The sequence below is a fragment of the Camelus ferus genome, chromosome 4, assembly GCF_009834535.1.
Source record: "Camelus ferus isolate YT-003-E chromosome 4, BCGSAC_Cfer_1.0, whole genome shotgun sequence".
Taxonomy (NCBI): domain Eukaryota; kingdom Metazoa; phylum Chordata; class Mammalia; order Artiodactyla; family Camelidae; genus Camelus; species Camelus ferus.
In genome coordinates, this window is record NC_045699.1 from 65,361,969 (window position 1) to 65,433,282 (window position 71,314).

The following is a 71,314-nucleotide window of genomic DNA, read 5'->3' on the forward strand; positions in this document are numbered from 1 at the left end:
CTTATGTCTTTTTTTGAGGAATCACCTCTTTGCCGCTCTCTTTCTCAGGCAGAAGGGGTCTCTTCTCATCCTTTTCCCTAATTAATCATAATCTCTTCTTGCTCCATTTAGAAGGTTTTTCTTCCTCTTTTGCACTCCCTAGTTGAAGAGGAAATTCTCTCTCCTCACAATTTACCACCGTCTTCTCTTACTCTCCCATTTTGAAGGCTAGAACCCCTTTTGTGTCATCCTATTACTCCACTTCATTCTGAGGGTGCTGACTCAAATTGAGTTTTCAACTAGAGGGTGGACCTTCTGTTTTTCTGGTGCAGGGGCCAGTTATGGGGACTCCTGGCCCAAAGCAGGGTACCAGCCATCCCTGCTAGCCTCCAGGCAGAGGGCAGCTGCCCAGGTGAATGGGGCATTTGGGTCCAGGGGCAAGAAGGGAAGATTTCGCCCAGAAACAAAGAATTGAGACCGATTGAGACTGCCCCAGATTCTTCGAAGGCTGAAGAACCCCAGCTTCTGGGCTGAGGGCCCACATGGAGCCTCCCTCCCCCACCCCTTTAACTTTAAAATAGTTTAATGAACACAGAGAGAAATCATTTTTTTTTCTGCGTGGTGAGCAGTCTACAAAGAGAAAGGGGAAAGGAGGGAGAGAGCTTTAACTCTGATCCCCGCAATTAGTTCCCTGGGATTGGAAAGGGGGGGCAACCCGGCAGCCTCAGTTCTTCAGATACAAAAGCATTTAGATCGCTTTAGACCGGTTAATCCTGAGTCTGGCTCGGGTCTCTTTTGTTTCCCAACTCCATTGTGGGTTTTGTGCAGTTTCTCTCTGTTCCCGTGATTGACTAGCCAATGGATGGTAATTATCCAAATGTCCCCTCTGTCCTTTGACTGACTTCTCCGTGTTATGGGCAACTGTCATGCATTCTGTCATTCCATATCATATTACATGTATTATCATATGAAGTCTCCCACACCACCCCCCCATATAAAGGAGGGAGCCTCAGCCCAGATGCTGCTGCTTGTAGAAAGAAGGGCCCCGAGAAATTTATCCTGGGCACAATTTGGAATACAGAGCAGAGGACTCCCGAAATGGGAGGTTCTGCAGGTAATTTATTTTGCTGGCTGGGGGTGGGTAGGTGGGGGTGGTCTCTGGGGTAGGGGGTTAGAAAAACTGTGTGGCAGGCTTGGAACAGGCTTGCCAGCTGGTATTCCTCTGGCCGGATGCTTGAAACGGTTTGGACAGATACAGCGGCATACTTTATGGAGAAACTTAGAACCAGCCTTTTGACCTCAGAATATCAGGAAAGTCTGCAGGGCTGGGTCCTTTTCAGGATACTGGAGCTTAGTGGCATGTGCTCAGGACAGCAGCCTTTGAGATCCCCAAATATGTTTCTTCTACTTGTGGCCCTTCACAGGACAAGCCCTTTGGACTCTTGTCCCCGTTTGCTGCCAAGGAGACTAGGGACAGAGGAAACAGCTGTGTCTACTGCAACCTCCCACTAGCTGATGCTGAAACTCTGAGAATGGATAAGCTATTCCAATGATGCTTTTGCATAGATAAACTTTGTGCCCTTTGGTGCAATTGTGCGTGCCATCACTTAAGAGGGAGACAGGATTTATAACAAGGAGGCTTTGCAAACAGAGACTCTAGGGTCCTCTGAATCTGTAGGCAGGACTAGCCTTTCTTCTGCTAAAATGAAAAAAAATGTTATATTATTACAATGGATATGAAGTGCCACCCAGATGTACAACCTCTCAGTTAATTACCTTGTTCTTCATCAACTATATGAGCAATAAATTCTCCAGGAAGGGAGCTGTGTGTTTGTGTAAATAGATGGATAGATAGATAGATGAATGCAAGGGAGAGAGAAACCCATACTCTTTTTAAGACCACAGAAAAAGACCGACTATTTTATAGGAAGCTTGATACACTGCTGCAAGATGCTTTGAATTTTTCGATGATCAAATATACATGATCAAGCTGTGCATGTTAGGGTGTGAGGTGCACTGACGGTCAATGGCTATTGATCAGTCTGTTAAGTGTTTCTGCTCAGTTTTATAAATATAGATAGATCCCAGATGATTTAAAGAATTGGATAGTTAAGAAACTGGCATTCTACATTTCTTTGGAGAAGGGGAAATGACTGGTCAGTTACAAAAACCACAAACCTTTGTTTCCTCCCTACTCCCCACCTCCCACACATATCTTGGAAAAGGTGAACTTCCTTTGTAGGGGTGTTCCCAAATAGAATAAAAATATTCCAAGTGTTTTGTTTGGGATTTGCCAAAAACAGTCACTTTACTTGAGCATTATTCACAGGCAAGGAGTTTACTTCCCTATCTGTCTCTGTTTCTGCCTGCCTGCCTGCCTGTCTACCTGTCTGTCTGTCTCTCTCATACACATGCACACGCACACACACACACACACACACACACACACACACACACACACACACACACACACACACACGCAACTGCAATTTTGACCCAGACTGACATGCTGCTGAAAAGATGGGGACAGTGTCATTTCTAGGAGTGGGGTCCAAGGTCCTTAAAACCCTCTGGTTAGGAACAGGGTGAACTGGCCACATAGCCTTTCCTGAGTAACTAATTTCTCACTAATCTAAAGATTTTTTTAGGAAGGTGTGGGGGGCCTGTAGGGGTGAAGATTTAAACATAACCTCTGACTGGTCTGGAAAAATTCAGCCGACACTTAGAAAACCTCTCTATTTCTCTTTCATTCTCTCTCTCTCTTTCCTCCTCTCCTCCTCTTTTTCCTATCTCTTTCTTTCATTTTTGCCTTCTAGAAATTAAAAGTGGATTCTGAAAGGAAGGGGCAATGAGAAACAGTTGGGAAAAGGGAGGAGAGAAAGCAAACTTTCAAAAATTTTTTATTGTGTTGCATGGCAATCTTATTTGTAATCACCCAATTAGCTATTTTGTAGGATCATGTTCAAGAAAATCAGCCTTCACCCAGATCAGTGAAACTTAAGCATACAATTTATAGTTATATTTTGTTTTCACATCTGAAAAAGACAGAGTATAGATTTTTAGATTTTTATGTGTGCAGAAAAACCTTTTCCCAGCTAAGAGTTCCTTCCTGAGGGAGTTCAGGCATTCCTATTGATAAATCCTCCCTGGAAATGGAACTGAAATTGGCATCCCTCAAAAAAGTTGATCCACCTAGAAATGGATGAATCAGTCCTGATTGGGTGGACATGCCCTTTCACCTCATTGTGTCTGACCTATCACTTAATTAATCTCTCCCAGATGCAGAGCTGTTGACAATGCCAAAGATAAGCAGTAGTTTGAACAAAGCAGAAAGCTCTTAAAAGAACAAGGCACAGTGAGTTTCGACGCTCTTTAAAATGTGTAAATCATCAGCATTTAAATGGAGTTTATTATAACAGAGCTGGAGCTCAGAGATGGTTCCATCTTTGCCAGAAACTTTCAGTGCTTGTCTTTAAACAGAGATATCTATCCACATTCGTTCTCTGCCTCTCCTCTGTCTCTGGTTATCTTCCTTCTGCCACTCCCTCTCTCTGGATTCAGACTATCCATGGCTAGTTTCCTGAAAATTGTCCTCTGCTTCCCAGCCTTGTCCTTGGTTCTTCAGGTCCTTTTGATAGTATTAGGGCTATCGAGGTGGTCAGCTTCGAAGGCTTTGGGTGACAAAATATTGACTGCATTTGCTAGTATCTTATGAAGGAGGATATTTGTGCTGGAGGCACCTTGGTGACATACAGGGAATAGTTCATTAATTAAAAGGCTTGCTCACTGCTGCTTGAATTACTGTACAGAGAGAATGAAATGAGTTTGTAAAAAAATGACAATTTGAGGAATAATTTTTATTCTTGCTTAAAACATTTTTATAAGCAGGTCCTAGAAAATGTGTTGCTTTTACTCATGCCTCTATCGTCAACTATTCAATTGAGCTTCAATTAATGATAATATATGGTCCGGGATCCTTACTGGGCTGACTGATGGAAGAGCTTTGTTGAATTTGGTGCAGGTGGCACTGTTTAATAAGCACAGGAAAGAGTGAATAATGTAGTGCTTGCAAAGAGAAGTAAATGCAAAATAGATCGCTCTAATTATGGCAGCCCCCAGAAATGGAGATGCAAGCTGAAATGGCCAACTAGCCAGGAAATTCCAAATAGAGCTGATTGTCCCCTGCCTTTTTACTTTTGAGGACTGACGGTAGCTTCACAGTAAATTTGGATGAGCTCATCTGACTCAACACAAGCACAAATTCAAAACCTAGGTCTGATGACCTATCAATGTTTGCCTTCACTGTCTAGAAGTCTTTACCAGTTAGTACAATTCAGCTCTAAAATGGGGCCATCTGAACATTTCTTCCTGCAGGAGATCGGCACAAGCTCGTTACTATTGGTCTTCATGCTTTACTGCAAAGTGTCAGGAGATTTTGTTTTTGTTTTTGTTTTGTTTTGTTTGAATTTCTTTATGCCTGAGAAAATGAGTCTATTGGAAATCAAAGTGTGAATACTTAAGCAAACAGAATTTCCCATATACCTGCAAAGGCCCATAATGATTTTCATTCATGCAAAGATAATCGATGGAACATTAGTTGTTTTAATTAATGGAAGAATAAAAGTGGGGGAGGGAGCAAGGGGCTGGGCTTCAGCTGAAGCATTTGTGGGAAATGACTCGTTCCTCACCTAAGGAGACAATGCCAGCTTCCAAACAGCAGCAGAGACTTGCTAATCAAGCCAGTGAAAAGTTGGGTTGGGGTAGAGAAAGGGCTCTGCTGAAAGCACAGGGTGAGAGGTGGTGACCACGCCAAGCATTTCCCCTCCCCTGAAACCTCACTGTTCCCCTCGGAAATGTACCACATCCTACAGGACCTCAGAGGAGAGGAATCTTCTTACTTTCAAAGAAGGTGCGATTTGTGCTAGGAGTCTAGTACGTTTTGTGATGGTAAAATAGTGCCAGCGGCTGGGTAGCCAAAATCAACATTCTTTAGCCTGGGTTAAGGAAAGGCTAGGGCTGAATACTTGTGCTCTTCGTGAAATGGGATGAGAGACGTACGAGGTGTCCTAGAAATGGGGCGATCCACATCCAGTAATGTCTCCAGTGAGTGTGCTGAGAGCCCCTGATTGGGGCCTCAGGGGAGAGCCAAGTCCAGCCTCTAAAAGCCAAAAACTCCTCTTTTTGTTCTGAGGAAACATTTACCAAATCCACGTCCAGTTTAGTCAGCGCTGGCTGGGTACCCGCGTCGATTAGTGTATGTGAAGCTCATAAAATGTTTATGAGGAAACCTTTGCTTGGAAATAGAGTTTAGGGGTGTCCTGCTGTCAGAGAGGGGTGGCAGAGATGCCTTTGAATGAAGAAAGACTGAGGTAGGAATTTTTCTAGTCCCAAGTGCCTGGAGATACAAGATACAACTCTTGTCAGCCAAGAGTTCAGGTGCTTCCTCCCTCATGCCCGCACAACCTTCCTGATTCTTCTCTTAGCAAAATATGGTTCTCTGTGTTGAGGAAATTTATTTGTGCTTCTATCTAAAAAGCAGCCAGATTAACAAAACAAGCAAAATGACCTTTCTAGGACTGGGTAATACTCTGGGTTAGGTTAAAAAGAAATTACTCTCAAGGAACGGTGATAGTTATACCAATTGAAAAAAAATTAACATCTTGTTGCAATATTTACTCTTTTTTTTTTTTTTACTTCCAGGGCAATTTACATCTTTGCATGGAGATTATTAGGTGGGGAGATGCAATTAGCTATTGTGTATTTTGTTACAATCGTTCTTTAGAATAATCTGATCTGACAGATTTACACTGTTGACAATATGATTTAAGCAGGCTCCAGATACAAACTTTCCCCACCCTAATCAATAATGGTAAATCCTTTTGCTGAGATGAACAATCTTCGACCTAGTATATTCGTATTTCTTTTACCAATTCCCTGTAATAAAATTGAACATTTTGTCACCACTTTGAGAAACACTGCCAAACACCTTAAAACACATGTCACACGCCAGCAGCCCCTCATTTCCCTCCTCCGGGAGTTTGTACATCTGGAATCATAATCACAGATAAAAACCTTGACAAAATTGCATCTGAGCACATTCCTCTCTGCAGCCCTTACTTTCTCATAACATTTAATACAATATTAATACCTGCTACCGAAAGGCAGGAGGGAGGAAAGGGCTGCCAACCTCCACGTTTCCTGATGCATCATGTTCAAACCTGAAATTCGCACTTCGTGTTTCATTTTAAGTTCAGTGCATTTAACAGGGCCCTAGAGAGAGGGCCCTGGTTAGTTCCCCAACCTGCTCAGCTGACGCTCAGGGAGGCAGTTTCGGAACTGTTCAGATCGCTGCAGGGAGAAGAGGAGGAGGAACTGGGCTCCCCTCTGCCTGCGCTGGTCAGCCCACTTATCTATCCACAGACATGGGGTTCTTCTTCAAAACAACTAAGGCCCCACTAATTTTTATTGTCAATAGTGGTAACCAGCAGCTTCTCTGTAAGGTGTGACCAAGGCAATGAGTTGATCTCATAGAGAGGTAGCCATGCCTGAGCTGATTTGCTGCTGACTGACAGCCTCTCACATCAGTATAAAACACTCCCCCCTTTGCTGAACAAGGCTCCCAAGCCTAGAAAGGTGGTCATTATTGAGGATATGGGGCTTTTCTGCCATCCCTCGGACTCAGCTTCACCCTATCTTTTCTTGGAGATGTCCACAACCCCGCGTTCCTGTGCAGTGGTAAGGAATCACCGTTCCTCTGCTATAGGAACAAGAGACAGAGGTTAGAGAGGAGCAGAAAGTGCCGGGAGCTTACCCTACTGGAGAGTTCCTGGGGGCGTGTGTGTGATACGCTGGAAGTGGACTTTGAGATGTTGGTGGCTTTGTTCAGTTTCTGACATTCTCTAACCAGAATTCAGGTCAAGACAGACCACAACAATCCAAGGGAGCCCAATTTTTTTGAGGGGGGCTCTTTGACTTTTTAAAGTGTAAACCACCAGGTTTCTGAAATAAATAACCAGCACTTCCAGTAGCAGCCTCACTGTAGAGGGACACACCCCCATGGACACACACAACACACACTTCCCTAAGAAGACCCACTTCGATGAGGAAGGAGTCTAATTTGCTGAATGGTGCAACATGGTGAACAGGAGACATTATACTTTACTCAGGGAACGAAGGCAGGCAACTGGCCCTGTGACTGCAGCCAACAGCTTTAAGAACACAGTTCTTCCTGCTTCAAGGCAGAGAAGAAACAGTTGTTTTTGCCTCTTTCTTCTTTGCGATTATCATCCAAGAGGCTTTCCCCGACCCCAATCCCCAGCACCATCCTCAGTGTTTCAGATCATCCACTGGCGGTGCTCAAAGGGGGGCCCCAGACAGGCCGGTCTGGGGCCAAAGAAAGTGGCTCCCCCTGCGCGGAATCCTTCCCTGGTGGCTCCCAAATCAGGCGTTTTCTCTGCCTGCCTTTCCCTCGGGGGAGCCTCGAGAGGCTGCAAAAATCTGGGCGCCCGTTCGCTCGCTTGTCAAGAAGCAAACTGTCTTCACATTCTCCAAGAGCAACATCCCTGCCTAGGAAAAGGAAAGAAGAGGCAAAATAAATAAAACCAGTTAATGTTGTAGTTAACTTGCAAATCAAGTAAATCTGTTGGTGCCGTATTTGAGAAATAAACCATCAGAGCGTCACAGCAAACACACACTTCTGAACGTCTTCATTTTGATTTAATGGTATATCAGCGTCAACTATCGCTTCCTCTGCTGGTACACACGGCCTGATGCCGCGGGAGGAGGGTGCCCATGTTTATCACCGAGTGAGATGACTAATTACACCTTGTCAATCACCGGCTATGAAGACATAAAACCAGCGCGCACAATGAAGTAGTTGCCTGCAGCGTCAATTAGTTGGCGATTCGGAGGTTATTGCGTGGCCCTGCTTTGGCCGCCTCTAATAACAGGACAGAGCGCCGGGAACAGCGCGCTGATCAATCACCCTCCTTCCGCTGCTGCCCGGCTCCCGCCCCCTCTTCCCCCCGCCAGGCCCGGCCTCACTTTCTCTGGGCGGCATGTGCTTCCTCCCTCCGCGGCCCCGGCTCCGTGGCGCCGGCAGCCCTGGGAGCCCCGGGAAGTTTGCGCGCCGCAGCTCCGCAGCCGGCAGCCGGGAGTCCCGCAGCCTTCGGGGAGCGCTGGGGCTGGTGGCCCCTTTGTTGGAAGAGGCGTGGAGAGGGAGCGCTTTTGTTCTGAGTTCGTCACGGTGGCCGGCTGGAGGCTGCTACCTCATTATGCGCCGGGTCTGCCTGTCTGCGAGGAAGCAGATGGTGGGGAGGTAGGCAGCGGCGAGAGTAGCCAGACCTGAATTCCGTTCACCTGTCACCTCCCACAAAAGGCAGGTTCAGGGGACTTAGGGAGTCTCTTCCCCTATCTGGGGGGAGGGGAGTCGAAGGGCCGCCGTTTTCAGCGCCGCCGAAGGTTCCATTTACCTGCAGATGCCTGCTCCCCCCACCCCCTGCCATCCCCTCGGCTGAGGCTTCTCGCACCGTGTAAATGTCACTCACGTGTCAGGATGTGTGTTTACAGCCTGTTCCTCTCCTTGTTTAGTCTCCGCGGACAGAGCTCAGCGGTTATGCGAGGTGCCCCTGACGCTGGGGGAGAGTAGCAAAGTTACGGGCCTCTGAACCCTGGGCGGGAGCCCCCAGATCCCGCCCCGCGGCGGCAAATGGGTTGGAGTCTTGCAGACTCGAGCGAGTCCCAGTCTGACACAGAGGAATAAATAGGCGGGCGCACTCGGCGGGAATCCTGACTGCCAGGGAATTTGGGGTCGGTCAGGGATGGGTGTCGGCTACCGGTCAGAAAGGTGGTGAAGAAAGCTTGTGCTTACAGATATGGGGGAAGTGAGGAGCCGCAGGGCGTGTTTCCACGTTTCTTGGGAAGCCCGCGGCAAGAGTTACCGGGTGCTCCTCCCCCCGCCCGGCAGCTCCTAAGGCAGTCCCTCGAGTTCTCGAAAACGTATTGCGTCCATCCAGCCTGGGCGCAGAGCTGCACCAAGGACAACTCCAGGTTGTTACAATTTTTTCCTACCCGTTGGGCGACCTCCAGATGAACCCCGGTGACTCTCAGATTAGATTTTCATTCCCTACTTTCTTTGAAAGTGCCCCAGATGCGTCAGTGAAACATACTTGTGTAGGCGTCCGCGTGCCTGGGCGCCGGCCCGTGTACAGGCGCCAGAGCACACGTCTGTGTGAACACGCGCGCACGCGCGTCTTTGGGTTTCTGGTCCTTCCCTCGCTTTGGAGCATCTGTGCATGTGCCGCGTGTACACACATACTTGTAACTTAAAGAGTTTTTGAAAATACGCAACACATGGCCTGGTCGAATCACACGCAGAGATTTAAGGAGAATTGCCTGAGCATGCAGTTGTACATATAACTGTGCAATTTTCCAATTTATAGACCCATCCTCCTGCCTGGCGTTGTACACTTATACTTGAGGTGCACGTGCTAGTTCTACATTTCTGCTGGTTCTGTTTTTGCCAACAGAAACAAACGTGTGCATTTGCACACATGAACATGCATGTACTTGGGCATTACAAGCACACATATATTTATGTCTGAAATTTACATTATGTGGAAAGTATGAGTTTATGCTGCCCCAATCCTGTGCCCTGTAAGATAAACTGCACAGATCCTGGCTAACCTCTTACCTCTTGTTGGCAAGGGTGTCACTTCACACTGACCCACTTCCAAAGCAGAGCCAGGGGATGGGGTTCTGTAACTGACTAGCTGATTCAGTTTTTGTCTACAATCACTTTTTATTTCCTAAATCCAGCTTCACTACACACTTGGGTATCACCCTCAAGAGAGTGTTGGTTGAGCCTGAAGTCTGGGGACTGGGACGGCAGTTGGGATTTAAGGAGCAGGCCAGGTTGTTGGTCCTCGGAGAAGTGGCGGCAGGATGTCTGCCCTTCAGTAACGGTCTGTGGTGGGATGCACCCAGTGGACAGAGAATGGGACTGTGGTCTTTAAGAACTTCACTGATGCCTAATATATCTCATAGTGGGAAAGTTTTAAAAGGGAGGAGATGGAGAGGGAAAAGGGAGTGATGAAAGAATTTGTGTAGTGCCTACTATGTTCCAGGCATTTTACATCCGTGATCTATTTTCGCTCATCACATCCATGTGGAGAGGGCTTTCTTGTGCCACATTTAAAAGATCAGAAACAGGCTTAGGGAAGTTGTCACTTGCCTAAGGTTACATTGCAAGTAAAGGCAGAATTAGGATCTGTACCCATGCCTTTCCTAGTTCCTAAAGCCAGGAACAGCGAGAAGGAGCTACGCATTGGGTCATTAATTGGGCCCTAGCTCACTTGAAGTGAGGATAAGCCAACTGGCCCCACTCTCCGGGAGCCACAGCTCCCGCCGGTTCTAGCTTCTCTGGTTCAGCCGGGTCCGCGGGAGGCCTGCGCGGCAGTCCGCAGCCCGCGGCGCGGAGCCTAGGCCGAAGGCAGAACTCGGCAGGAAGCGGCCGAAGGCTCCCACAGCTCTGCCCCGGGCCTGCCTTCCCAGGCCTTCCCAACCGGTGCCCGAAGGGCGGCTCTGGGCCAAGAGGAGACCGGAGTGAGACCTTCTCAAGCATCCTCTGGCGGCTGCGCCTTCTTAGGGTGGAGACGGCGGGGAGAAAAGGTCTAATTTTCCTTCCCGAAAAAAATCACAGGAAACTGTTAGTAGCTTAAAATTCCAAACCCCGCGCTCTCCCTCCTCCCTCCCTTCCACCCGCCCCCGCCCTCCAGCCTCGCCCACCAGCTCCCACCATCTCGTCGCTCCTCTCCTCCTCTTGCTGCTCCCCTCCCTCTCGGGTCTCCCGCCTTCCCGGAGCACGCGCTGCCAGGGCCGGGGTGCCGGGCGGCCAATGGCGCGGCGGCAGGACGTGATGTCAGGCGCGGCTGTAGAAAAGGCGCGGACGCTTGGCTGGCGCGGACTGCAGAGCCGGGGCTGGGCTCGGCGCGCTCTTGGAGAGCATTGCGCGCGGCTGGGCCCGCGGCCCGCGGCTCCTCCTCCCACTCTGCTCCTCCTCCTTTTTCTCCTCCTCCTCCTCCACCTCCTCCTCCTCCTCCTCCTCCTCTTCCTCCTCCTCCTCTTCAATTCTCCCGGTGTCTCGGCTCGGCTCACTGGCTTCGGAGAAACCCCTACTCCAGTAGCCGACCCAGCGTCTAGGCGGGTCGCCTTGAGCTGGGGGCACACCCCGGGGAGGGGAGAGGTCCAGGCAGCTGGGCCGCCGCGGGCACCTAGTCTCTCCCCCGTGAGCCCTGACCACAGCCGTCGCCGCCTCGGGCAGAGTTTGCGCTCCTGCTTTGCGCCCGGGGCGCCGAAGCCGGGCGGGCGATGCCCCCGGCGTGAAAGCGCCCGCGGCGGGCGCCGACCTCTGCCCTGGTCTCCCGCCCCCTCCCGCACCAACGCCCCCCCCCGCCCCGTGCCCTTGTGACCCTGGCTTTGGCGCCGCCGCCCAGGCGCCCCGCGATGTAGCTGCCCCCGCGCCTCGGCGGGAGGCGTCCTGGCCCGCGGGCGCCCGGGGCCCGGAGCCCGGCCTGGGGGCGCAGCCGAGCTCGGGCGGGGCCGGGGCCGCGGTGGCGATGCACCGGGCCCGTTAGCCCGGGGAGCGCCAGGCAGCTGAGGCGGGGGGCAAGCCCTCCCGCAGAGGAGCCGCGCCCCCGGCCCCGCCGGTCCGCCGCGATGCTGTTCCACAGTCTGTCGGGCCCCGAGGTGCACGGGGTCATCGACGAGATGGACCGCAGGGCCAAGAGCGAGGCTCCCGCTATCAGCTCCGCCATCGACCGCGGCGACACGGAGACGGTAGGCGCACGGCTGTGGGGTTGGGGCCAAAAGCTGGGACGGGGCCGGCTCGGTCTGCGCCTCTGCTCTCCCGAGTTTGGGGGCACTTTGAGGAGCGTCCTTCGTGCCGTACGGGACTGGACGCTGGGTATCCATAGACAGGATGCAAGGCCCGTAGCTCCCCGCTCGGGGGAAACCCGGCTGCTGGGGAGGAGGAGGGAAACAAGGTTAAAACCGAAATTTTAGACCCGGAGGGTGGAAGAGAACATTTCTCCCGAAGTGGGAGCAAAGTCCTACCCGCGGCCCGGATCGCTCTCTTTTCACTTCTCCAGCTTTTTGGTCGCCAGCCCCGGGCTCTCCACCACTCGGCTCTAGCTGCTGGCGGCGCCGCCTGCGGCGCGGGGAAGGACAAACCAACCGGCAGCTCCAGCAGACTTGGGCCTTTCCCCGCCTCCTGGCAATCGGGGTTCCCTCCCCAGCGCAATTTCAGGGGTCGAAGTCGTCTGGGCCAGCGCTTTTCGTTGATCGCATCTTGGGCCTCCCTACTTCGCCGGGTTAGGGCTGGGAGTTCAGGCTCTGGCCTGGCTCTTGCGGAAGGAGAGTCCATTCAGACCTCCACACCTGGCTCCACCGGCCCAGCCCCAAATAGCCCCAGTTCCTTGCCTCAGACTTCCCTAGGGGCCAGAAGAGCAGACACTGTGCAAGCTGGACCCAGAAGTGACCTTTAGAAGCCGAGGAGGTGGGGAGCATGAATAAAGCTTCTCTGCTTGGAAAGCAAGAGAAGCTGCCCAGTGTCTCTGCTTCGAACTCTTCTTCCCAGGTTAAACCCTCTCAGCCTGTCAGTTTGGACAGGGGAGGGTTTGAATTGGGCCTGTCCTGCACTCAGAGACTTTGAGGGTGCCCATGAACCCCACTCACCATCTCCCAGGACCCAAGAGGGCCCCAGCCAATGTGGAAGAGGTGGTGGAGGGGCAGAGGTTGCTGTGCGATTTGCCCTGGCCTAAACCTTCGGCTTAAGGATCGAGAGATCGCCAGGATTAGAGGCCAGGAACTTCATGGTATCTCTGGAGAGGAGTCTGTGTGGAGGGTGACTTTTAATGGTCATCTTACCCCTTTTCCTGGGGCCTAGTGGAGTGGCTCCTTTTAAGAAACAGTTTTGGGGGAGCTTTTGGAGGGCTTGGCTGAAGTAGCCACCACGGCCTCAGTCTTCAAACACAGTATGAGCCTTTCTGGAAAAAGAGCAGAGGGGACAGGAAGCGGGAGACGTAAAGAGGAAGATCTATCCAGGCCAGCAGCCGGTCCTGGGCCTGTGGCTGGCTTGGGCTGCGTGGGCGGGCCTGGGTTCTGGGCACCCTGGATATGGGCCTTTTGGGGTGGAAGAAGCGCACCGCACACCCTGGCGGCGCCCTCCGCATTTAGGGCAAGCCGGAGCCACGGAGGGAGCTCCGGGTGCCCATTACCCCGCGGCGGCGGCGGCGGGGTCGCAGGCTGACGCAGGCGCTGCGGTCTCGCGCCTCCCTCCCTCCGCAGACCATGCCGTCCATCAGCAGTGATCGCGCTGCGCTGTGCGCCGGCTGCGGGGGCAAGATCTCGGACCGCTACTACCTGCTGGCGGTGGACAAGCAGTGGCACATGCGCTGCCTCAAGTGCTGCGAGTGCAAGCTCAACCTGGAGTCGGAGCTCACCTGTTTCAGCAAAGATGGAAGCATCTACTGCAAAGAAGACTACTACAGGTAGCCCCCATTTCGGGACCCACTGCCCTGGGCATCCAGGACCCCTCATCTCAGACGCCATAATATCCGGTTGCCTTTCCCTCCAATCCCAATGGAGGGTTCCCTACCTAGGTCTCCCCTTCTCCAAGCCAGTACAAATTAGATGATAACCTTTTAAAACAACACTTTGAGGGAACTCTTGGAAGTGTAGGGACCCAGAAAAAAACAGCCCTCTTCTGAGCTTGGACCAAAACTAAGCTTGGGTTGGGGGGTGGTCCTTGCCCCTTTCTCCCTTTGAAGTTTCTTGGGTCAATTAGAGGGAAAAGAAACAGGCACCCCAAACTGCCTGGGTTGGTGGAACAAAGTTGGAGGGAGAGCTGGGGGATCAGATTGGGTGTATTTCCGGGTCTTTCCTGGAGATGGGAGTGAAAGCTGGCCAGGATTAAAGAACCGGAATCACTAACAGGCTCCAGGTTCCTTGTTTCTCCTCTCTGGGTTTAGGGTTAGGTCTGCTTATTCTCTCTCTCTCTCTCTCTCTCTCTCTCTCTCTCTCTCTCTCTCTCTCTCTCTCTCTCTCTCTCTCTCTCTCTCTCTCTCTCTCTCTCTCCCCCTCTCTCTCCCTGTCTCTGTTTCTAGCAAATTACAAAGGTCTGCAGCATTTCCAGGCACTAGTGTGGAGGGCAAGGAAGGGATAAGTAGGAAGCTTCCCCCTCCTTCCCAAGCAGAGGCTTTCCTAAAGCTTGCTCAGACTCTGGGTAAAGTAAAGCCTTGGTAGGCATGAAAATGGTTAAGGGGAACTATATTTCAGGGTAGGGCCAGACCTGGGCCAAAGTCTAGTTCCCTCTCCTCCCATCCTCCAAGTTAAGACCTGGTTGTCCATCTTGAGGAGTGGATTTCCTCCAGTAGCAGCAGTGTCATTGGAGGAGGGATATGGGGGGTACCCAACCGTGTGTCCCCACAGTCCCTCCCTCGATGGTCCCTACAGGAGGTTCTCTGTGCAGCGCTGCGCCCGCTGCCACCTGGGCATCTCGGCCTCGGAGATGGTGATGCGAGCTCGGGACTTGGTTTATCACCTCAACTGCTTCACGTGCACCACGTGTAACAAGATGCTGACCACAGGTGACCACTTCGGCATGAAGGACAGCCTGGTCTACTGCCGCTTGCACTTCGAGGCGCTGCTGCAGGGCGAGTACCCCGCGCACTTCAACCACGCGGACGTGGCGGCCGCGGCGGCGGCAGCTGCCGCTGCCAAGAGCGCGGGGCTGGGCGCAGCCGGGGCCAACCCTCTGGGTCTTCCCTACTACAATGGTGTGGGCACAGTGCAGAAGGGGCGGCCGAGGAAGCGCAAGAGCCCCGGCCCCGGGGCGGATCTGGCGGCCTACAACGCTGGTGAGTGCGAGGCGCCCCGATGGGTTGAGGGAAAGTTCCTGGCATCAGTGGCCGAGAGCGGAGTGAATCTCAGTGTGCTATACAGAGCACTCTGGGTACTCCAGCCTTCAGCTTCCCCAGGCTCTAATCGCCGGACGACCTGGCAGCAGGGACATTAACTCCTAGGGCTCCAGCTCGTGCGCCTGCGGCTGGGGCGGGAGGAGAGGGTGTGTTAGTGGTCTTGATGTGCCGAGTGCAGAACCTCGTCGCTGAGAAATTTTTGAGAGGCAGCCTTTTGGTTTGGGCCTTTTACCCACTTTGCTGGGCAGAAAGTGCAAGGAAAAATAAAGCGAGGCAGAGCCGACACCAAACAGGCTCTTGGTTGGCGCGGCTGAGGAAGAGGATCTGGGGCGATGGATGAGCGAGGCAGGGCGGTGGGGGTCCCAAGAGAAAGGGCTGGCAGTGGCCAGGGCCACCAAGCTCCGCCTGGCCTGCGGCGGGTCATGCGAAGTGTCCTGAGGCGGCAGGCTTGGGAAACCAGCCCAGGAACCTTTTGTGCAAAGGCGGGTCGTAGTGACCATTTGATCCTCCTGCTCTGCCAGGTCTCAGTTTTCCCCGGGGTTCTTCCTTGGAGTTTCGGGCGACAGCGGGGCGCTGGGACGACAGCGCCCTCGGAAGCCGGCGCCCGGGGTGAGAAGGGAATACGCCTGGCCTTGCGCAGGGTTAGAGTGGATTTCGCATTTCCGGCGTCTTTGGACCCCGGGCCGCTTGGGGAGAGCTCTGACCCCTCTTGCGCCCCTCCCTGCTCAGGACAGCTGCGGAGGTTCTGAGGCCCGGTAAATTGAACCATCAACATCTGCCCGAAGTCTGCAGAGCCAGGAAAGGTTTATGACTACCCGGGCTTCTGAACTTGATAGAGTTTATTTGCAGTTACTTTTCTTTCGTTTGCGATAGAGTCGGATTGGAAGAATTTGTTTTCTTTCTCCTTTTCCCCTTAGTCTAAAGCACAAGTGTAAACAACAAAAAACAAAAAGCCAGGACTGTGCAAAGAGGGCTGTGGTGGGGATTATTTTTAAGTCAGGATTATTTTGACCTTTAGGAATCTGAGCTGCCTGGGGAGGTAAATGGGGATGGATGGGGGTTCCTGGTTTGCTCCAACGAAGTTGCTTGTTGGGTGATCATGGGGCATGTATGTTCTCTGTGTGCGCAGCTGGGAGGAAATTGCCGCCCATTCTGGTAAATGGTGAGGTGGCTACAGCCAGGTCTGCCTGAGATTTGTTGAAGGCTCTGTCAGAGGTGCCAATCTCCAAAACTTCCATTCCTCATCCCCCACCACCCTGAATAGATTAACCAAGTCCAGAATAGGTCTCCCAAAACAAAGCCGTGTCTATTTATCAAATGGGGTTGGCCTCCAGTAGGAAGCAGCATGCAGGCTGGGCCACAGAGTGCATAGTGAGTGAGGAGCAGGATTATGTTTTCCAGGGCACGCAGGTTCACAACCTGATTTACAATGGAAAGGTAGAAGATACAGAGATTTATTTGTGCTTTTTGCTGCTCTGTCACCTTCCCTGGCAAGGCTGTGCTACACCAAACAAGATGTGGCTGGAGGCTGAGTTTCAGAGGAGCTGGCACCTCTACAAGACTTCCCCACGCATGCCATCTCCTAGTTTTTAATTTGGCCCTTCTCTTCTCCCCCGCCCCATTCGGTTCTCTAGGCCCCCACCCCCTTTCTCTTTCTGCGTGTGTCTCCCGGTTTCTCTGTTACTGCCTTCTTTTCTCTCCCGGATCTCGTATCTCTGGCCTTGGTCCGCGCTTCCTATGCTGGTAGAAACCGCGCACGGCGCGTTACTGGTGACTGTGCGACTCGCTTACTCGGGGCTCCTGGGACTAGGTTGGGAAAAGGGGGCGCCTCCCTGGCCGCACCCGCCCCGCCAGGCCTCCCCAGGTCTGGCCACTATCCCCCTCCCTCCATTACCGGCGCCCGCAGGAGAGAAATGGCCGCAGTGTGGGCCTCTGGGCTGCTGGGACTGGAAGGAGGGCCACGGGAGCGTGTGATTGCTGTGGTGTGTCCCCGCAAGTGTGTGTGCTGGCGTGTATGTGCGTGTTTCTGATTGTGAGGACTCGAGCTTGTTTGTGTGCGTGTCCCACACCCAGGGGCCCAGCCACACCAACCAGCTGCAAAGCTTGTCGCTCTGGGGGACAGTCGGGTGGTGGAACGGCGGCACCTTACTACCCGGTGGCGAGCTCCGGCAGAGTGGGGAGGGGGCGCCGTCGGTGCGCCCGGCCCTCGGTTTAGGGAAGGACAAACCGAGTGGCGGGGCGCAGGGTCAGAAAGTCCTTCCGGGGCGGTGGCCGCGGTGGCCCTCCTCCGGCTGCCCCTCTGGTCTGAGAGCACAGCCGAGGTCTCGGAGGCGGAACTGAAACCTACCCCAGCCCGGAGCGTGGCTGCCCGCGGGCTGGGGGCGCCACCAAGGCAGCCGGAGCCTGTGAGGGGCCCGGGCCAAGCGCTCTGCACCGGGGTTTGCGCCGCACGGCCACGGGAGTCCCGCGCGGACCGGCCGGTCGCCCGGGCCTCCCGAGCCCCCGCTTTTTGTGTGTGTGTGCCTGGCGGCGTAATTACTGATTTGATTCCAATCCATTATTTAGACAATTGAACCTACAATCTCGTCTTTAGTAAAATGAGGCGAAGTCAGATTTGATTACAGGTTCAGTCCCAGCGACAAGAGCTCGAAACCCGATGGGTTAATAACAGATCACGAGTAAATTATTCATGATTTTACGAGCTCTTTAGCTCCATTGAATCGGCCTAATTGAGAGGAAAAAAAAAAAAAAGAGAGAGAGAGAGAGAGAAAGCTTAGTCCTTCCCCTCCCTTCGTCCCCTTGCTCCTCCCCGGATCCGATCCTGGGGAATCTCCACCCGGCCCTGGAGCTGGGGGCCGGAGTGAGGGGGCCTGGGGCACGGACAGATCTGGGCCCAGTGGCAGCTTCTCCGCCCCCAGCACAGCCCCCTGACTCAGCCACTGGCCAGCTTAGGCCTCCCTACCTTGGGCCGGCTCCTTCTCTGCCCTCTCATCCTTTCCCCTCTTTCCCCTTTTCACCACTTCCCAGCCTGTAACAGCTTTGGAAAGGCCTCCCCACAGGGACCCAGTCTCTCTGAGATCCTAGGATTCAGTTCCTTAACCTGGACCCTGCATCACACAACATCGCCCCTATTCCCGGGCCTCACTGTCCCCTCAGGCTCTCTCTCTGTCTCTCCCGAGTTCTTACTGTTTTTGTAGCAGTGTCTCTCTGGTTCTCCCCATCTCCACTGCTTTCTTTCCTGTCTCTCCTCTCTTTTCCCTGGCTCTGTCCATCTTCCCCCCCCTACCAACCTTCCATTTCTTTCTCTTCATTCTGTCTTTCTACATCTGTCTCTTTCTCTCCTTTCTCTGCCCTTTCTTTCTCCTCCCCTGAAACACCTCCCCCCACCTAAGCCACACTCAGGGCACGTCCCTTGGGTGCGTGGGGCGCCGAGGTCCCCATGGAGCTCATTAATAGCAGCAAGGCCTAGGCGGGGGCTGGGCAGAGGGATGGGCCCACAGATCCCCTATGGGGAGCCCTGCCCCACCCCCCTGTGGAGCTGGGGACTTAGGGGCATGAAAAGGGTCTGCTCCCCACAGCAGGGGACAGGGCAGTTTCCATGGATCCCATTTGGAGTCATGCTCTGATCCCCTTTAAATTGCTGGATCCCCATTCTTCACTCTGGGCACTGTCAGTGGGAGTACAGCACGGGTGGAGGACTTGGGTGCGTGGGTGCATCTGGGAAGGGGACCTTAGGAAGTGTAGCCACTTGCTAACAGCTCCAAGGTTAGGGACAAGACCTGCATCTTACAAATTTTTTCTGCAAAGGACTCCTTCTCAATTGGGCAGGGGAGGATTAGGTCACCAGAAGAGCAGGAGTATTTCTGAGTTAGGAAAAATGCAGGACTCTCAGTTAAATTTGAATTTTGGGTAAATGACAAATTTTTAGTGTAAGTGTATCCCATGCAACATTTGAATTTTAAATAAACAGTGAATAATTTTATAGTATATGTGTATACTAGGCAATATTTGAATTTTAGGCAGAAAGCAAATCAGTTTTTAGTATAGGTATGTCCCATACAATATTGGAGACATCATACTAAAAAACTGTTCATTGTTTATCTGAAATTCAAATTTAACTGGGCAACCTGTATTTTTATTTGTTAAATCTGGCAGCTCTATCACGGGCATGTGATGAGACAGGAGTTATATCCCCAGTTGCCCGCTTTAGGCAGACTGAATTAATCTCCTGTGAGGCGTTTCCCAAAGTAAGGCCTAATGTGTGGGATGGCCCAGGATTGGACGAGAGGATCTTGGAGAAGGGTCCTGCATGTCCCCATCAGCTGCCAGGTTGCCAAGCAACTTTCTGAGGTTTCTACCCTTCTTCACCACCCCCAGTGCCTTCCAGGCATTGGCAGCCAGGCCCCAGCTGGGCCCCTTCTGGATGGGGACGGGCTCCCCAAAGAGTCATACTTCATCTTTGCCTGCCTTTGTGATGTAGTGGAAAAAAACTGCAAGGGTTGCAGTGTTGAATCTAGGCTCAGCCATTACCAGTGGTGTGGCCATGTGCCGATGGCTTCATTTCCCTTAGCATTAGTTTCTTCATCTCTGAAATGGGATGAATAGCAGTAACCACCTCTTAGAGCAGTAGTAAAGGCCCCATGATCTACGGAGAGCCACAGGTATACCATGGGTGTCAAATACATGTTGACTTCTCCCTTCATCTTCCTCCTCTTTCCGGTTAGAACTCTGCTACTCCATGAGATTTCCAAAGATCACTTAACCTCCCCGCCTCATTCACCTCATTTGTAAAACTGGGAAGCAACTGCCTTACAAGGCAGTGGTGAGGATTAAAGTTCAAAGTACAATTTCCAACCTTCAGCCCAGTGCCTGTTGCCCAGGGCCTACGGGTCGTGCAGTACTTCTAGGTGTGGGAACTGATGAGGGTGGAATGAAAGTGGAAGAGTAAGGAAAGTAAGTGGAAGTCTGTGATTTCCAGGTGCCTGCCCCAAATACTGGGCGGGGGTGCAGGGGAGGGGGAGACTGGAGATTGCATTCCTCCATAGGGAGTGCAGGGGGAAAGAGGAAGATGGTGGGCCTGCTGTGCCCGCAGTCAGGTGACTTCCCTTTCTGAGCCTCAGTTTCAACATTTGTAAAAAGGGGGAAATAATACCTGGCTCAGAGGGTTGTTTTTAAGGACAAGAATGTGCATGTGAAGCCCTTTAGCACATCATCTGGAGTTTAATAAGCCATCAACAAGTTGTAGCTGCTGCTGCTGCTGCTGTTATTATTATTATTAATTATTATTATTATTGTAACATGATGGCTCAGAATGGTTTTTGGATTCTCCTAGAGCTGGGTTTGAATCCAGCATTTCCTAGCAGAGTGACCCTGGGCAGATGGCTCCCCGAACCTCAAATTTGCCTGTAAATCTATAAAATGGGGATAATATCTCCATCCCAGCAGGGTGCAGTGCCCGCAGTGTGGTCCAGAGGCTAGAAACACTTGGCACTGGTGGGGTGGGTGTGGACTTGGCAGTGTAGTTGGGGCCGGGCCAGGAGGTTCACCTGCTGCCTCTGCGTCCCCTCCCCAGCGCTGAGCTGCAACGAGAACGACGCGGAGCACCTGGACCGCGACCAGCCCTACCCGAGCAGCCAGAAGACAAAGCGCATGCGCACCTCCTTCAAGCACCACCAGCTTCGGACCATGAAGTCTTACTTTGCCATTAACCACAACCCTGACGCCAAGGACTTGAAGCAGCTCGCGCAAAAGACGGGCCTCACCAAGCGGGTCCTCCAGGTCAGCCGGCCAGGGCTGGGGGTAGGGACTAGGGCCTGGGGTGGAACCCCACCGCAGCCATGGGCCTTGGAAGGACGTTCTGCTCTGTCTGCCTATCTCTTTGTTTATCTTTCTCCGTTCTCTTTCTCCATCTCTTCTGTCTGTCTCTTGCCGTATTTCAATCTTTTTTTTTTTCTAACTTTGTCTTCTTCAAGTTTGTCCCTCAGTGTTTCTGTTTTGTGTCTGTGTGCCCCTCTGCCTCTTTGTCTACACAGTCTCTTTTCTTTCTTGTAAGCACTTCTTAGTTGCTATTTATTACTCAAATGACACTCAAATATGTTCATGTTGTAAAAGGTTCAAGGATTTCAGATAAATCCAGAGCTCCCCTCCCCACCTTGGCCCCTTATCCCAGGATGCCTGTCCAAGGGAACTGCTGTTAGCCATTTGCTCCTTCTGCTTCTTGCTCCTTACTTGCTCTCTCTCGTTTCTTTCTTTCTGTCTCTCTCTAGATTTTCCTTCTGTTTCTTTGTTGTTTCTCAGACTCTTCCAGAAGCAGGGTTTGGTGAGGGAGGGTGATTAGGCCGACCTCCTGGGTGGAAGTAGATGGGCGCCTCTGAAACCTAGCAGTATTGCACTTGTATGTGAGGGCGATTTCTTGAGAGAGAGGATCCAGAGCTTTCACCAGATTTCCCAATGGTCTGTCATCCCAAAGATGTAAGAACCCCAGTCTGGGGAGTCCCAGGTGCCTGTATGACTTAAACTCGTGGCAGAGCCTGGGGCTACTTCTGAAATCTTCAGCTCCTCTGCTAACTCATTTCCTGGTCTGAGGCAAGTCACTTAACTCCTCTGAGCCTCAGTTTCCTTACATGTGAAATGGAAGAAGAAACTTATTCACAAGAAATTATACTGCCCGCTTAATTGTAGGAGCCATTGAGATAATGCAAGTGTCCTTCACAGTAGCTGACACTTAGCTGCTCAGTGGATGGAAGCTAAGAATGACATTAACTAGATTAACTAACTGATATTAACTAATACAAACAATTATTATGGGGGCTAGACTTCAATTTCCCTAGCTGGACAATAATAAGATGGGAGAATATCCCCTTTTACATCAAGTTTAACCAATTTATTCCTCAGTGTGTGGTTGTAGGGTTAACAGCGCACATTTTGGGGGTGAGAATATTGAGAGTTGAAGGGATCTGCCCGTCAGGAGGAGTGGTGCTGGGATTCCAGTGCAGGCCAGTCTGACCCGCCCTCCAGCTCCAGGTCTTCCGAGATTGAAGGGCGGGAGGTGGGCGGCAGCACCGACTGGGTGAGGACGATGGGCACTGAAGGCTGTGAAACTGCCATAAGTTTTCCTGCGAGTCTGTCAGAATTTTCAGAAGAGCATTCTGGGAGTGATGGTGGTGGCAGGGATGGGACTGACCGCGGGCCAAGGTCCCGGGGAGTTGGCGGCCCCACACCGCCTTGGCCCGGCTTCCAGCGAGGGGGATTTTGGGCAGCTCGGTCTCGCGCGGCTTCGGTGACGTAGCAGAGGGAGGTGAGGGGCCGCCAATGGGGCGCCGATGCGCCTCTCTGGGCCCGCCCCCCGCCCTGCGGCTCCGTGCGGACCCCGCCGCTCCTGTTTGGGTCGGTTTTGCCCGAAGGTCTCTCTAGCTTGGGTTCCAGAAGGGACGGGGATACTGCTGCGCCTGTGTGCGTCTCGGATCCCGCTGGTCCGTTTCCCTCGGACTTTACCTTTTGGGGTTTAGGTCAGGGGACCCTCCATGGCGCCCCCTCTGTTCCTCAGCTCTGGGCGAATTTGGACTGAAGACCTGCGGTTGCCGCGTTTTCTCTGGTTAGTAGTCCCCTCCTCTGTCTAGATGCCGTTATGGTGAGCTGGCGACGGGGAGGAGTCCGTGAATCAAGCGCCCGGAGCAGGGGCTTGAAGTTAGGCAGAGCTGAATTCCGTTCTGCCTGTGTACTCACTGGCGGTGTGTGTTGGACAAATTAGTTACCCTCTCTGTGCCATAGCTTTCTTATCCGTAAAATGGGCACCATTAGGGCATGTACTTCACCAGTTATCCAGATTAAATAAAATAAAGAGTAAGTGCCCATGGTGGGGTCTGAATCTGGAGTGAAGAGCTGATCTCTGCTGGCCTTGGTAAGGCAGGAGGCTTGATTTAGGAGCCCATTGGAGTTCCAGAATAGTTATCTCTCATTCTTTTATCTGACCAAATACCTATTGGCACTAGGCCCTGGGGACACAAAGATGAATGAACCACAGTCCTGGCCCTGAAGAAATTTACCTATTAGGTGCTGAGACAGACCACAGTCAGTTTCCCTATAATGTGATCAGTTGGGAGAGGGGGTTGTGCAGGAAACCAGGGGAGAGACCAACTACCTACCCTGTGTGTGAAGAAGGAGTCACCTGAATGACCTGGATCTAGGCTTGCCTCTCCCCCCCAGAATCCTGTTCACATCTGCATGTCCTCTCTATCATGGGGACTCAGAAAAGCCAGGGGCATGGGACTAGTTGAGAGAGAGAAGCACTGACATAGTGGTGTGTCTACTAATCCATAAATGTTTCAGTGCTCTGCTATGTGTCAGGTACTTTGAAAGGCCAGTGAAACACATTTGCTCATTGAGTCCTCATTATCAGACATCGTGATCCCTTCTCCTCCACTATACGGATAAGAACTCTGAGGCTCAAATGATCCCCGCTTGCCCCATGTCACACTTTGCTGGTAAGTAGCAGAGCTGGATCCAAACCCAGGCCCGTCTGATGAGCGGGCGTTGCACTTTCTCCTCTAAGCCAGCCCAGCCGTGACTGCATCTGAGCGTGAGAGCTTGTACATTGTTGGCGTGAGGGTGGCCATACCCTAGGGCACATCAGACCACTGTTTTCCCTCCTCCCAGACCGCCAGACCTCCTGCACAAATCCTTAATATTCCCTAACAGCACAACACCTCATGATGATGCAGCAGTTTGCAAAGCATTATCGTTCTAGCCACTGGTCTTCCTTAGCTTAATATGTTCCTGCCTATTTTATTGATGAGAAGCTGAAGAACTAGTGAGATGAAGTGATTTATTTGAGGATATGGGAGCCAGGCATTGGCAAGGTGGGGCTCTCTCCCAGGTGTTGACTACTGATGGGCTGGCTGGGGGAGGTGGGATGTGGGCAGTTTGGAGCAAGGTAACTGGTGGTGTGGAAGGTAACATACAGATTCAGATCCTTTCTGACATACCAGCAGTGTGATTTGGACACCTTAATGTCTCCTCTCAGAGTCTTATTCCTTGTCTTTGAGGTGGAGATAATGATAGTTTGTATCCTGAGGGTTCCTAAGGATTGAGACAATGAATGGGAGGCACTACAGCATGCTGCCTGCTGGTACAATGTAGGTGCCCATGAAATAGTTTCTCATCACTGGCTACACCAGCTTCATGGTGCTAGGCCTTGGGTGCCCCCTGCAGGTTGTGGTCCACTTTGACCCTTCAGAGTGTCTGTCTGCATGGCAAGGGCAGGGTGGGGTTGAGGCTGAGTTCCCAGAAGTGGATGACGTAGGATGTGTGTGCGTGTGTGTGTGTGTGTGTGCGCGTGCGTGTGTGTGTGTCTGTCTGTCTAGGGTTCTAGGCTGTTATTGAATCTGTAATGCATGAGCACCACCAACATGGCAGGCCTGGGATGCAGTATCCCAGTATCCCTGCTGGAAGTTGGAGCTGATATGAGGACCAGACTCAGCCCTCCCACTTACTTCTGAGTGATCATGAGCAAGTGGCTTAACTTTTCTGAGCCTCAGTAGCTTCAGCTATAAAATGGGGATAATAGTAATGCTTCACTAGGCAGTTGCAAGAAGTAAATAAGATGACATAAAGTGTAATTTATAAAGTATGTATCAGGGACTCTGCATATTAATTTCACACACATTTACATAGTAGGGTTCAGTCTACCACCCCTTTTTGCACACATTTAAAAAATTTAATTATCTTCATTTTGCAGATGAGGAGACAGGTTCAGAGAAGCAAAAACCCTTGCACTGAATCTCACAGCTAACAAGTGATGAGGAGTCAAGCCCAGATTGGCCTGATTCCACAGCTCTTTCCAACACAGCGCAGTGTAGGGATTGTGATTCCCAGCACCCCCTGCCCTTGGATCTAGCTGCCGAATGAATGCAGCAGTACAGATGGGAGCAAGGGAAGGAGTGGGCTGTAGATGCCATGTCTTGGTAGGAAGCAGGAATTCTGTTGTGAAGCCCTATGTAAAGTGCATAAAAATGCTCAAAATTGTCATCAGCAGCAGCATGACGCCCACCGTACTCACTTGTCATCAGTGGGCAAGGTGATCAGGAGGCAGAATGGCCCTTGGACAGAGGTCCATTTAGATATCAGGCTTTGCCAGTTCTTGGAGACCATTCCTCAGCACTTCCATGCACCTCTGAGTCACCTCTCTTCCTTCCCGGGGAACAGCCAGGAAGGCAGAATATTAAGATGCCCTCAGCTTGGGGAGGGGGCTAGTGAGCTGACTGACTGGGACGAGAGGAGATCTCCTTAGGGGTTCCTAGCGTGACTTTCAAAGAAAATACATTTTAACAATCAACAGTTTAAAAATATTCTTCAGATGACTAGTTAGTCATCATTAACCTGTATGAGAACTCAGGAACTGAATACACTAGCTTTCCTCTGTTTGTTCACTTCAACAAATGCACCAACCTGCCATGTTCTGTGCAGGACTTGAGGTGCTGAGAATTCAGTGGTGACCCTGTCAGTGAACAGTCCCTGCTGGAACAGACAGTCCAGAGGGGAGACGAAGTACAGCAAGATATTGTATAAATAATTAAAATGGTGATAAGATTAATCTGTATTTTTCCATATATTTGAAATAGTTCATCATAAAAATATCTTTTAAATGATTCCAGGACCAAGTAAGTTTGGGAAATGCTAAAGATTGTGTCTTTCTCTTGGAGATCAGAGCATGTTGGCAATCATACAGGCATTGAGAAATCTTGAAGAGATTCAATTTTGTCTCATCTAACATTTCCCAAGTGTATTTGGTCACGTAACCTTTATTTAACTCTTGACAAAAATAAACTAGAAGGGCTAGGATGGAAAAGTATAGGGTTGCAACAAGAGCATAAAGATGAGGACCTGACCTAGGGAGGGAGGTAGTCAGGAATGGCTTCCCTGAGGAGGTTAGGTCTCCACTAGGGCCAGTAACTTCAGTTCCTTGGGCCTCAGCTTCCCCACCTGTAAAATGGGCAGAATGAGCATTATTCTGCTTGTCTCTTGCACAGAGCTGTAGGGAGTGTTTGATCTAGTGATGGACAGTTGGAGCTGGATGGAGTTTCATAGATGATTTGGCCCACATCTCTTTTTAGAAGAGAGGAAACTGAAGCCCAGAGAGGTGGAGTAACGCGTCTAAGGCCTCACAGCAAAGTAGTTGTAGCCCTGGAGCTGGAACCAAGGGGTCATGATGTCCAGTCCAGTGCTCAGGATTTTTGGTTCTTTAAAGAAAACTTTTAAAGCTTATAAAACAATAGAACCACCATACAGACAGGTTAGAAAAATAGGGGGGAAAATTACCCTATGAGGACACAGGAAGCCAATAATCCAGGCGTGTAGTTTGCGGGTTAAGTAGCGGGTAAGGACGAGGACCCAGTTGCTGGGATTCACATCTCAGCTCCACCCCTTTGGCTGGGCTCTGGGCCTCAGTTTCCTCACCTGACCATAGTATTAGCACCGACTTTGTAAGACATTAACGGGAGTTCATACATGTAAAATGCTTAGAACTTTGCTTGGATGTTGCCTTGCACTTAGCGAGTGAATAATAATTCGTTGTTATTATTTGCTTTATGAAGTTGCAATACCAGAGGACGTAGTTTTGTTATTTTTTTCCTTCACATGATGTCCATCATGAGACATTTCCTCTGCAACTGCATGGAGTGGCTGTGTCATGACTTCTGCGTGTCCCATCTGGTCGGATGCTTTGGATACAGCCATTAGTTTTGATGTTATTAAAAAAAATGCCAGAGACATCCTTAGGCATGAAGCTTATATCTTTTGGCTGGTTTCCTTAGCAACCCAGGAGGGGATTTGCAGGTCAAAGTAGGTTTCCCACAGGCCCTCCTGGTCTCCTTGATGAAAGGACCCCGGGGAGGGGATTTGTGAGCCCACAGGGCCAGTAGGTGTCTGAGGAGGTGGCACTCAGCCATGTGGGCTTCCTCATCCACCCAGGACTTACTGGGTTCCCTTGGGCAGCAGGCTGAGGCACTTCCCGCAGATGAAGAGAGAGGGCTGCTGGTGTTAGAAGACGGATGGGTGGAGCAGATCACCTTCCTTGTTGCAGCTGCCCTAGAATCCCAGCCTGCCAGAGCCCCAGAAGGCCATAGAGAATGCATGGTGTGGTCCAACCTTCCTGTCATACAGGTGGGGAAACTGAGGCAGACCCAGAGGTAAGAGACTAGCACAAGGTCACTTGGTTTGTCAGTGGCACAACCAGAACTGGAAGCTACAGCTGGTGCTCTTTCCACTGCACTACAGTTGCTTCTGTGTTTGTTCCCTCATTCATTCATTCATTCATTCACTGATTCACTCACTCAGGATCATGTGGTAAGGAAACCATGGACTTTATGTGATAGATAATCCTGGATTCCCAGATTCTAGTCTCAGCTTGGCCTCTGTGTGACCTTGTGCAAGTGCCTTCACCTCTCTCAGCCTCTCTGGTTTTAAATCTATGAAATGGGGATAATGGCAATCACCCCCTCCTTGGCCTATCATGGAGATAACCTGTGACTGTGCACGTCAGAGGGTAGCCTGGCGCCAGGCACGTAGAGATCTATAAAAGTTGTCTGTTATTATTACTATTGACTCAATGCATATGACTGATTCTTAATCTTTGCCAGTCCCTGTACCACATCCCCAGGGACATGAAGATGACTTAGACAGGGTACTTGCCCCACCAACCTCTTGGGAGGGGATTTTTTTTTTTTTTTTTAATACCCTGGAGAATTCTGGTGAAGCCTGGCTTAAGGTGAGAAACAAACTCAACACAAACCCCCACAGCAGCTGGCTTTTAGTTGAGTTGTTGACTTTCATCCACCAGATTCCCAGCGCCTCGGATCCAGTAAAGCAGAGAAGGCACTTGTGGAAGATGGTGTCATTGTTTACAAACCACTGTTAGGGGCAACGCCGGAGAAATAGCAAACAGCCAGTAACTAACTGGTTCCAGCCCTTCCCAAGGGCTTGGAGCCCCGGACCAATGGGCCATGCGCTGCCCCCGGCGCTTCCTGTTGCAGCTACTGCTCAGAGAGTCGGACGCACAGGGCACTCACGGAGCCACACACGGTCAGGACAGGACGGTGGCAAGAGGTGACACCAAGACTCTGGCATTTCTCATCCCCAATCTTCAAAGACACTTCGGGGAAGTCGCCTCCTTTCTCTGAGGGCCTCTTGGGGCTTCCTCCATCATTTTCTCCATCAGTCATTCTCTGGGCCAGACAGACACGGAGTCTCACCCCTGCAGATTTCTGCAGGAGGGGCAGGGAAGGAGCCCCCACCCCCAAGAAGTGCCTGTTGAGCCTGGCCTTAGAGCGCTGGACTTATTTGTGAGCTCCTGGAAGAGGTGATGGGCTTGCTTTGGGCAGAAGGCCAGGGAAAATGTGCTTTCTTTCTGGAAAGACCCAGCGTGCTGGGGAGAAAGCTTTGTTTCCTGACTTGACAGGGTCCGTGTCTCCTTCTTTACAACAGAATTCTTGAGGCTGTGCTTCTTAATTGAGCCCACGTTGTATCAGGCCACCAAAAAGTGGGTTTGAGGCCACAGGCCTCTGAAGCTGGGGTGGTCCCTAGGGGAGGGTTGGGCCTGGCGTCGGCCCTTCCCATCCCTGTCTGAGACTCTGGGAAGACAGCAGATGCAGGCACATCTGGAAATATGCAGCTGGACACCCCAGAATCTGTAAAATTCCCCAAGGCCCTTTGTTTTACAGGGAGCCTTCTGGAGGGTGTTTTCCTCACGCAAAGGGAAGTGAAAAGGCCCTGCCCTTTGGGAGACACAACTTCCCACCCTGTCCCCCTCCCCCTAGGTTCTCTGGGCTTCTCCTGGAGCACTTTGAGGTTCTCAGGGTATAGCTGGATCTCTGTGCAGTTCGACGGGTGGACATCCTAGTTGGGAGGGGGCGCTGTGTAGGCGAGGTTTGATGCTTGTCTTCGTGTGTACAGGCTTGTGGGCAGCGTTGTGGGGGTGTGTGTGTGTGTGTGTGTGTCTGCGCCCAAGGGAAAATGAAAGCAAACCCTTATTCTCTCTCTTTGGCATTCCTTTCATACCAACCTCAGTAACGTGGCCCACCCCCCCACCTCCCTCATAAATGGTACAGGGACGTGGCAGGTTGGGAGAGGGAATCTGCGGCTCACTACGTCCTGGGCCTTTCTTTAATCGGGCAGCTGTTCCCTCTCTGCCCACTCTGCCCTGAGACCTGAAACCCAGTGGTCCAGGATGCCAGCGGCTTCTCCAACGGATGGTGGTGGGGATTAAGATCCCCGTCTTTCTCTTCCTCTTAGTAACTCTTTGTTGACTGAGTCCTGTGTGTTCTTTTCACCATTCTAGTGTTTCCCAGACTTACCATGAAAAACTTAAAAAACCGCACCCATAAGAACTTGTGGGATCTCTTGCCTGCTTAAAAGATGACTGCCGAGAAACCCGAATCTCTCAACCATTGTGAAAAATGATCGAGATCTAGTTTGTGTGAATCTTCCAGAACATAATAGAAATGCAATGTGAGCCACATATGTTTAAAAATTTCCAGTAGCCACGTTAAAAAATCAAAAGGAAACCCATAAAATTAATTTTAAGAATTTATCTTTTTGGCCCACTTTGTCCAATATATTATCATTTCAGCATGTAATCAAAATAAAACTTACTATTGAGATATTCAACCTCTTATTTTTTTTCATACCAAGTTTTCAAATCTGTGGTTTCAAATCTCACCTACCAACCAGCCGCTTTGGGGCTAGTCACGTTTCAAGTGCTGGGTAGCCAAGTGTGGCTACGATCCTGGAGAGCGCAGCTCAGCTCTGGAAACATCTTACAGAAGGGGAAACCCCGTAACAGCCAATTAGAGGAAAGGACATTTTTATTGCATTAAGAACAAAATATTGGCAGCCTGACTTTTTAATCCCCATCCCCCACCCCATCGTTGAGACAAGGATTAGCATCTCTGAGTTAAACAGTCGGCTGCGGGAGGGGATGCTCAGCTCTTCTCTGGTCCTGCCCGGCTTCCTCTGACCAGCCCTTCCCTCTCCTCCACGCAGGTCTGGTTTCAGAACGCCCGGGCCAAGTTCAGGCGCAACCTCTTACGGCAGGAAAACACAGGCGTGGACAAGTCGACGGAGGCGGCGCTGCAGACGGGGACGCCGTCGGGGCCGGCCTCGGAGCTGTCCAACGCCTCGCTCAGCCCCTCCAGCACGCCCACCACCCTCACAGACTTGACTAGCCCCACCCTGCCGACTGTGACGTCCGTCTTAACTTCTGTGCCTGGCAACCTGGAGGGCCACGAGCCTCACAGCCCCTCGCAAACGACTCTCACCAACCTTTTCTAATGACTCGCGGCCCCCAGCCCCCGCCTCCGCCCCACAATTTCTTTAAAAAAGAAATTATCTTTAGTTGAATTCCAAGTGTATTTTAAAATAGAGGCTTTGAGCAACTAACTAACCACATTTTAGGATCTCGCCTGGAAACTGAGGAAGAAAATAATTGCGCGCCCGGCTGACGCAGTGGTGTGGACTGAGGAATTACTTGGAAGATCTGTCTGCAACACAACATTTGTGTCTCTGTACAGTTTTGTGGACTGAGCGAGGAAAAACAACAAATAATTTAAGTTGGCTAGAGCTTCTGTATTTTCAAAGACTGCCACGTGCCTTAGGAATACTGTTTTATCTCCATACTTTGGATGACTTGTTCATTTTTCTCTCCCTCTTTTTCTCTCTGTATATTTATGACCAGAGCAAAAAATGTAAAAAAAAAAAAAAGTTTGTTACTTTGAATAGTCCTAAAAAGAAAAAAAAAGGAAAAAAAATCAAACCCCCTCCAACGGTCGCTTTGTTGTTTTAGAATTTTAAGGTGGAAGTCTGTTCGAATACCAGAATTTGTAAAATCTAACCAGTAATAAAACCACTTATTGAAACTAGTTGGTGCTACTGCTGTTTAGTTAGGTGTGAAATTCACAGGACGTAAGAGTCTTACCGAAGCCCAGAAATAAATTCCAGGGTCTCCCCCTGCTTACCTATAATATTTACTCATAATAATTTATAAATATTTATTTATAATATTGGTGGGGCCCCTCTTTTGTGCCAGACTTTGGGCTGCTGGTTGGGATCCAGAGATGAAGGAGACACAGTCCCTGCCATTGAGGAATTCAGAGTGGAAGGAGAGACGGACAAGAGATCATCTTAATACGTGTGATATGTACTACATGGAGAGCATGTAAGTAAATACCACTCATTCATTTATTGTTTCAAACATTAAATAAGCACGCTCTGCTGGATACTTGTGACACAAAGGTCAGAAGTCATTACACCTGCCTTTTCTGCTCTTCTCTGGGCTGGAAGGGTGTGTCAGGCAATGAGGGGGGCCTTTCCCCATGAGGAGTGAATGTAATGAATGACACAAAATTTAAAAATCTTCCAAGAAGGTGAAACCAAACTAATTTTGTTCCTTTACTAAAGGTAACCTCAGAAACCCAGAGAAAAGATGCATCCAGAGAGAATGGAGAATGTGAGCCAGGTGGAATGAGATTGGAATCTCTACTGTTGAGCAGTGTGAGCTGAGGGAAGTCATGTCACCTCTCCGGGCTTCAGTTTCCTCGGCTGGAGGGTGACGATCGTGACCTTACATGACAGCTGTAGTGAGGGTGAAGTAAGGTGTGTTGAAGGGCCCAGCAGAGGGCCTGGCCTATAGTAGGAGCTCAGTATATTTTATGGAGTAAACAAGTGACACAGAGTCAGGACTCTGTAGGTGGAGGGCAGGAATGTGTGTATCTAGGCATTGCCTGTCATTGCTTGATGCATCAAGTAGGTGTGGTGTCTGTCACTGAACATCTCACTCTCTCATTCCTTGCTCTGAGCCCTGCAGTAGGGTCCTCTGTTCCAGCAGCTATCTAGCAAAGTGCCCCACAGTGGCCCATCAATTTGACAATCCAGAGGGAAAATCATAGCTGCTTTGAGGAGAAAACAGCCAGGCAGAATTGGGCAGAGGAGCAGTACAGCCCAGGACTGTGGTCTCTTTCCCTTTCCTCTGCTGTCATGATTGGGACCAGGGGGAAGGGATTGGAGCAGGAACAGGTTCAGAGTATGTAAAGCCTGAAGTGACTCACCTTCTGAAGTGTTAAAAACATACACGCTCACAAAACACTATTGTTGGTATTGCTCTTCAATGCCTGGCAAACAGTAGGAGCTCAATAAATTTTTGTAAACTTTTATATTGATGTCTAATGTGCATAAAGTGCACACATCTGAAATGAACAGCTTGATTACTGTTTTCCAAATGGGGACACCCACGTAACCACCACCCAAATCAAGGTATAGGACCTTTACAGCACCCCGAATTCTCCTTTGGGCCCTCCCTGTCAACCCCTCCTAAGGTAGCTCCTATTCTGACTTCTAGTACTGTGGGTTAGTTTTATCTGGTTTGGATCAATACATTTTTGCTGATTGAATTCAGGATTGCCCAAGTTAACCACATTGCCTGGGGCCAGGCAGCTAGTGGTGGAGAGGCCAGAATTTGAACCAGGTCTGACTGCAGCACCAAGCTCTCAGCCTCAAGCAGATACGGTCACAGTCACACATCCAAGCCGGAGGGGTTAAAAGCCTCGACTTTTCTACCTGTCAAATAGGTAATAGAATCCGTGCCTCACTAATGACTGTAAGAGAACGCAATAGGGGGCCTGGCCCGAGGACAGCTGCACAGACACACCACAGCTCAGCGACTCCCAGGGACCCCAGACAGGCACACTCTTGAGGCACTAATGGATGGATAGATCCCCAGGCTAAGGTGCTCACACCCAGACAGCCCCACACAAAGACACACATACACAGATCTTGCAGACAGACGTAAACAGGCCCAGGCACTCACGAATACATCTAGATACCCAGACCGCCCCACACAGGGAGACCCGCACACAAACCCAGATGTGCTCACATGCAAACGTTTGCAGGCACCCAGACGCCCCCGCATAGCCCGGCTGTGCCCCTTGCTCAGGCCTGGACAGAGCTGAGGCCGATCTCTATCTCATCCATCAGCACTGCCACCCAGATGGAGCAGGCTCTGGAATGATGCCTGGGGGCCCCCCACCCCCTACAAGGGAGCGACTTCAGAAGCAGGGCCTGCTGTTGGGCCAGGGATAGGGGCGCTGTGGAGGAGGCACTGCTCTCCCCAGAGTCAGAGACTGAGAGCAACATACACACACAGCGAGATTCTGAAAGAGAGAGAGACAGAGAGAAGGGAAGAGAGGCAGAGAAAGGGTGGGACACAGAGAAAGACAGGGACAGCGACAAAGATACACACAGAGGCAGAGCTAGAGAGAGGCGACAACAGGGGCAAAGACACAGGGCAGAGAGGCAGACAGATCAACAGTAGATGGAAGGAGAGATGGAAGGAGAGAGAACAGCCCCAGAGCAGTGAAGAGGCAGGGAGACAGGGACAGAGATAGGGACCCAGGTTAGGAGCGTCAGAGACACAGGTGGAGAGACGATGAGATGGAGAGAAAGGTGGATGGAGATTGAGAAGATTCGGAGATAGAGGGAGACCCTAGGACAGATTCAGAGGGAGAGAGACCAAGACAGAGAGACCGAGCAAGAGAAACAGATGTGGTCGCTTTGAGGCTGGGGAAGAGAAACACTCAGGGAGGGAGAAGGTGAACCAAAGGGACAACAGAAATAAACAGAGACTGGGAGGCAGGTACTTGGTGGGGGAGGGACTGAGGCTGGGCTCAGGCTGCCAGCCCAGCTCTGTCCACTGGCGATGGGAGGGAGGGAGAAGGGGCTGTCACCGTTGCCACTTGAGACTCTAGGGCAGTGTCCCCACCTCCCTGCATGCTGGCTGCAGAGGGGACCAAGGGACCATCACCAAGACTCTTTGGGCTCCAGCCTGCTGTGAATATGAGGGGTCTTCTGGTTCTTGGGACCTATACCCAGACCTGGCATTAGGCAATCGGCAGGGGCTGGGGTCTTGACTCTTACTGTCCCCTATCCTGTCCCATCCTACAAAGTCTCCTTTTCCCCAGAGTGGGGAGGTCTGGGGCAGATGGAAGAAACCTTCCACAAGAATTTTGGCAAGGTAATTAGCTACGCTGAACCTCAGTATCTTAACCTGTAAAATGGGGCCAATGGTATCCACCTTGCAGGGTTATTGTTAGAATTCCATGAGAGAATATATACTTGGAATATTTGTGGTTTGACTAAATAGGAGGGGAGCTCCAGGGGAGGTGTGAGGAGTTGTCTTGAGAAGTTGGGAGAGACTCCAAGGAGATGATATTTGAGTTGGGATCTTGGATGAACCAAAGGAGACTGAGTAGAGAAAGGGAGTAGGTGAGCATTCCTGGCGAGGAAACATCTGGGGCACAGGCAAAAGGGTACAGAGCTCAATCTGGAGTGTGGAGTGATTTAATGTTCCTGGATGGTGGTGCGGTTCAGCTCATGGACAGTCTTGAATACTGACTGGAGCTTGGCCCTGGGTCAGAGATGCCTCTGACGCCCTCTGTTCTTTCCTGGCCCAGGATATAACTGAGCAGGCCCCCTTCCCCACCCTGTACTCAGGTTGGGGTCCCACATGGCAGAACGAGCTTCCTGGAGAGGAAGTGTGCATCCTGCTGGCAAGAGTGGACACCTCCAGGCTTTACCTGCTGGGGCCCCCGGGAGGGCACTCTGGCCCCTCTGGCTCTTGGGGACTCTAGGAAGGCCAGGGGGCCCTTCATACCTTCCTTTACACCTTTCCCCTCCTCTTTGCCTCCCTTTCTTCTTGGCCCAGGGATGGGCATTGGGGTCTGGGGATATTGAGATAATTTGGCTCACAGCCTCTCCCTCCAGACCCTGGGGCTCTCTGGGAAACAGATGGGTCAACAGCCGGCCACTGTCGGCATGAGGGAAGCCCAGGGCTTGCGGGAGCCCCAAGGAGGGAGAGTCAGGCTCTGCATGGAGTAAAAGTCCTACTCAACTAGCCATCCTTTCTGCCACGAGGTAGGGAGTGTCAGTCTATTTCACAGAGAAGGAGGCGAAGGAGGAATCATTTGCTCCAAATCACACAGCTTATGGGCCACAAAGAGATTTTCATTGCAATTCAAGAAATTCAGCTAGCATGTATCACTCCCTCCACTGTGCCAGGCACTGTAGCTGGGGGCACGGAGACAGTTCCAGCCCATCCTGGGGTCTTGAGGAAGCAGACCAGGTATGAATGCAGCTGGGACTGGAGGTTCGAGAGGCAGAGGGAGCCCAGGAGAGGTTACTAACAGTGATTGATGTTTTGGAAGACTTGTGGAGTTGGAAGATCAAGCCTCTGACCTAGAAGTGTTCGTGGCCACAGGGGGATCAAGGAAGAGGGCAGAAGTGTGTGCTCAGGGTACAGGATTTTTCCACCAGTGAACAGCACCCACGTGGGCAGGAGAGCATGACTGCTGAGTCTTTGGAGATGGAAGCAGCGTCAGAGAGCCTCTAGCCAGACCTGTGCTTCAGAACTAGTTTTCCCAGAACCAGCATCTTTTCTAAAATACCCTCACTGCGGGGGAGCCAGTCAGTGTATCTTATAAAAAGCTTTTCATTATGGAAAATTTCAAACATCTATGAAGTAAACAGAAGCGTATTATGAACCGCCATGTATTCACTGGCCAGGCTCTATAATTATCAACATGCACTCATTCTTGTAACATCTATACCTTCACCCACTCTCCACTCCCAAGTCACTGATAATGATGATGATGATGATAATGATGATGATGATTACCTGTGCATTTTTTAAAAGTCTCTCAGGGATTCGGATAGGCATCGTAAGTTGGGGACCACCCAGCTGGTCCCTTCATTTTAAGGATGAGCTGTGTAAGCTCAGAGAAGGGAAGGGACTTAGGGTATCCAGCCAGTAAGCAGCAGAACTGGGTTCATCTTGCTAAAGGACCCTCACTGAGTGCCATATCCTGTACTGGTCATTGGGGATACCAGTGAATAAGATGGCTCCTGCCCTTATGGAACTCAGAGTCTTGTGGGGGATAGAAATGTCAAACAGCCTCAGAAATAACTAATGATACCTGTGATAAGGCATGGGTGGGACCATATGTACAGGTGAGGGAAAGGACAGCTTCCTAGAGGAAAGTGTCACTGAGAGATCAGATAAATGAGTGGGAATTAAGTCAGCGAGTGGGAGGGGAAGGTGGAGAAAAAGGAATAACAGCATGTGCAAAGGCCCTGAGCCCAGCAGGTCCAAAGCAATCAATGGTAGCTAGTGTGACTGGAGCTCTCAAAGCAAGGGCCAGAATGGTGGGAGTTGGGGGGGGAGACATGGCCATAGGCTTTCTCAGGAAGCTTGCCTGAGTCTTTATTCTAAGAGCATGGGGAAGCTGGGAATGCTGAGTCAGGGCAGCTGGGGACAGAGATGGATGTGAGGAGGCTCTTGAAGTCAGGCAGATGATGGGGCACCTAACTGCATGGAGGCAGAGGAGATGGACTGGCTATAGGAGAGGGAGAGCAAAGAAGGGGCAGAGTCACAGCTGGGTGGATGGTGGGGCCCTTGGCTGCAATGGGAAAAGTCATCGGGAAGAGAACGGGGAAAGATGACCAGGGGTTTGGACTTGTTGATGAACTTGTTGGAGGTTGATGCCTTTAAGACATTAAAGTGCTGGCCCGTCTGGCCTGTCATGGGGCTCTGAGTCACATGAAGAAGGCATGAAAGCGACTTGGGACATTTACCCATTGCTTCTCTTCTTTGAGTTTCCCAGCACTCCTAAGCAAGTTGGTCCTTAAGCTGGTGCGTGAGACTCAGACCCAAGCTGGTCCCTGTCCAGCTTTCTGGTGCAGGACTTGGGCCCCGCCCATCTCTGGGCTTAATGCCAGCCAAGTGCACCAAACTCATCCAAGTGTTACATGCTGGGTGGGCCCTCTGTCTGGGGGTCCAAACCCTCTTCTTCCTTCAAAAATTCCTGCTCAAATGCCCCCTTCATTCTGGAGCCTTCCCTGCTTAGCCTTCTGACCCTGCAGTAACTGCCCCTCTCACCACGCAGGGCTGTAATTGTTCATCTTCATTCACACACACTCTCACCTCTGCCCTGCAGCAGGGCTGCCCGAAGCTGGCCTCTTCCTGCCTAGGTCAGCACTGCCAGCACCGTGCTGGGCACAGACTTCCTGGTGGCGTCTCTTTAGTGAGTGAGCAAATTAACGATGAATCTGTAGCTGCATGCTTTGGGACGATTTTACTCTTTGTCCTGCTACTGTAAGTTCTATGACTTAGTGTTTCTGTCCTTATCTTTCTATTACACCCAGCACAGTGCCTGGCAGGTGGTGGGCCCTTAAAAATATTCCCGAAATCCTGGAGAGAACAGATGTCAGCACGGGCCTTCCCTGTGGCCAAGAATCTAGCCCTGAGAGCTGTAGGCCCTAGACTGTCCTGCTGCTTACTGCTCCTGGGATCCTGGGCAAATTACTTAACCACTCTGAGCTTCCAGCATTTTAAATCTGTAAAATGGAGGTAATGGTGACACCTACTTCACTGAGTTTTGTGAACCCTTGATACAGCTCAGAGCACCTGGCATGTGGGATGCTCTGCTCGCCGGAGCTGCTGCCATTTGTTCAATTCAGTCTTTCACTTCAGGCAGCTTTGAGTCTTTGCTCCGTAAGAAGAGGCGACCGAGGGGGCTCCACTGTGGGACGGGCTCAGAATTTCTCAGATGGAGCCTGGGGTGGGGGTGGGCTTCGGGGCGGTTCCGGGCAGAGGGGGTGGCTGCGAGCCCGGAGCTATCCGAGGAGGCCTCCGGGGACTGGGTAGAAGGCGGAAGCCGGAGCCGAGGTCGGATCCGGGCGGGGTGAGGAGCCGCGACATCCTGCGGGGGCGCCCGCCAGGACCTAGCGGAGCTCCCAGGGGAGCCGGCCGGGGCACCGCGGGGACTGGAAGAGGGACACCGGGTGTGGGGGAGACCGAGCCCCTGCAGGGGCCGGGCGGAGGGCGCCCCCTGGCGGTGCACCGCGGCATTGTCCCGGCAGGGTCTGCGCTGTCGAAATTCCCCGCAGGGAAGTCAGAGGCCTGAGATCTATTCTATTCCGGGCTCTGGACGCTTTCCTCAGCTTCTAATTTGGAGCCCCTAAAGTGTGCCAGGTACTGCGTTAGGCAGAGTCGAGTTTCTGTTGCAGCATGGAAGCACACAGCACAGGGATTGGCACACAGTAGGTCCCCCCAAATGCCCTCCTTTCCTTCAGGCTCATTCCTGCGGGCCTCTGGGCAGAGGTGCTGGGATGAAGACGTACAGTTCCAGGCACCCATCTGGGGCTCCTTGAGTGGCTTGCTCTGCCCCTCAGTGGCCTCCCCAAAAGAGCACTGGAGCCCCTCTGTGTGGTATGTGATGGGTGGGTGAGGTGTGGGTGTGCACTGTGGTGTGTATAGGTTGAGGGGAGGTGTGCTTTGATGTCAGGGTATCTGTTTGTAGTTATGTTGGTGTGTATGTAAATTTGGGGTGTCTATATCTTTGTAGAGATGTGTGTGTCTGTGATCAGGTATCTGTGTGTGTTCAGTGCTGTGTGTCCATGTGTGTCTATGACTAGGACTGTGTGTCTGTGATCAAGGGTGTGTGTGTGTGTGTGTGTCCAGGGGTGTGCATAAGTCTGTGTGTTCACATAAGGGTGAGAGTTCAGGTGTGCACGGGTGTTCAAGGTGGTGTTTGCTCGTGTGCTGTAGGTTGGGGGGTGTGTTAGGGCTGAAGGTGATCTGGGCCTGTCTGAGGAGACGGTAGAAAATCCTAACTACATTTCTGCCCAACAGAGGGGTGGCCAGACCCCTGCCCTGTCCCCTCCCCTTACTGCAGCTCCTCAGGACCACTACTTTCCTCTCCCTTCCCTGACCCCTACCTGGCCCTGAGATCAGCTCTCTCTGCCTAACTTTGGAGATGAGGAAACCAGGCTTAGAGCAGGGAAGGACTGGCCCAAGGACCCTCGGCCAGAAAGCAGTGGAGCCGGGGTGCTGGCTGGATTCCCATCTCTGGCCTGAATTCTTTCCTCTCCCAGGAGGGCACTGAGCACCCTGGGGCAGGGGTGGGGCTGGGTTTCTGGGCTGGGCCGCGTGGGGAGTAGGACACAAAAGGCCCAGTGTCCAACCCGGCCTCACCGGCCTGGCCCTGCCCTGCTCTGGGAGACAGTGGGTGTCCAGCGCCAGACTGGGCAAAGAGAGCTGCCTGTGACACCCCTGCTTACCTGGGGACCAGTCCCAGTGCTGGCCTCACCTGCCCCACTGCCCCATGTGCTGACTCTTGTTGGGTGTGACAAGGAAATAAAGCTTTGCCCACACTTTGGGCTCATGGCACCAGCTCTCAGCTGGCACCCACTCAGGCCCAAAGTGCTTCAGCTTGCCCTGCTCTGAGGAGGGATTAATGAGTAATTAAGATCGTGATGATATCAACACATATATTAATAGACTCATAATAATAGCTACTGTTTGCTGAGGCCTGACTATGTGCCATTTCTAAGCTCTTTAAACTGGTTTGGGGAGGCAGTGATGCCGGGTGGTTAGGACTTGAAGCTCTGGTGTCAGCCAGACCACCAGGATTATTCCCCAGCAATGCTTCCCAGCTGTGTGACCTTTTAAGTTGCTTAAAATCTCTCTGTTTCAATTTTCCCAGCTGTAAAATGACAGTAGATGAGTTAACATACAAAAATCACTTAAAAAACCCTGTCTGGCATTGAATAAGTGAGCAACAAGTATTGACTCATTATTGTCATCTCCTTGGCTCTTCAAGGCGCCCTAGGAGTTGAGTACTCACTTTACAGATAAGGAAACGGAGGCTAAGCCATTAGCCATAATGATCACAAAACAAGGGGGTGTCCAGGCTGGGGCCTGGGACCAGACCTGATACCAAAGCCTTTGTCCGAGGCTGTATTCCCTACACTGACCTCGAGAGGGTGGTTTGTAACTGTTAAGGTTAACCCTCTGATAGGCCAGAAAGTACTTCCAGGTGCATCAACTTATTTGAATCTCACCAGAGCCTTAAGATGGGTATTTCATGTTAGCATCTCCCCTGATAAATGGAGAAATTGAGGCCCAGAGAAAGACAGTAACTTGCTCAAGGTTACACAGCAAGTAAGTGGCAGAGCCAGTATTTGATTCCAGGTCTTTCCACAGTTAAATAGCATCATTTTATGTAGTGACGGTTCCGGGGTGTTCCCACTGCGCGTCAGGTGGCATGCCAGCACTATGCCCATATGAGACTGTAATTCTTACAACATTCTCTCAGTGATTCCTTGCTCTGTACACATCTGCCTCTATGCCTCCAGGCTGGGTCTTCTTAGACGACAGGGCTGATTTAAGGGTTTAATAGTCATCATCACATTTAATTCTCAAAACGCCTCATGTAATTCTCAATACTTGAAGTTGGTACAAGAATTAGCCCTGTTTTATAGATACAGAGACTTGGGCACAAGGTGATGACATCATGGAGCTGGCAGAGCTGGGATTTGAACCTTGGGCATCCGCCTCCCTCCAGGCAAAGATGGGTATACGGTGGAGAGTGGGTAGGAGACCCTCTCAGCTGTCTGATTGCTTTTTTCCAACAGCTCCGTGAAGGTCTGCCTTAGCTCTCCTTCAGTTTTAAAAGTAAGAAAGGAGGCACCACGTGGAGATGAGATTTCCCCTTGATTTTCTGCTAGCTCTGCCCATTCTCAGTTCTTTCCTTTTTCCCATACCTCCATCACCCCCGCTACCTCAGAGCAGGGCCAGGCATGCAACAAGCACTCAATGGAGTGGTGCTGATGGATGCCTGGATTGGCCCCTCCTGGGCTCCAGGCTGGGGTGGGGATAGGGCCAGAGCTGGGTCCCTGGGAGGCCCAGGTTGATGCTAGGGCCTGGAGGAGAGAGGCTAAGAATAAGCATTAATTGAGAAAGAATATGAAAATGAATATATGTATATATATGCATGACTGGGACATTATGCTGTACACTAGAAATTGACACATTGTAACTGACTATACTTCAATACAAAAAAAAGAAAAGAAAAGAATAAGCATTAATTAAATGCCTCCTGCATGCTGGGCTCACGTGCAGGGTGGCCTGTGCTTGAGAGAAGGGGCTCTGGGTGGCCTCCTGTGAGCTGGGCTTCCAGCACATGGGACCCCCAGAGTTTCGCCCAAGCCCCCGGGGGAGCTGTCAGGACGGAGCCTCTCTGGGGTGAGCCAGCGTCTGGGGCCCGAGGCTCCAAGCAGGCCAGGAAACGCCTGCTGGTGCATTTGTTTTTCCATCAACAACAGACTTACGTAAACTCCTCGCCGGCTTAGGGCTGCCAGCGCGGGGGAGGCGGCCTTATCTGATGGGGGCTCGGCCAGGACCGGGGTTCCCTGCGTGTCCCAGCACAGGCCCCGCGGAGAGAGCCCCCGCGGTGGGTGGGGGGCGGGGCTTGGCACTGGCTCCACCCCTCTCCGCCAATCCCGGGGCGGAACATGCAGGGCTCCTTTCCCCCTGAGATGACCAGGGGGAGCTAATCTTTGTTCCCAGACCCCAATTTCCCAGTTCCTGGTCCTGTACATGTACGCCAGGTAAAGGGCTCAACTTACCTGCGCCCCAGGAGAGAGGGAAGGAGCCTGCAGTGAGATGCTGGGGTAGCCCAGTCACCCCAGGTTTGTGCTGGTCCAGTGGTGCTCAGAATACAGCTTGCCTGAGAGAAAAGGTTGGTTCACCAGCCTCTCACCTCCAGATATTCCGATTTAATAAGTCTGGGGCGGGACACAGGTATTAGCAATTAAAAAAAACCAAACCTTTTTATTTAGAAAAAATTTCAAAATTACGGAGGAGATAATAATACAATAATTCGATGAACTCCCATATAACCTTCCTAGAGTCACCTTTTGCCACTAGAGTTAACCTTTTGCCACTTTTTCTTTCTTCCTTTCTCTCTCGACACCCCTGACCCCCCATCCTTGGACAATACTATGTATTATTCCCACTTTACAGATGGGGGAAACGAAGGTTTAAGAGCTGAAATAACTTGTCCAAGAAAATAGTGCTAACACTGAAACTCATCTCATATGAAAACTTTCACTGTTTTGCTTTCTTTATGGTTTTCTTTTGGTTAATATTATTTGGATTTCTTTGAATGATTAACACTCGCACATAGTATATGAAGGTATTACGTATGCAGTTTCCTATCTGCAGTATCTTGTTTCCTTATTTAAAGATAGTCTTTGTTACTGGTTTCATGTGTATCTGTTCAGAGATATTCTATGCCTATGGAAACATGTCTAGAAAATAGTTTTTCCACAAATGGTATTGTTTTGTCCATGTTGTTCTGCACTTTGCTTCCTCTTTGTCCTTAACTATGTATCACAGAGATATTTCCACGTGGTAAATATAGAACTGTTCCATTCTTTTAAAACAGTCCATAGTATTCCACTGAACAGGTGTTCCATCATTCATTTTTCGAGTGCCCTACTGACGGGAAATTAGGCTGTTTCCAGTCTCTCGTTATTATAAGCAAAGCTGCAATAAATAACCACATTCACACGTCAATACATGTACAAGTATATTTGTATGGTAAATTCCTAGAAATAGAATTGCTGGGTTAAAGGGTATGTAGATTTTTAATTTACTTAGATATTGCTAAATCACTCTTCAGGGAGGTTGTACCAATTTACCCTCCCACTTGCAATGAATGAGAATGCCTGTTTCCCACACCCTTGCCAACACAGCATGTTATCAAACTTTCTGATCTTTGTCAATCTGTTAGATATAAAATGATATCTCGTAGCTGTAATTTCATTCCTCCTGCTACAAGGGAGGTTGACCATGTTTTCATATGACTAAGAATCATTTACATTTCCTTTCCTGGGAACTGTTTGTTTATATCCGCCTATCTTTTAATTAGGTTGGTTTTTTTTTTTTTCTTCCAGATATGTAGGAGCTCTTAAAGTAGCAAGGATATCAGCCCTTTGTCAATAACATATGATATGTCTTTAGTATATGTCTTTTGACTTTGTTTATACTCTTTTTCATGAAGGATTAAAAATAATTTTTGTAGCCAAATTTTTCAATCTTTTTATTTATGGATTCATTTAAAATGTTTTACTTTTAAAGGCCTTCCTTACTCTAGGAATACTTTTGGAATTACTCCCAAGTTTTATTCATTCTAGAATTTGTTTAGGTGTATGGTGTGAGATAGGGGTTCAGCTGTTTCTCTGGACGGCAGTCTAGTTGTCCCAGTGCTATTTACTGACTAATCCATCTTTTTGTCATTGATTAGCAATGTTACACTTGTCATGTACTAAATTCCTGTAGGCGTTTAGCTGCTGTATTAGTTTCCCAGAGATGCTGTAACAAAGTAGCACAAACTGGATAACTGAAAACAACAGGAACTTTTTCTCTCAAAGTTTCAGAGGCTAAAAGTCTGACATCAAGATGTCAGCAGGGCCAGGCTCCCTCTGGTGACTCTGCCGGAACAAACCATCTAATTGGTCTGTCCTAGCTTGTGGTGGTTGCCAGCAACTCTTGGCATTCCTAGGGTTGTGGCAGCATAACTCCAATCTCTGCCTTGGTCTTTACATGGCCTCTCCTCTCAGTGTTTATGTCTGTGTCCAAATGTCCCTATTCTTATAAGGATGCCACCATTGGAGTAAGGCCTAATCTAATATGGCCTTAATTCAGTCTGACCTCATTTCAATTTGATTACATCTGCAAAGACCCTATTTCCAAAAAGATCACATTCCCAGTATTAGAGGTTAGGATTTGAACCTATCTTTTGAAGGGACATAATTTTACCCACTACAAATATACTTTCAAATTTCCTGTTCTGTTAGCTTGATCCATCTGTCTCAAATGCATGAATAGCACACTGTTTTAAGTATTGTAGGTTTATCCTATGTTCTAATGTCTGTCAGGACTAATCCCCATTTTTTACTCTTCTTTTTCAGAATTTTCAGAATTTTCTTACTTATATGGCCATAAGGGCTTTGGAATCAGCCGTTTTTGATTTTATATATATATATAAAATCCCTATTGGTATTTTATATATATATATATTTGGAAAGAATCTTATTCAGATCTTCTTTTGTGCCCCTCAGGAATTTGTTAAAGTACATTTCTAATAAATCTTGTGCATTTTGTTTTTGTGAAATTTATTTCTAAATAGTCTATCCTTTTTTACTGCTATTCTAAACAAGGACTACTCTTTAATTATCTTTTCTAACTGGCTGTTTTGTATTTATGAAGACTATTAATTTCAGGTTATTAATTTTGCAGCCAGCCACCTTACTGAATTCTCTTATTATTTACAGTGCTTTTAAAGTTGATTCTGTAAGTAATGATCAATTTTCCTCCTTTTTTTCTGATTTTTATACTTCTCATTTCTTTTTCTTGTCTAATTGTGTGGGCTGGTGTCTCCAGAACTATGTTAAATAATAGTGTTGAAAATAGACACACATTTTTCATTATAATGGGAGTGGCTTTAATGTTTTCCCTTAAAGCATGATGCTGGCTTTTGCATTAAGATAAATAAACTCTATTGTATTTAAATATTTTCCAATTTTATTAAGAAAAAATTTCTTTCTTAACTGCTTACTTCTCTGGCCTCCTCCACATTTAGCCTAGACTCGGCAGTACTGAATTACTCATTACTCCGTGAAAAGGTCATGTTTTTTCATGCCTCCTAGTCCAAGCTAGTCCCTCTTCATGGAATGCCCTTCTCCCTAGCTTCTCTCAGACAAAGCCCAAAACAATGTCATTTCCTCTGGGAAACTTCCCAGGCAGTCCTTCCCTCTATCTGGTCTCCTTGCAGCCCTTTTCATGCTGGACTATAGCTGCCTGTGTCCCCTGCTCCCCACACTAGCTTATGAACACTGGTTTGTTTGTGTGTGTGTGTGTGTGTGTGTGTGTAGGGGTAGCATGTCTGGATTATTTGTGTGTCCTCAGTGCCTAAACTAGGGCCCATACAGAGTAAATACATGATGAATGCTTTTCAGATGGGTAAATACTAGAATAAAAACTAATATTTCTAAGTACTTACTAGGTGTCAGGCCCTGTGCAAAGCATTTTTCCATTCATTATTTCATTTAATATATACAAAAGCCCTGTGAGGTAGATGCTTATTATCTCCCCTCTGAGAAGAGCAAATAGAAGCTCAGAGAGGTTAAGTCACATGTGTAAAGTCACACAGCCAGGATGTGAATCCAGCTTTGTCTGGCTCCGGGCCTAGGCTCTAAGTCTCTAGGCCATTCTAAACAGCTATAAATAAATGTATGAATGAAGACATGCTATACTACCAGGCCTGGTTGGCACTGGGTGTGGATATGGTACCTACAGAGAGGGGCCCAGAGACGATGTCTCTTAAATGGCCCAGAAGATGGAGCTAGGACCGGGACCAAGGGTGGGATGGAGTGACTAACCTGATTTGCTCTCAGTTGAGGGATTTTCTAGAATACTGGACTTTCAGTGCTGAAATAGGGAAAGTCCTGGCCAAGGTGGGAGGAGTTGATCACCATAGTGGTGGAGCCATGAACCACAAATTTTCTCTCTGTGTGAGCAAAGACCCTAGTCAGGACCAGCTAGAGAGGAGAGAGACAGCCCTGGGAAGCAGTGAGTTCTCATGATGGGAGATGTAAAGACAGGAAGTGGAGACACCTTTTCTTTCCTGTTTGTCTCCTCACATCTTTGGGATTTCTGAGTGATCTTAATTTGGTGGGGGGAGGTGGGGTCCCCTTGTTTTGTTCCCAGAAGACAGACAGGCTGAAGGCTCAGCTGTTTGGTGGTTGAATGCTCCTCTGGATGGCTTAGGAAGAACGGGAGTGGGCAGAGTTGACCACGTGTCATGTGGCTGAGTCTCCTGCCAAGCCCAGTGGCTCCTCCTCCTAACAGCCCCCCCCTAGAGAAAGGCCTCCAGGAAGCCAGACAGCGATGTAAGAAAACCAGGACTTGGAGGGGTGAATGAGGAGGTGGGCTGGGGGTCGGGAGCTGGAGCTTCCCTCTCCCACCTCCACCAAGTGGCTGGTGGGCACCTGGGAGCAGAAGAAGCCGCTCAGAGAAAGCGAAGTCTGCCTGGTTCATCTCCCTGTCTTGGGACTGTTCCTCCAGGCAGAGCCAGGACCCAGTTTGGACTCTAAGACTCAGCCGAGCTCCCAGGCCCCCCAGTTCTCCCTCTTAGTGGGAATTCCAGCAGTGGACAGGCAGGTCCCACAGGGGATGGTGTCTCTCAGGAGGATGTAAAGTTTCTCCGGGTTGCAACTGGGGAGGGACAGGTGGTAAAGGGAGAGAAGTGGTTGATGTCAAGGGTAGGGTAGCTGGGACTTCTTTAAAGACCTGTATATTTGTCATCTCCTAACAGTGATGTACTTTCTGTGGTTTTTAAAAACTTATTTGTAATTTAAAATTTTTTATTTTTGAATGTGGCATAACATACTTAAAGTGTGTATATAAGCATATGGTTTGACAATTTTTTAACATGTATGTATACCCATGTAATCACACCCAGATCAAGGTGTAGACATTTCCAGCACCCCAGGAAGTTCCCTTCTGTCCCTGACCTGTATATATCTGCCCCCAGTGCCCCAAGACACTATCTTGTCTTCTGTCATCTTGAATAGTTCCGTCTGCTCTTGAACTTCATATACATGGCATAACACAGAAAGTATTCTTTTGTGTCTGGCCTCCTTGGTACAACATGATGAAGACATGATTCATTCTTATTGAACGGTGGCTCATTCCCTTCTTGTTGCTGTGTAGTACCCCGTCTCAAAAACACACTGCAGCTCATTGATCCAGTCTCCTGTTGATGGCATTTAGCTATTTCCAGTTTGGGTCCATTATGAACAAGGCTGCTATGAACGCGTGTATCAGGGCTTTTGGTGGCTGTATGCATTCATGTCTTGGGCATATACCCAGGAGTGGAATTGCTGGGTCATAGGATAGGTGTAAACTTAACAAAACATGCATAAGCTTTGTTATGAAATAAATTTGGAAAGATTGACAAGTGACTTGTCATCGCTTTAAAAGGAATACATAGAAAGTGTTGTGTGGGAAGTGAATCCAGAGATCTCTGGGACCCCAGTTCTAGCATCTGGGGTGGGTGGCTTGGATTCCAGAGGAGAAGGTCAAGTACAGGCATTGGGGGTAGGGCATGGGGGGCGTGAGCTGTGTCTGGGCCCCCTCCCAGGGAAGAGAAGACAAGGTCTGCCAATATACTGTCTCCAAGGGCAGATCCCACAAACATTCCTGTAAAGAGTGTGACTTAGGGCCTCACTCTCCCCACCTGTGTAATGGGCTTGGGGGTGGTCTCAATGGCTTCTGAGGCTTTAAGCAACTATCTGGCAGCTTTCTCTTTCAGCCCTTCCCCCGACCTCTGAGGCTGCTGTCTGTGGCAATACCGACTCTGGCAGGTTTTAAAGGGGTGGCGGAAGGTCCCTGAGCCCCAAAGCTTCTGCCAGGGCAAACTGATCAAGGCCCCAGAGGCCTCCTCCCACTCCCAACCCAGGCTCCAGCTGTGCCTTGGGCTCCCCAGACACCCAGGGAAAGATGGGGTGGGGTGTGCCAGCCTCAGCTATTTCCATGAAGTCAGAGCAGCTGCCGTGCAGAGTTTGGGAAGTTGTTGTTCTGCCAGGGGGACACCCCGAGGGAAATGCTAGAGCCAGGGCCCTGGCCACGGCTGGGCCATCAGATCCCCCCGATGAGCTCAGGACTTGCCCCCATGCCCAGCAGCTGAGCGGGAGTACTCACCAGCCCAAAGCAAATACTCCTCAGTCTGGTGGAAACAATCTGCAGTGCATTTAAATGACTCCAGAGCGTAGTGGCACTAGTCCCAGGGCCAGCTGAAGACGCTCGCTAAACCTGGACTAGTACTTAGCAGTCCACAGTAGCATTCACTTGTTTGGGAACAAATAAAAACTAAAAACCTCAGAGTGGGCTTTGGGTTCACATCCTGGCCCTGCTTCCAACTGAGCTATGGTTTCTCTGTAGGGATATTCACTCCCTCTGTGGTTTGGTGGGAGAATTAAATAGGATAATGTCTACCGAGTGCCTCTCTTAGTGCCAGACACACAGTGTGCTGTCAGCAATGTTTACTGAAGGCCTGTGATCCACCACATCTATTGTTGCAATTCCCACAGCCCCTAGGGGGCAGTCCTGGTTGCTGGGGCTCTGGCCAGGGAGGACGCCTATGAGAAAAGCACATGAACGTTTTTCACAGCTTGAAACATTACGGGACATCAGAGTCAGAACCAGGAGGTTCTGGTTCTCATTTGACTGTGTTTACAAAGCGCTGCCTCACATCCAGATCCATTTCTCTTCCTTTATCAACCACACCCACTGTCCAGCTCTCTTCTGGCCACTGGGCTTCAGAGATGTTGGACTTGAGTCCTGTGTAAATAGTCGATTAGAGTGTATGAAGCGTAGTAGTGATACTGCTGATGATATCAACACAATTGATGTTATTGCGCGTCTGTCCATTTGTTTCCACGTTACGAAGAGGTAGCCACGTGAATTGTTTGGAGGGTATGTTTGGGATGATCTGACTTGGTGTCAGCTCTCCTGGGCTGCTGTAACAAAAGTACCATATACTAGGTGGCCATAAACAACAGAAATTTATTTCTCACGGTTCTGGAGATCCATAAATCCAGAATCAAGGAGCTGGTGAGGATGTCTTCCTGGGTCAAAGACAGTCACCTTCTCACTGTGTCCTGGCATGGCAGGTGGGATGAAAGAGCCCGCCAGAAGGCAGTTTTATAAGGGCACTAATCCCCTTCATGAGGACTTAGCCCTGTTGGCCTACTCACCCCCAAAGGCCCCACCTCCTAATGCCATCCCCTTGGGTTAGGATTTCAGCATATGAGTCTGGGGGGTGCACATTAAGTCCATAGCACTTGATGTTCACCTCATTACTCAGAGTGGTTCATGATGCTGGGGCATGGGGCAGGGCCAGCAAGGCGAGCAGGTGTCCTCCAGCCCTCTCAAAGAGATGGTCAATGCCAGGCCGTTTGCTGGCTGATTGGGAAGCCATGTATTAAAATGGCACAAACAGAGAAAACAAATGGGTTTCAAGCATGAGCTCCAAATCCGCAGCCTCCAGGGCAGTCAGTGAATGCGGGGGTTAATTTGTGATCAAACTGCTTTAAACGCTGGCAACTCTGTGTAGCTGCTCTATGACGAATAAAGGCAGGAACTGATTTCTTTTACTGTGGGCAACTATCTCCCTGCACCAGTTACTAATAATGACAAGAACCAGCATCAGCTAAACACTTTCTCTGTGCTAGGCAATTTTATGCATTTTATCTGCCTTATTCCTTGAAATAATCCAGCGGGTGGGTGTCATCATTAGTTGAGAAAGGTAAGGTAACTTACCTAGCTAGTAAGTGGCAGATCTAGGATTCAAACCCAGATTCACCTGTTAGATGGCTAAGTCCATAGTCTAAACACCTAGCCAGCACTGCATCCTGCCTTGGGCCCTGCAATTTATCAAGTCCAAAGCTCCTTGTCTTTCTGGCCGAAACTGGAAAAGAATTGATGTTGCTGGATAGGAGATCAACAGAGAAAATCCACAGTGTGCTTAACTGCCAGCAATAACCAATTAGAAAATGTAAATGTGCCAGAAAAAAGATAGGTTTGAAACTATAAACACTAGTAATCAACTAACAAAAGGTGTGTAATAACTCAATGGAGAAAATACAAAGTATTATTGAAGAACACACACATACACATAAGAATAAATGAAGATATGTGTTACATTTATGGGAAGGAAGACTCAATATCATCAATACTTTAGTTTTTCAAATTAATTCATAAAATCAATGTAATCTCAAGGAAAATTTCAATTCCAATTGCACATCTGCTTCTCCAAATTTAATAAGAGGATTTCTCATTAAATTTGTGAAACTAATTCTAAAATTCACACAGAAACGTAAAAATGCACAAATAGCTAAGACAAATCTGAGATAAAACAAGACACAGGTCCTACCCTAACAAATATCCTGACTTACAAAACAGCACAGTATTGGCAGAAAAACAGATACATAGGTCAGTAGAACAGAATTCAGAGCCCAGAAATGAACCCATATATAGATGGCCAATTAATGTACAATAAAGGAGCAAAGAACATACAATGAAGAAAGGATAGTCTCTTCAATTAATGGTGTTGGGAAGACTGGACAGCTACATGCAAAAAAAAATGAAACTAGACCACTGTCTCATGCTATACACAAAAATCAACTCAAAATGGGTTAAAGGCTTGAATGTAAGACCTGAAACCATAAAGTGCCTAGAAGAAAACATAGTCTTTGACATCGGTTGTAGCAATATCCATCTAGATATGCCTCTCAGACAAGGGAAACAAAAGCAAAGATAAACAAATGGGACTCCACTAAACTAAACAGCTTCTGCAGAGTAAAGGGGGACATCAACACAACGAAAAGACAACCTACCAAATGAGAGAAGATATTTGCGAGTGATACATCTGATAAAGGATAAATATCCAACACATATGAAGAGCTTATACAACTCAGCATCAACGACAACAAAAACCCAAACAACCCAATTAGAAAATGGGCAGAGGAGCTGGACAGACATTTTTAGAAAGAAGTCATACAAATGGCCAACAGGCACATGAGAAGTATGTTCAGCATCACTAATTATTAGGGAAATGCAAGTCAAAACTACAGTGAGATATCACCTCACGACTGTTAGAATGGCTATTATCAAACAGGCAAGAAATAATGAGTGTTGGCAAGGATATGGAGAAATGGGAACTCTCATGCACTGTTGGTGGGAATGTAATTTGGTGCAGCCACTATGGAAAACAGTATGGGCATTCCTCAAAAAATTAACAGTAGAACTACCATATGACCCAGCCATCCCATTTCTGGGTATTTAACCAAAGAATAGGAAAACACTATTTTGAAAAGATATATGCACCCCTAATTTCATTGTGGCATTATTTACAATAGTCAAGATATGAAAGCAACCTAATTTTCCATAAAAGGATGAATGGATAAAGAAGATGTGGTATATCTATATGATAGAATACTACTCAATCATAAAAAAATGAAATCTTGCCATTTGTGACAACATGGATGGATGTTTAGGAGCTTATGCTAAGGGAAGTAAGTCAGACAGAGAAAGACAAATACCACATGATTTCACTCATATGGGAAAGAAAATAACCAACCAAACAAAAAAACCAAAATAAATGAACAAACCCACCCAAACAAAAACAAACACATGGATACAGAGAACAGAGTAGTGATTATTACAGGGGAAGAGATGGGGTTGGGGAGGGTGAAATAGGTAAAGGGGATCAACTGTACTGTGATGATGGAAATGAAATTTTTGGTGGTGAGTGCACTGTTGGGTATACACAAGTATATGTAATATTGTATATATAAAACATATAATGCCAATAACATCATAAACCAATGTTATCTCAATAAAAATACACCTTAAAAGTTTTGACTTATTATAAAGCTTTGATAATGAACACATCCTGGTTATTAGCACAGAGGTGGACAAATAAATCAATGGAACAGTAAAAACAGCCCAGAAACAAACCCAAGTTATGGACCTTGGCGTATGATGGAAAGGCATTACCAATTTGTGGGGGAAGATGATGGACTATTCAAAATTAGAGTTTGGAGAAGCTTTCCAAATGGAAAAAAAAAATTAGTCCCTATCTCACACCATACACAAAAATAAAGGAGATGAATTAATGAATTACTAATACATATGACATCATTTATGTAAAATTTTAAGGCACAATAATACCATCTATTATTTGTGGATTTAAACAACGGACTGGGAGGGTATATACAAAATTCCTGATGGTAGTTGCTTCTGCGTAAAAAAGGGAATGGTGCTGAGAAGGGATATCAAAAAGGACTTCAATTTAAATATCTTCAACACCTGTTCTTTTATTAAAAATTTCTCCATCAAAAATGATGCATCATCTACATTTGTTAACTCGGGGTGGTGTGTGTGTGTGTGTGTATTCGTTACTTTGTATTCTCTGGATTCTCTGTTACTGAGTGTGCATCTGTGACTATGTATGTATCTGTGTACCTACATGAATTTCAAATCTTTGCAGAAGGGTGTGTGCATTTATGTGTATTTCCCATGTTCCTGTTTGCTCTGGCTGCCTGGCAGTACATGATAACATCCTGCCCATAGCATGGTGGGAGCAGCCCTGTTGGGTCACACAGTGACCCCAGGTGACGAGTACAGCTTGATAGTTTATCAGAGACCTGCTTTCTTCATACCTGTCCCTGGGGGCAGCTCCTGAATTTTCTGGATAACAAACACCTCCAGAGTGGGAGCCCGTGGTGAGGCACGAGGTTCGTGGACCTGGCAGGAGCAGGGGCAGGGGCAGGGCTGCCTTGGACAGGCTCCCCAGTCCATTCTTCATGCCTTGATTCTTGGAAGCCGGGACCACAGATGACAGAAGAACTGAGTAAATGTCCCCCCAAGAAAGCAGAGACCACCCGGTGCCAGGTGGGGCACAGAGCCTGGGCTGGGCAGGGTCTGTCTCCACTGTGCACTGTCTTGTTTGAGACCCCGGGCAAATGGCTCCCTTCTCTAAGCCACACACTAAGTAAGGGGGATGGATGAGAACAGGTTGACCAGTGGTGCACATCTCCACGTCACCTGCCTGCATCCACAGAAGACATCACTAATGAATCACAGCACATTTTCTGAGGTCCCATCCAGCCTCCAAATCCTTCTCAAGGAGGCCTCTGGGACTAGGCAGCCCCAGCTGCTTGGGAGATGAAACCACCCGTGCGGTGGACAAGCCCTCAGGGTCCTTCTAACTCAAATGTTCTGGGATCCCAACCTCTGGGTGGCAGTAAAACACCCTGAAAACTTTCTCAATTACCTCGTCTGGAAAATGGGGATGAGAATCCCTCTGAGGTCTGCTATTAGACTAAATGAGGTAGGAGACATGAAACGAGCTCATGGCAGACAGTGCGGGGCACATGGGAAGGACATGTATGCTCTAGAAAGTACAGCAGTGGCTGGTTCAGGGGCTGGATGGGTCCCAGGTCTATCCTCACTGTGTCTTCCCAAACCTCCCTAGGTGGGGCGGGGCAGCCAGGATGTCCTGGGCTTCTATGGGCAGTGGGCTGGATCCATTTCATTTTTCACTCACCCACCAGGTTAAAAATAATTATTTTAATGATGATGATAATAGCTAACAGAAATAGCTCTGTGTGTCTTACATTCTTACCCTAAGTTTTTACATATACTCATTCCTTTCACACTCATCACTGTCCTCTTAGAGAGATACTGTTATCATCCCCACTTTACAGATGAAAAAAACTAAAGCACAGGGTGGTTAAGTCACCTGCCCAAGCTCACATAGCTGGCAGGTGTCAGAACAAGAATTTGGGCCTAGTACTCCTGAGTGTGAGCCTTTCCTGCCTTTTGGAAGGTGGGTGCTGCCACCCCCATGTAACAGATGAAGAGATTGAGCCTTAGGGAGGACAAGTGATCAAGCTGCCTGTGCCTCTCTGAGTGGGCAGTGGTGAGTACAACCCAGCCTGCATGGCTTTTTTCTTGCACCATCTCAATTTGCCCTGGGACCCACATGCTCTCAGGAAGAATAGCAGAGCATAGGGGCTCCAAATTGGGGTCTTTTGAGCCTGCAGGTATCCCAGACAGAAGCCAGGCCCACTGCCCCTGGGAAAGGGTGAAGCTGCCACCTGGGAGGGTGCTGGTCCCTGGTGAGCCCACATGGGCAGCCTCATTGGGGCTGATGAGGGGGCAGGGCTTGAGATTACCGGCGTGGCTGGGCCCCTCCTTAGGGTGTGGGAGTCGGCATGGCTGACCACCCTCTTTGGGCCAGGAGGACAGGCCAGTGGGGTCCTTTCTGGGCTGTGTCCTGATTGTTTATGTACAAGCCTGCTCCCTGGAGCCCAAGTGCCCTAGGCTCTTCCCTAGGGTTTTCTAGACCTGTCTCTACATGGAGGCCACACTGGTGGGACCAGAACTGGCATCTGAGTGCAATTGTTAGCGGAAACTTCAGGAGGTGGGCCAGGCTGGCGCTGAGCCCTTGTCAGAAACACATGCATGTGCATATGCACACACACACTCATACACACACACATAACTTGGACTTACCCCCTCACAGCCACACTCAGTATATCCGCTCACCCTACAGGAGGCCGTGAATGACGAGGGAGGATCTTGGCTTGGGAGCCACTCAGCCAGGTTTCCAACACCAGGACCTCTCAGCTGTGTGACCTTGAACAAGACACTTAGTCTCTCCTAGCCTTACTCTCCTCATATGTAAAATGGGCATAATGATCCAGCTATAATAATCCTCTCAGCTAGCCTGACTGGTCCAAGTAGTTGTCTAGGTAATGGAAAGGTGGGCTGAGAAAGGCAGTTATTAACAGTGGGTTCATAAATAACTTAAGCATTTTGTTCTAACATAAAACAATCAGTACAGAGCAAAGCTGCTGCTTCAAGTCCAAGTACTCTGGCTGCTGTTCCCTTTGTTTGTTTTGCCTGTACCCACAGAGCATTGCTAAAGATTTCCAGTTCTTTTTTTTTTTTAATCTTTTAAAGTGGAGTGCAAGGATACTTGAGAAGCAGTTTGAATTTGGAATTCCACATTATTATCCCCTCCCACCCCAAATCTCTCCCAAAATGAAATCAACGGATTTATTTTTAGCAATTCATCTTTACTGCATATTTCCAAAGCTTAAGTTTTTCTCAAAACATTGCTTTCGCTCTCCTTCTCTCTCTCTCTTTTTTTTTTTTTGCAGTCAGAGTTCATGATTTTTGTTTTATTTGCTAACTTATATGATTACAAAAATGAATACAAATTGGTCAAACCTTTTAGGGGAACAAGCTCTCCTGATTCTGGCAGCTCACACCTCAGCCAGTGGGAGCAGAGTTTGGACAAGGTGAAGAATGCTGTAGAAGCCATCAGCACTGGTGGCATCAGCACTGGTGGCAGCATCAGTATCTTCTGACCGGTGACTGGAGGGCAGCCAATAGCGAAGGAAATCGGTTACATGCAGGTCAGTCAGGACAACTTGTACTGAGCACGTGCCACTAGGCTGTTGGGAGGATCAGAAATAATTGAGGTCCCCGGCCCAGCACACGAGGGCACTGAGAGAACTGTGGCTGTGGCTGCTGCCTTGCACATCTTGTTACCCTGACTTGTGAGAGTCAGTGACTGACTCCCTGCACTGCGGGACCTTCGCAAAGTCATGGTCTTCTCCTCTGTCTCTTCAGAGCCTGGTGCCTGGGTTTGATGTGGTGTCTGGTTCCAAAGCCCACAGTGTTTAGCACCGAACCCTATGCTGCACACACACGCAAGTACCCAGGGCACAGTGCCACTGCCTAGTGCCAGATATCCTTCCGGAAACCAGAGAAGGACCCTGCCTTTAACACCCAGTTTCCAGGTCCCTTGTGAGCACCCCACAGAGGGTCCTGCAGCCCAAGATGGGCCCAGGCACTGGTGGGCTGAGCTGACCTCACATCTATGCTCTGTCCCTGAGTGGAAGGAAGGAAGCAGTTCGGCCAAACACTCCATCCGCGTACCTCTGTGGTGGCCTCTGGGGTTTCTGACCTTCCCGTGACCTTCCAAGATGGCATGCACAAGGCACCCATGAGGTGAGCCTGGGGAAGGCACCCAGTGGGAGGAGACAGTCTGGGACAGGGCAGCGGGTCCCATTATATTCAACAGCCCATCTTCCAGGGTCCCTCGGTCAGAGAACAGGTGCTGGTCATTGGGTCTATCTTGGCCTCCTCCTCCTCCAGACTGGTGGGGGTGTCTGTCAATGTTAGAGTGGGATGGGGAGAGGGGAGGCAGGGAAAGGGCAGGGAGAGCTTTCACTCACTAGAGAGGAATGGTCCCTCATCTAAATCCTTTATTCTGATTACAAAAGTAACACACAGCTGATAAGTACAGGAAAAGGTGTTCAATATCATTAGTGATCAGGGAAATGGAAATTAAAACCACAATAAGATATCACTTCACACCCGCTGCAATAAGTAGAATAAGTAAGACAGATGATAACAAGGGTTGGCGAGGCTGAGGAACAGGAGGAACCGTCCAACAGTGCTGGTGGGAAGGTAAAGGAGTGCAACCACTTGGGAAAATAGTTTGCAGTTTCTCAAAAAGTTAAACATAAAACCACCACACAACCCAGCAAGTCCACCTCTGCATACCTTAGGTATCTAGTCCACACCAAGATACGCTAAAACAGGTGATGTCTACGTCAAGAACTGTATGTGAATGTTCACAGCAGCATTATTCGTAATAGTCGATGACTGTAACCAACCTAAATGTTCATCAGCCAGTGAATGGACAGATAAAATATGATATATCCCTGCAATGAAATATTACTCACAGTGAATAAACTGCTGACACACACTGCATCATAGACAAACCTTGAAAACATTATGCTAAGTGAAATGTGCTGGATACAAGAGACCACATATTGTATGAGTCCCTTCACATGAAATGTCCAGAAAAGGCAAAAATATAGAGACAGAAAGAGGAATGGGTGCCTGTGGCTGCGAGTATGTGAATAGGCCTCAGCAGTAAATAAGCAGGAGAAGTTTTATGAAGAATGAAAATGTTCTAAAACTGATTCATGGTGATGGTTGCACCGATCGGCAAAGTTACTAAAAGTTATTGAATTGTGTGAACTTTATGATACATAAAATAAATCTCCATAAAGGTGTTTAAAAAGATAAAATGCATATTAATATCAGGGTAAAAATTCAAACATCACACAACCGTATACCAACCAATGTATGCTGGGTGCTTGTTACATGTCAGGAGCCACAAGTGACAAGGTGATTGTTTTAATAGGTAGTAAAATTAATTCCTATCTGATGGATGAGGAAACTGATGTACAGAGGTTAAGTGACTTGCTTAAGGCTGCGGAGAGGTGGAACAGGGGACCCACCTGTTGGGTCTGCCGGGCACAGACACTAGATGTTGAACTTCTACAAACTGCAGACTCTTCTTCCATCATCCCATTTATCCCTTATCCCTCGCTAAGTATCATTATTCCCATTTTACAGAAGAGGAGATGGCAGGTGGACAATTGTCAAATAGCGTGTGGAGGACATTCTGCTGGTTGGATGGGATGACCCAGGTGCTGTCCCATCCTAGACAGTAGGACCAGGGTGCTGGCTCTCTTAACCACTGCGTAGACTACACACACACTCAGGTAGTAAGGGAACGTTTCCCAGTGTCTACCCACAAGAGAGTCTCTGTGAATATCTTGCTATCTAATCCTCCATACATTGTTTTCCTATGCACAATGAAGAACTATAGTAGTAACCACTTTTTCCAAAAAATGGCATTATCATTCCATCCATACTGCTTTGCAACTTTCTTGTTTTCATGTAACAATATGTCATGATCGTTGTGCCATATCTGGAATGACCTCATTTCAGCACACTTGCTGCTTAGTGTTCCATGGTACTGACATCCCAGATTGAATTGAACCGCCAGATTTGCAGATAACAACTGAGATGACTTGATCAAGGGTCCAAGGTTCCTCATGAAGTCTCTAAGGAGTGGTGGGTCTTGTGTCCTCTCTATCAAGACATGGTCCTGTGTATGCATTCTCCCCAGTTCCAGCCAAGCCTTCTTTCTGTTACCCACCCACATCCTTGAGGAAGCTGTGCCTGAGCCATGCCTCTTTCTTCCTGTCTGTGCTGAAGGCAAAGTGAGTGTCTCTGTCTTCAGGTTTCACCTCACACCTTCAGGATGTTCTCAATGTGTTCTCTGCCTAGAATTTCCTTCTTCCCCATCTCCATATGTCTGATGCTACCCATTCTTTTTTTTTTAAATTGTGGCTAAATATACGTAACATAAAATTTATGATCTTAATCTTTTTAAGTGTACAGTCCAGTAGTGTTACATACTTTCACACTGTTGTGCAACCAGTCTCCAAACTCTTCATCTTCATCTGAAACTCTACACCCATTAAACAACTCTCCGTTCCCCATTCTCCCCTCCCCGCCCCTAGCAACCTGCATCCTACTTTCTGTCTATAAGAATTCAACTGCTCTAGGTACCTTATGTAAGTGGAATCATACAGTATTTGTCCTTTTGTGGCTGGCTTATGTCACTTAGCATAATGCCCTGAAGATTCACTCATGTCGTAGCATGTGTCAGAATTTCCTTCCTTTCTAAGCCTAAAAAAGGTACATATTATATTTTCTTCACTTATTCATCTATCATTGGGCACTTGGGTTGCTTCCACCTTTTGGCTATTGTTAATAATCCTGCCATGAATGTGAGTGTAAAAATATCTTTTCACAACCCTGCTTTCAATTATTTTGGGTACATACCCAGAAGTGGAATTGCTGGATCACGTGGTAATTCTATTTTTAATATTTTTGAGGCACCTCCATACTGTTTTCCACAGTGACTGTGCCATTTTACATCCAGAAACAGTGCACAAGGGTTCCAATTTCTCCACATCATCTCCAACAATTGTTATTTTATGTTATTTTTTAATATTAGCTATCATATTGGGTGTGAGGTGGTATCTCATTGTGAGTTGTTTTAATTTTTTACTGAGGTATAGTCAGTTTACAATATCGTCACTGTGGTTTTGATTTACATTTCCCTACTAAATCCTACCCACTCGACAAAGCCTGGACCAGATGTTACTTCCTCCATGTAGTTTCCCATCTCTTCCTGTCTCCACACAATTCCTCTTACACTGTGACCTCTCTCTCTTTCTCTTCCTCCTTCCCTCCCCACTACCTCTTGATTTTCCTCCATTGTTTCCTAATTTCTATTGTTTTCATCTCTTTGAAGGCCCTGAGGACTTGCATTCTTGACTGCCTCTGTCTCCCACTCCAGACTTTAAGGTGGGAAGGGACCTTGACTAAGTCACCTCTGGGTCCCCAGAATCCAATAGAGACTTTTTTTTACAGAGGGGGCTCAAAGGGCTTTTGGAGTGACTGAACAAATGGATGGATGCACGGATGGGAGGGAGGAGATGAAAGCATAAAGGAGTGTGTGAATGTCGGGTAGATGAATAAGATGGACGGGAGATGGAAGTGTGAGTGATAGAAGGGTGTTGGCTTTCTCTCTGCCAGTGCTCTCCTGTCACTTCCAGACGCTGAGCATCTTCATGATTCTACTCGAGGGACCTCCAAAGACAAGCCCCCTCGGGAGCTCTCCTACTTCTCTTGAACTCATTCACACCAGACTCTTTTCTCTTCTGATTCACCTCCGTGCTCAGTGTCGCCAAGCAAGGAGCAGAGAATGTCTGAAATCCAGCCCTCATTCTGCTTGCTCTGGTTAGAGCTTCATCCATCAATAGGAAGAAGCATCATTTTCTTTACACACAGTGTGTTCCTCCCAAACAAGCTTGTGGGGCTGTGACAGCACAGAGGGGTGCCTTTTCCTAATTTGGATGAAGACAACTGTTAGGTAACAGGTGGTTCTGTCCCCACGTGTTCTCCCTCCTCTGCTGTGTTCCTTTCCTTCTCGTCTTCCTCTTCCCCCTCCTCCCTCTTCCCCTACTCCCACCCATTTCTTCTCTCCTCTTCACACTTTCCTTCCAGCACATGGCTAGGGGAAAGAGCCAGGACTTTGGATTTAGATCAACTTTGGTTTTAAGCTGCTGTGTCTTTGATCAAGGTACTGCACCTCTCTGAGCCTCAGTTTCCCTGTCTATTAAATGCAGCTAACAGTTCCCAACCATTAGGGCTGTTGTGGGAATTAAATGACATAATGTGCACCAAGTGTTCCAGAACACAGAAAGCAAAATGGTATTTCTTTTATCAATACCACTGTCATCCTCTGCCTGTCTCACATTTATCGAACTATCGCACTGACCACTGAAATTTAAAAAGAGCTGCCATTTATATTATGACATGCTCTAAGTATGCATCTACTGCATTCTTTCCACCCTTTCCCTAGAGCACTTCTTCTTTTTCGATTGAACCTTTAATCTTTCACAAGTGTGTCTTTTAAATAAAACGCCCAGGCACAGGCCCATGGTAGCATCATCTTAGTTAATTAATTAATTAATTAATTAAAATCTTTGTGCTTCTAAGTGCTTATTATCCATTTCCTCAACCAATATCTGCCACTACTGTGAAAGCACCATGATCTACTCTTCTGTTTCAATGACATACAGTCCTGAAAGCCCGCCCATATGGGTGGGGCTTGAGCTGGTTATTCATCTCTGGAGCTCTAGAGCCCAGGACAGGGCCTGGCACAGAGGAGGCTCCTCTAAGGATTTGTTGACTAGGAATGAATGGTGTGGTTTTTGGTGCAGACAATTCCCTTACAAGCTGAGGGTGTTCCCTGGTCATGCTCAGCTCGCCTGTGGACAGTCGGAATTGCTGGAGAGTTACTGCCATAGCAGAAATCCTCAGTGGGGAGGGAAGGAAACTGGTGGATAAATACCCCAGCTCCCTTGCCCTTCAGATGAAGTTTCTTTTTAATTTTATTTTTCATTGAAGTGTAGTTGATTTACAATGTTAGTTTCAGGTGTACAGCACAGTGATTCAGTTATATACATATGTATATATACATTTTTTTTTTCTTTTCAGGTTCTTTTCCATTATATGTTAATATAAGAAATTGAATACAGTTCTCTGTGCTTACAGTAGGTCCTTGTTGTTTATCTATTTTATATATAGTAATGTGTTATCTATTAGTCCCAAATTCCTAATTTATCCCTCCCCTCTTTCCCTGTTGGTAACCATAGTCTGTTTTCTACATCTGTGAGTCAATTTCTGGTTTGTAAATAAAATTTGTATTTTTTAGAGTCCACATAAAAGTGATACCATATGATATTTGTCTTTCTCTATCTGCCTTACTTCACTTAGTATGATAATCTCTAGGTCCATCCATGTTGCTGCAAATGGCATTTTTTCATTCTTTTTTATGGATGAGTAATATTCCATTGTATGTAGATATCACGTCTTCTTTATCCACAGCTAGACACTTTTGAAGCATGTTCCCTACAGTCTCTTGAGAATCCTCAGTTGGATTAACCCCAGTTGCCCACAGTGGTCACCCCTGCCATAAATGGATCATTTGGCAGCTTTGTCCTTTTCTTATATCTCTTCCTCACTCCCTCACTATGTTTCCCAAGATTATGTCCCAGATAAACTATTTGTACCCAAATCTTTGTCTCAGGGAATCCAAACTAAGACTAACTAATACGAAAATTTTGTCTTTCAGTACAGAAATCACTCAGTGTAGGAAAGCTAATTTATTTGAATAGTTATTTTTGTTCTAAGGAAACAAAAATAGTTATGGTGTTTTATCTTGGCGTTTATAATCTGCCCCAACCCTCTAAATGCACTAGAACTTTACGATATATAAGAAACGTGAATCAGCCCAACTCCAAATTATAATGTACTCTTAAAGTAAAAATCACAGGGTGGCTTGAAACAGAGTGTTTCCAACAAGTGATTGTATGAGGACCTGCATGCATGGACACATATACTGCTCACTTGAGAGTAGTGAAAAGAAGGCAATTTGGATAATCCTGGTTCAGATCCCAACTCTGCACCTTCCAGCAGGGACCTTGGGCAAAGACGTTACAATTCTCTGAGGTTCAGTATCCCTGTCTGTTCAGACATGTAAATAATTCCAGTCTCACCAAGAAGTTGTACTAACCAGAGCAGATAATAAAAGTAAAAGCTCTTTGAAATCTGCAAAGCAGGATCCCTATGTTTGCTGAGATGTATATTTAATGTCAAGGCAATAAAGTAGAGCACAATGGTGAAGAATTTGTACTTTGGAATCAGATGAGCTCAAACCTTAGTTTATCACCCGGTAGTTGGATAACTGATAAGAAGTCCCTATGCCTCCCTGAACCTCAGTTTCCTCTTCTGTAAAGTAGAGATACTAATTCTACGCAGTGGACATCAGACATTTTGGTTTCTGGGTTCTTGTACACTCTTAAAGGTTAATGTTTTTATAAACAAAAAAATGTAATTTATGTTAGTTATATTTATTGCTATTTACTATATTAACATTAAAAGTAAAAATTTAAGAATATTTATTTATAGAAAAAGAACAACACTAAGTCCATTACATATTGACATAAATAACATAATTTATTTTTATGAAAGATAACTATATTTTCCAAAACAAAAATTTGTTGAAAGTGTGGCATTCTTTTACATTTTCCAAATATCTTTAGTGTTTGGCTTAATAGAAGAAAACTAGATTCATATATTTGCCTTGGCATTCAGTCTGTTGTGGCTGCAGTGTGTGGTGGTAAAGAATATAATGATCATGAATACAGTTTAGTGACACTGTCTTGATTCACTCAAACCAGCTTTGCTTCCTCTCCATCAGTGTTAATGTCGAACTGTGGGGAAAAAAAGGCAAATAATTTCTAGGTATTGCTATGAAAATGTTTGACTTGCAAAGCCTGCAAAAGAGTCTTGGGGATGTCTGGAATCCTCAAATCACACCTTGAAAATTGCTGCCCCTATTTAGTAAGATATTGTAATAAGTATGCTCACGTATTTAAGTGCCTGGCACAGTGCTGGGCATTATTATGAATCAGATTGCTTTACCAACAACCAAGACAATCCATTTCAATGAATTTTTTTGGAGGTTAAGGGAGAAATAAGTTATTTTAAAACCTTGGGCCACCAAGAGAGAGCAAGCATGGTGGATGCTTTAGGTATCAGTGAGATAGCAGGATTGGGTGTGAGAGTGGAGCTGTCAGACAGTGGGAGGGGTGGCCCAGAAAGGGTAGAGGTAAGATTTTAAAGACACATATGCCTGAATTTTATGAACTGCTCTAGCATGACTTCTGAACTTGGCCTGGGATTCAATGCCATGCTGGTATCGCTCTTTCCTTCACTTCTCCAGGGATAGGTTGGCCTCCCAGACAAGGGTTTCTGCAGATGGCTCATTAGCAAGTTTCTGTGCAGGGCATTCATTCAATAAAGATTTCTTCAGAACCTTTTGTTTTTTCAGACTCTGAATTGGATCTTGGGAATATAGACATTGTTCGGTCTCTGTTCCTGCCCTTGATAGCTCTTGATTTTATAGGGAGTTGGATCATCAAATTTAACTCACTGTGGTAAGATTTATGACCAAGGGATGTGCAAGAGGCTGTGAGCCCAAGATCAGCTACTCTGCCCGTTCCATGATATAGAGTTTGGTCTTGAAGTAAGAGTAGGAGTCTGACAGGCAGAGAAAGGTCCTTTCAGACAAAAGCACGTGTCAAAACACATGGAGATGTGAAAGAACATAGCTTCCTCCTGGAGAATGAGAAATTACAGGATCACTGGTTAATGGGAAGAGATGGGGATGACGTGGAAAGGTGAAAAAGAAGTCAGATGGTGACAAACCTTGAATGTCACTGTACAGAGTTTGGATAGGGAGGAGAAGTCAGCCAGGCAGTAGGTGTCAAATTCAAGCTTGGGTTTCCTGAACACTCAACATAAAAGAGTGAGAAGTCCGCAGCCCTGACCAGGAGCATCATATATCTTCCTGCTGTAGCAGAAACTAATTCCAGGGTGTTGGAAGCTCCAGAGCAGCTAGGACAAGGCAGGCATGTGATACTCCTGGCTGTGAAAGGCAGGGATGAGAAAAGAATAATTCCACACATTTCTAATCCATCCAAAGCAGTGCAAATCTCATTTGATAAATATTTGTTCAGCTCCTACTGTACACAAGACAGAGACTTATCAGTGTGTTCAAGTCGAAGGTCAGATATCCATGCCCGAGAGCTGGGTTGTAGCTTCAGCTCTGCTGTTGATTGCTGTATGAACTTGGGCAAACTGCTTCTCCTTTCTGGGCCAAAGTTTTCCCATTGGTACAACGTGGGAGTCAGATTTGAGAATTTTGACCATGACTTCTAGCTCTCATGTCCTGTGACTCCCGACTTGCTCTCTGATCTTGGGCAAGACCTAGCCCCTTTCTTGGCCTCAGTTTCCTCATCTGTAAAATGGGAAGGAGGGCTAGGCTTAGCTCAAGATGCACGGAGCCTGTGCGATGGACACCCAGGTCTCTTCCTCCTCCCCTCCCATGGTCCTGAGCCATCCCTCCAGCACATTGTAGCTCCCTCTACGTTTCTCATCAAGATGCAACATACTTTAAATAGCATCTGCATGACTGGCTGGTTTTTTTCCTTCCCGGAGAAGCTCTCTACAAAGTGTGCCAAGTGGCAGCTGTCAGGGCCGAGGTGGCATTTCCCTCAGTGATGCTGACAGCAGCTGTCCCGGCGCAGGCTGAATGGAATGGAAATGACATCATGTTTATTCAGGAAAGATGTTCCCAGGCCCAGATCAGTGTCAGCAAGATGCTGGGATGCTTGAAGACGGGAAACACGCCCGAGACCAGTCGCTGGATCTCCTTTCCTGGAGCACAGACTGCGCCACACCCCACACGTCTCCCACCTCTCCCCCTCACATATGCACAGCACACACCACAGCCTGCAGACCCACACCACCCGCCACAAAAGATCTCCACCCAGAGCACACCCCCTCAAATGCACACACAGACCCACGAACGCATACCAACACATGCCACATACCACACACATCACACAGACACAGGCCAACACACAGCACCCACACTCCCCACACACACATCACACACATACCAACACAGGCCACAATGGCAGCACACACCTGCACCAAACGTTCACAGGTACACAAACACCCAAAGGCAGATACAGATGCACATGGTCACGCCCAGTCTCTATTTAGACAGCCACTTACCACATATACACTCAGGTAGGGGCAGAGCAGCTGGGATAGGGAGGAAGCTACAGGCACTGAGGTGTGTAGTCTGAACTTTCTTCTTCTGTTTCTTCAAAAACTGGTTGCTGTACCATCTAGTTCTTTGTATTGTTCCAAGGACCAACAGCAGAGGCAATGTCTTGTGCTAGGAAGACTCTGGAGTTATGCAGACCTTGAATTGAGTCAAGGCCGTGAGTTCTAGCTGGGTCCCTGGGCATGTTATTTAACTACTCTGAGCCTCAGGTTCCACATCATTAAGTTGGGATGTTTTGAACAACTGGGTTGTGTAGAAAGTTCTAAAGACTCCACCAAAAAAAAAAAAAAAAACTGTTAGAACAAATAAACAAATTTAGTAAAGTTGCAGGATACAAAATCAACAAACAAATATCAGTTGCATTTCTGTATACTAACAACTAACTATCTGAAAAATAAAGAAAATAATTGCATTCACAATAGCATCAAAAACAATAAAGTACTTAGGAATAAATTTAACCAAGAAGGCAAAAGATCTATGCAATGAAAACAATAAGACTTTGATGAAAGAAACTGAAGAAGACACAAATGGAAAGATATCCTGTGTTCATAGAGTGGAAGAATTAATATCATTAACATGGCCATACTACCCAAAGCAATCTATAGGCTCAATGCAATCCCTATCAAGATTCCAATGGTATTTTTTTTTACACAAAATGGAAAAAACAATCCTAAAATTTGTATGGGATCACAAAAGACCCCAAATAGCCAAAAGTAATCCTGAGAAAGAACAAAGCTGGAGGCATCATACTTCTGATTTCAAACTACTACAAAGCTGTAATCAAAGCAGAATGGTACATACTGGCATAAAAAAGACACCTAGGCCAACATAACAGAATCAAGAACCCAGAAATACACCCACACATATAGTAATATTTGACAAGGGAGCCAAGAATGATACTTTTCAATGGGGAAAGGATAGTTCCTTCAATAAATGGTTTTGGAAAAACTGGATATTCACATGCAAAAGAATGAAACTAGACCCCCTACCTTACACCAGTCACAAAATTAACTCGAAATGAATTAAAGAGCTGAAACTATAAAACCCCTAGAAGAAAACATAGGGGAAAAGCTCCTTGACTTCTACAGAGGCTCCACCCCAACCAGAAAGAGATCCTCCCAGATGGGTTTGGCTCTCCTTCCTCTGCTTGCTCCCCACCCCAGCTCATCAGTTTAGATTAGCCTAGGAACTCTGCTGGCCACCCTCTCTCCCATGCAACTTTCCTGCTGCTGAAAAAAAAAAAAAAAAGTTGCTACCATTTGTAGAGGACCTGCTAAGTGCCAGGCACTTTTATTATTTGTGTCCGTGAGACCTGACAATTCTAGGAAGTAGGGAGTCTTCTTCCCATGTTGACACACGAGGAACTGGAGGTTAAGAGAGGGATAGTGACTTCAAGGTCATAGGGTCAGCTGTGGCAGAGCTCCTGCTTCTGACTCTGCCCTTTCCACCCAGGCACTGACAGCACTTAGCTTCCTTGGGTAAACACTCCTTCCAAGATGAGTCCAAGATGGCAGGAAGCAGTGTTGAGATTGGGGGTTGCTGGTGGGGGGATGGGGACATCCTTGTCTCCTCCTTCTTGCCCACAGCTGGGGATAATATGAAAACACAAGGTCTGGAGTCAGACGTTCCTGGATTCAAATCCTGACATTGCCATTTCCTGGGACAAATGACTTCACTTCTCCAAGACTGTTTCCTCACCTAAAAGAATGAGGCTAATCAGAGTACCTATCTCACGGTCTTGTGAGGATTCGACAAGATAATATATATACAAGTACAGAGTTTAGCACATGCTGGTGGGGGGTGCATAAATGAATCAAGATTAGCAAAACATCGATAGTTGTTGAAGCTAGGGCATGAGTACGTAGGAGTTTATCCTATTTTAGTGTATGTTTGAAATTTTCTATAATGAAAAGATTCTAAAAGAGTTCATCCCAGTGCCTGCCACTAATGTTAACTATTATTATAAGTGGAGTCTCTTCTTGGAAGGTGGGGGTGGGGTGGGAGTGAGTGAGGGTAGGGGGAGCTTTTCCAGGAGGGGACTACCCCCATAGCACAGGATTACTGTCCCCCTAAAACAGGTGCAGCCACCCAAAGGGTCAGGAGTAACTGTTAAGAGCATTCGCTGACCTGCCCTCTTTGTCTAGTTTCCTCCTTGTGCCACTCGCCTCCCTATTCCTGATAAGGTCCCTCTTGTCCCCCCCCACCTCAGCTACCAGTCACTGCACCACAGATGATACAACGGTATTCTGATTTCATTCCCTCTTCTCTTCCCCACCTGTGTTTTTTTTCTTCTTTCTTGTTTTAAACAGCTTTATCGAGACATAATTCACACATCAGCCATTGTATATCTTCTTTGCAGGAGTGTCTATTCAGATCCTTTGTCCAATTTGTAATTTTTTTTATTTGTCTTTTTATTATTGAGTTGTGAGCCTTCTTTATATCTTCTGAATACAAATCCTTTATCAGCTATATGATTTGCGAGTATTTGTGAGTTCATTCTGTCTTAAGTTGGAGTCTCCCCTTCCGGATTCCACCTCTCAGCTTTGCTAAATTCTGGAAACTTCCCTGGGGGATGCGATGCTGCTTCCTGACTGTGTGACCATGAGCAAGTAACTCAATCTCTCTGAGCTTTAGTCCCCTCATTTATAAAGGGTGGGCCATGATGCCTGCTTTACGGGATCCTTGTGAGAAGTGGACATGGTGAGGAAATGAAGGCAGCCTGGGAAATGTAGTTCCTGACAGTTATTACATTTGGAATCTACCTGAAATTGACTTCAGATGTGTAAAGGCATCACCATTTGGTGGACAGCCATTTACTCAATGGCAATTGTACAATATTAGAGTCTCTTATTATACAAATTATTTTATTTAACATGAAGTCATTAATATGTAGAATCTGTAAAATATGGTGCTCATCAGTTACTCCAAGTAGAGTCCAGGCATTCAGCTCTTTCAGTTCAAGATGCACCACTGGGCTCACGCCTTTGTCTTCCATCTCCTTTCCTGACACATCACCAAAATAAAAGAAGAAAAGTTAAGTTAAACAAAGAATAAGTCCGTAATAGCAAATGTTGGGAGGGGGAGGGTTCACCGTCTTCCTCTTGAAATAGGAGATTTCAGCAAATGTGTGAAAGGTAGAAAACAGATGGGAGTGGGCTGATAGATGAAATGGGGACAGCCTAGAATACATTCCAGGAGGGTCACAGAGCAAGCAGCAGTGGAGGCCCAGGGAGAGATTCTGTCCTATAGTCAGGGCAGAAGATGGGGCTGAAGGCAGCGCACTACCTACAGGTCTGTACACGGGGTTACAGCTCTTTGTATCTCCAGCCCTTTATCTTGTGTGGAAAGCAAGCTGCAGCTTGTACCCCAGGCAAAAAAGCAGAAGGCTCTTTTGTAAAGAGAGTAAGCAGGTTGTCTGAGAAAGCTAAGAGTCCTGGTATGCATTTTGGTGACCTGGAGTAAAGGTCTCCTCATTCTGACATTTGGGAAGCCCTCCAGCTGGCTCTCAACATACTTGCCTTAAAACAAAGCCTGCCAGTCATATGCCCCACCTTACCTCATCAGATCACACAGTCAAAATTTTCAGTTGGTGAGAGGCCTCAGAGAAAACTAATCTCCTTACAAAACAGCAGAGGAAACCCACATGAACTACTTAGTCCTTTTATAAGTATGAACAGACACCCAAGGAACAGCAGGCATATGAAGAGAACCAGCATCATGAAAGAGAAAGATCAAGTTAAGCAGAAAAATTGACCTGGAGGAAATAGAACTGATTCAGAGAATGGAAGGAAACTTTGAAAGATCCTTTAATTAATATATTCAGGCTAGAAAATAGTATAGCCTTAAAATCAAGTCAGGTTGTCATGAAAAAATGAACATTCAGAGGACAAGAAATAATTCTGAAAGATTAAAATTATGATTGTAAAGAAAAAATTCACCAGAAAGCCTAGAACATAAGGTTGAAAATATCTTTCAGAATATAGAGCAAAAAGTCAAAGAGTTTAATGTATATAATATAGAACATAGAGTATATATATTATAGAGTTCTACATGGACCATCTTGAGCGTTAGAAAGAGTAAACAGAAAACAGAAGGGAGGAAATAGCCAAAGAAATAGCAATAGAGAATTTCCCAGAGAGAATCTTTTCAGTGAAAGGACCCCACCAGGTATCCAGCACAATGAATGAGCAAATACCCACACCTAGGCACATCTATGTGAAATATCAAGGTAAAGAAGAAATCCTAAAAATTTTCAGAGATAAAAGCAGTCCACCAACAAAAGAATGGAATCAGAATAGCCCTAGGCATTCTATCAGCAACACTGGTTTCTAAAAGACAAATGGAGAGATACTTTTAACATTCTGAAAGAAAATTATTTTCAACTTAGATTCCAAGTCCTTATTATCAGTACTTATTATCAAACATGAGGGAGAGAATTTTTTAGACATGCAACAATTCCTAATTCCATGTACTCCATTTTAGGATGTATTCTAGCAATAAAAAGGAAATACACCCAGAAAGAGGAAAACACAGGACTCAGAAACAGGGAGCCCAACCCAAGGCGGCAGGACGACAGTGAGGTTGCAGGGTAGAAAACAACCTGTCTAGAAGGGAGGAGGAGAATGGATGGGTCAGAAAGAAGAAATGGGGAATCTGATAGAGTAGCGAAGTAACAGAAAACTTGAGAACAAAAATGGAAAATTATAATAAAGTGTAAGAAAGAAAAGAAAGGCAATTAATAACTCCAGGAAAAGCAAAAAAATTATAAGAAAGTCATGGTCCAAATGCAAAGCAGAGTAAAAAGTGGCAATGTGTTGAGTGTCTGATAGAGCTTAGAAAAGAGAATTAGTTTAATTGTGATGCTAGAAAGTCTCCTACCAGTGACCTTGACATTGGATTTTTAGAGAAGTGGAATCTTAAGATATTACTTGACTTGTCAATGAATAATATTTACACAGTCACAATAATGTAAATGCTCTTTTTGACTCAACTTTTAGAGTTATTGACACAGAGGTATTGGATGTGGTTGAAGATCAGAATATAAATACTAGCAACCTTGACAATGTGAAAATAAAAGTATAACTGCAGAAAGGAGGAACAGGGAGGATAAGGGTGCAGAATGCTCACTTGCAAAGTGGAGAGTCAAGAAATATTCCTTTAAAAAACAGTGGTTTAAGAGCAGTGAACAAGAAATGGTGTAAATTATTTACATGCCATTTAAAGTTTCAAAGGTAACAAATAGAAGATTTAAAAATAACTAATTTTCTAACACTGGAAGAAAAAGAAGAAAAGAAGTAGACTAAGAGAGCTACACTGCTATCCTTCAGATCATGGAGCTGATATTGTATAATAGATGATAAACCAAGAAATAGAAAGAAAAGCAAATTAGCTAGAGATATGGAATGACCCACCAGAGAGTCAGAAAGACAAACAATTTTTTTTTAAAGTTATTCTTCCCAAGTGGGATGGGTGGCTGGAGTTGGGTGGAAAAGGGTAGACTTGCTTTCTATCACAACCTCTTCTGTACCATTTGTTACTACAGATGCATAGTGCTGTGATTCAAAAGGAATTGTTTAATAGGAAAAAGATTTCAGGTATTCTATAAGGAACCACTCAAGTGGGTACAAGACTCCCTGTCTGCCATCTGACTGCCATTTAAACAATTTCCTTTTCTGTTGAAATCCCAGTCTTGCTTCCTGATAGTTTTTTGATTTGGACATGTCACTTCGCTCTGCCTCAGTTTTATCTCCTGTAAAAAGGGAACAAAAGTCCTTGCCTGGTCAGGCAGTGTACACTACATGACGAGGTATAAACCTCCCAGTGCTTTTCTTCTTCCCTCCCTGCTTTCCTGCCTCCCTCTCGACATCCAAGGGGGACTGTTTGGAACCTGAGGTGTAAAACTGCTTAAAAAATTCAGTAGAAAAAAAGGACCTCGGTTCCTGAGAAACGTTCTTTGCTGCACAGCGGTGAATGGATGTTTTGCCTCGGTGCTGCTCCTGCCTTCCAAGGAATGGTCTGGACCAGCTGGTGTGTGCACGCGTGCCTTTGTGTGTGAGTGTGCATGTGTATGTGTGTGTATCACAGCCTAGTGGTCCCTATTTAATACTTGGGGAGGGGGTGTCAGCTGGAGGCTGCCGTACTGCAAGCTTCTCACTGAAAACGAAGGGGCAAGGGGGTGACTGCTTAATGACTAGATGTTAAATGTTCCAAACAATTTATACATTTAGAATCCCAAGTTTTCAAAACTCAGCCCGCCGCGCAGTTCTGCAGATCTTGTTTATAACACATTCGGCTAAAATTATCTCAGTGCATACTGCACCTCCTATAGCACAGATGCTCCGGAACCTGCAGCTCTGTTTTGATCCCAGATATTCGTGCTGAAGCTATTTGTGTTCGCCGTAAATGAAACACGAAACCGAAGAACAGTGGCTCTGGTGGTTTTTTTTTTTATAAATATATGCCTAATCTTCACGGCGGGCACTGGGGTTCAAGTTTTATTTATCTGTGTTTTTGCCTCCCGGTCCCCCCAAGGGGCTTGTTTTCCCGTGTGCCTACAGGGGCTGTGAGGAGAAGAAGGATGGAGCCAAGTCTCATTCCTGAGGACTGTCCTTCTCCTGGGAGGCAGCTTGGAGCGGGACAAAGATCGTGGGCTTTGGACTCTGCCACCACATTTGGCAATTCTTCCCCCTT

General features: G+C 47.8%; 1 protein-coding gene across 5 annotated transcripts; it reads left to right on the plus strand.

Moving 5' to 3' along the window:
- Positions 1 to 11,607: 11,607 nt before the first annotated feature.
- LHX2 (LIM homeobox 2) lies at positions 11,608 to 30,865 on the plus strand. Of its 5 annotated transcripts, none has more exons than XM_032478403.1 (6): positions 11,659 to 11,814; positions 13,324 to 13,526; positions 14,491 to 14,894; positions 20,527 to 20,732; positions 26,949 to 27,139; positions 29,991 to 30,865. In XM_032478403.1, the coding sequence occupies exons 1-6, from the start codon at positions 11,695 to 11,697 to the stop codon at positions 30,166 to 30,168; spliced, it is 1,302 nt and encodes a 433-aa protein (XP_032334294.1). In that variant the 5' UTR covers positions 11,659 to 11,694; the 3' UTR covers positions 30,169 to 30,865. The 5 variants fall into 5 exon arrangements, with proteins under 5 accessions (XP_032334295.1, XP_032334294.1, XP_032334293.1 ...); XM_032478402.1 differs by having other exon boundaries at positions 26,949 to 27,113; XM_032478405.1 differs by lacking the exon at positions 29,991 to 30,865 and adding an exon at positions 27,790 to 29,275 and having other exon boundaries at positions 26,949 to 27,113.
- Positions 30,866 to 71,314: the final 40,449 nt, after the last annotated feature.

Coding starts and splice junctions, on each gene's coding strand:
- LHX2 (XM_032478402.1), top strand. CDS start 11,695: ATGCTGTTCCACAGTCTGTCGGGCCCCGAGGTGCACGGGGTCATCGAC. Junction 13,527..14,490: donor TGCAAAGAAGACTACTACAG/GTAGCCCCCATT, acceptor TGGTCCCTACAG/GAGGTTCTCTGTGCAGCGCT. Junction 14,895..20,526: donor TCTGGCGGCCTACAACGCTG/GTGAGTGCGAGG, acceptor TCCCCTCCCCAG/CGCTGAGCTGCAACGAGAAC.